Source organism: Sarcophilus harrisii, chromosome 5, assembly GCF_902635505.1.
Source record: "Sarcophilus harrisii chromosome 5, mSarHar1.11, whole genome shotgun sequence".
Taxonomy (NCBI): Eukaryota; Metazoa; Chordata; class Mammalia; order Dasyuromorphia; family Dasyuridae; genus Sarcophilus; species Sarcophilus harrisii.
The window spans coordinates 14390292-14451148 of NC_045430.1; the positions used below are offsets into that span (position 1 = coordinate 14390292).

Consider the following 60857-nt stretch of genomic DNA (forward strand, 5'->3'; position numbering starts at 1 on the left):
AAGTGCTTTGCTCACCTTAAGGCACTACCATATGCATAGATATGCATATGTATATCACATATAATGCATCATAATGTAAATATTGCATCAAATATATTATTTAAATATTGGATATTTAAATTTACTGTTTAAATATTAATATAAAATAATATATTAATAAATAAAAATTAAATAGAAATAAATATAAAATATATGCGCTTGCCTTGGGAGCTAGAGCTAGAGGTCAAAAAGTTGGGATCCCTGCAGGGATAGGATGGGGGGCAGAGCCCTGGACTGTGACCAGATCTGGGGAGGCCAGGGTTAGAGTTATGATCCTGGGAGCAATCATAGCATGGAGCTATTCCAACCTTCTTTCACACACAGAAGAAGAAACCAAGTGCCCAAAGTCACACAGCTAAAAAAAAAATATATATATATATATATAATATAAAATGTATATATATAATTTGCTATATTAAAATATGAATATATCAAATATAACATATATGATATATTTGTTTGTTATTTGCTCATATTTATTTACTATGATAAATATGATATAATATGAGAAAGAAAAATGATAATATAAAATATAAATATGATTAAACATATTGTATAAATTGTATAGATAATACAAATGTGTAGCATAATCTTATATATGTAGAAATATAATATGTTTCCTATTATGTATGCATATAACATGTATATACATAATGTATATGTGATATTTGTATATTTTTTTAGTATAAATGCTGGATATCACTCTTGTTAAATCAATAAAACTAAAGCATGAATTATATATTACATAATACATTATTATCTAGACCTAAATCAATTAAATTATATATAATTGTTTGTTATTATGCATTCTATATGAATTATGTCTTATAAATAATATATAGATAGGCAGTTAAGTGATGCAGAGAACAGAGCTCTGGGTCTGGAATCAGAAAGTTCAAATATAAACTCAGAGGTTTACTAGCTGTGCGATTTTGGGCAAGTCACGTAATTCTGTTGCCTTATTTCATCATTTGCAAAATGAGAGAAAAAATAGAAAAAGAAAAGATATTCCAGTATCTTTGCCAAGAAAGCTGGAAATGAGAAAAATGAAGAATTGGAATCAACTAAGTGGCTCAATGCATGGAAAGTTGAACTTGGAATCAGGATTACTTGAGTTCAAAAGTAATCTTAGACACCCCAGATAAATCACTTAACCCACTAAACCCACTTAATCCAAAAGGATTAAGGTACTCTTCCAGTATCTTTGCCAACACAATCCCATGAACACTATTGTCCATTAGATGATGATGGGTGTATTACAACTAAACACCAACTCATATATATATTCCAGACCCATCGTTCCATTTATTTATCTATAATCCACAAATATATTTAAATAACTGGCAAGCTGTAGGCTCTCCAGAGACCAGTAAATAGAATGTGGGGAAGAGCCTGAAGATTACATCATAGAAAAGTCCCTTGAAGGTCCAGGGGAGTTTTATCAAGAAGAGAAGGCTCCAAGAGAGGTCAGGACATATTGGCTATGTTTGCAAGGGCCATTGGATAGATTTGATTTCTTTTGCTTGGTCTCAGAGGACAGATCCCATAGCATGGAGGGGGTTGAGATGGGGAGGAGGAAGAAAGGGGCAGATGGGAGTTGTGGAGAGACAAGCTTTGGCTTGGGGTCAGAATCAAGCTTCTAAATACTCAGAGCTCTCCCAGAGCGGGATGGCCTGTCCCGGGATGTCTAGAACTCCCCATCCCTGGAAGTCTGTAAGCAGAGGCTGGCTGTCCAGACCCTGAGGTTGTTGCAAAGCGGATTTCTGACTCGGGAGGACTGGACCAGATGCTGCTAGAGGCCCCAAAAGCTCTGAGAATCTGTGACATGAGATAATAGACAGAAATATGATTTTGTGAAAGTCATAGAGTTACTCAGATGAAAGGGATTGTTGGAGTTCCAGGAGAGCCAGGGGTCCTGAGCCAGAGAAGGAAGTGATAAATTTTCTGCTCCTCCTCCTCAGGCTGCCCCCCCTTTTTTCCATCCACCCATCACAGTAGCACACACACTGCCACGTGTAAGTGGAGTGGGGGGGGGGGGGGAGACGAGCAGGAGGGAGGCGGGAGCTCAAAGCTGTAACCTGACCAGGAACAGATGCAAAGAAAATTAGGAAGTATAGGGAGTGGGGAGAGAGAACCGAGGGAGGTCCCTAAGCCAGGCAGGAAGAGAAAGATTTCCAGAACATGATGAAGGATCACCAGAACTAAGCCTGTCTTGGCCGGGACCAGGCACTTGCATTTAGGAGCTGGAGCTAGAGGCCAAAAAGTTGGGATCCCTGCACGGATAGGGTGGGCGGAAGAGCCCTGGATTGTGACCAGACTTGGGGAGGCCAGGGTTAGAGTTAGGATCCTGGGATCAATCATAGAATGGAGCTAGTCCAACCTTCTCTCACACACAGAAGAGGAAACCAAGTGCCCAAAGTCACACAGCTAGCAAATAACAGAGCTGGGGTTCCAATACAGGTCTTCTAACTCCAAAACTAACTACAGTATAGTTCTTCCTGGAAGTGTTCTGTAGGGGAACCCAGAAGAAGACCTAGGAGTGAGTCCCAAGTCAGGTACCCCAGAGGAAATAGGGTTCTAGAAGCAGGCACCCCTTGGTTATGTGGGTGAGCAAAAAAGTTGAGCAGCCTTGGGACCTACTGCCCATTACCAAGCATCTGGGAAGCATGATGACGAGCGTTGGCCAATGTGTGGGTATCGCCATGGCATAGTTCGGAGTTCCCAGCAGTCTCTGCCTGTGGGAAACAGTCTTAGGGATAATCCAGCAAGGCTTGAGCCCAGCTGTGGATATAACTATTGGCCAGTTTTTTAAAAAAAGCCTGAGAGGTTGTGTGCCCATTTGTGCCAGATAGGCCTGAAAGGGTGGGTAGGAACTCTAGAGGCTGAGATACTGGAGACCATGGAAGTGGGAAGTCTGGGAATAGAAATAATCCGAATTGGCTGGACATAAGGTATATGTAGGAGAGCAGTGTGGGATGAGCTTGGAAAGAGTCCTAGATCATAGAGGATCTTGGATTCCAGGAGAAGGTGCCCACAGCCTCATCAGCACAGTTGAGTCACAAGAGAAAAAACTAGTGGCTACATGATATCAGTGTAAGGGACTGGATGAATGGGCAAAACCGGGAGAAACAAAGTATCTCAGACATGGATTCAATTTATCACCACCACAGCCATATTAATCATTTTATATACAAGAAGACAAATTAAAAAAATGAAAAAGGAAAGTGAAAAATATCATGCTTCAATCTATATTCAGACAGCATCAGTTTTTTCAGTATGTTTCATTATGGGTCCTTTGTGATTGTTTTGGATCATTTTATTATTGAGAATAGCGGTCATTCACAGTTGTTCATTGAATAATATTGCGATTACTGTATATGATGTAGTCCTGATTCTGCTTATTTCACTTTGCATCAGTTCTTGTAAGAACAGGTTTTTCTGAAACCCACCAGGTTTTTCTCATCATTTCTTTTTTTCTATCTTTTAAAAAAATTCAAACTTTATTATTATTTTTTAAAGACACATTACTTTCTGAATCATGTTGGGAGAGAAAAATCAGAACAAAAAGGAAAAACCAAGGGAGAGGAAAAGAAACAGAAAAAAGAAGTGAACCTAGCATGTGTTGATTTATATTCAATCTCCATAGTTCTTTTACTGGATGCAGATGACATTTTCTATCCAAAATCGATCGGGATTGCCTTTAATCAGTGATTCGCTAAGAAAAACCAAATCTTTCACAGTTGATCAACATTCTTGCTGTTACTGTGTACAATATATTTCTGGTTCTGCTTGTTTCACTCAGCATCAGTTCATATTAATCTTTCCAGGCCTTTCTGAAATCAGCTTGTTCATCATTTTTATAGAGATGCCCCCAGGTCTGCCCAATAAACTGATGCCCTTATCTATGTGAAGAATCTTTGAATATTTGAAAACAGGCACCAGGTTCCATCGGGGCTAATTGTCTCCAAGTGCGCCATCTGGACACCTTCAATCAAACCTTCGGTGGTTTGCCCCCCAAACCTCTGGTCATCTTGCCCATCATCCTATAGGGCCTCTTCAGTTTGTCGATGACCTTTTCTAAAGCTCAGACCTGAATACAGAACTTGTCTTGCCAGGGCAGAATGATGGTCACTTCTCACTCTGGCTACTGTGCCTCTCCCAAGACACACCAACTTGGTATGGATCGCTTTGACTGCCATGTTAAAATATTGACTCCACTAAAACTCCAGATGTTTTGGACAGATACTGATGTCTCACCAGGCCTTACCTATTACATAATTCTGCAATTAATTGTGATCCCATTTCCTCATTTAATTTCATCTTGGTAAATTTAGCCTTTTATTCTAGCCTTTTCCTCCCTTGCTCTCTCCCTCCCTCTCTTCCTTCCTTTTTTCTTTCTTCCTTCCCTCTTTCCTTCTTTCTTTTCTTTTCTTCCTCCCTCCCTCCTGCTTTCCTTTCCTTCCTCCCTTCCTTCTTTTCTTTCTTTCTTTTTTTTTCTTTCCCCTCCCATCTTTCATTTCTCTTTTTCTATGGTTTGGATCTATATAGTTATCTTCTAACTTAATGAGTTCCACATGCATCATAGTTGCTCCTTTCAGACTTTTTCTTGTTTTTCACTGGAACAACTTATGTGTCTGTTTTCACAATTTCATTATTGAAGCTGTGTCATCCCTCTTGGTGCAATATAGATTCCCAATTCCCTCTCTTCAAATCCAGGTTAACAGTCTAATTATGGTGGCTTCTCCCCCTTGTCTGTCCCAACAACAATCTTGCCTCTTCAGATCCCAAGATCTAACCTAAGCCTGAATTGCTCTCTACAAAGAACTGTGTGGTTTCACAACAGTATCTGGATTATTCCTTACTGGCAATCAGATCTGCTCTTAATCTTCCTTAAATTCCCTCTGTGAGATGGACGGGAGGCTGGGGCTGGGATGGGATAGACTGAGGGCATTGTGACATTTGCAGAACGAACAGAAAGGAGCAGACAGCAGGAGAGGCAGAGGAATTGAATCAATGATTCAGTGCTAGGAGGGACCTCAGTGGATAACTTATTCAACATCTTCACTTTACAGATAGGAAACTGAGGAGCTTAGGAGCCCTGTCCAAGGTTTCAGGGGACAGAAAATTCTGGTGCACTGAAAAAGACAGCAATTTTTCACTTGTCTCCTTTCTGGGTACTTTTTCTAGGATATCTACAATATCCTCCAGGTTCCATCAACTGGAACCTTCACAAAGCACATCCTTGAGATCTTACTGTTTTAGAACATTTACAAGATTGAATAAAATATGAGTCTTGAATATAAACCTATTTGTTCCCCCACCTCCACCCCAGATACAGTAGGTGCTTAATAAATGTTTATCATTGTTCTGTCTTGAAGAATGTTCTGGGATTTTGTTTTTATGAGGAGTTGGGAGGGATAAACTAGAGCGGATCACAGGGGAAGAAGAAATTGTGTAGAAGGAAAGAGTAATGAACAAAGACTGAGGAAGAGGTCAATAGTAGCTTAGTTTGGGTCACCTTTTCCTTTGCCCCCATGAGTGTGCCCACTTTAGAAAACCACCTTCTACAGGCCACGTTCACACCTCCTCAGCCCCTCCTTTTTCACTCTCACTCTCCTCCTTCTTCCTGCTTCATGAGGTTGGGGTGCCGGGAAAGGCACAAATGATTTTGATCAAGGCCACCAGTATGTTATCTGAGGCTAGGAACCACAGGGTCTAAAATAACCAGCCACATCCTCCTCAGAGTCAAAACTTTACCTACCCATTCCCCTGTCCTGTCCCTGCTCAGACCCAGCAGAGGGACAGATAAGGGGGTTCAGATGCTCTTTTCCTAGTGAGATGAGGGGCAGATTGAGGTAGAGTCAGTGTATTTATTTAGTTGGCATTTTTTGTTTGTTTGTTTTTCCAAAATAGGAGACCAGATATTTGAAAATGGCAGTGAGGTAACAGTACTACGTAAGGGGTGCTGCAAATTAGGAGCCAGAATACCTGGTTCTAACCTATTAGCTTATTGACTCATCTGGAAGAAGTCCCTTCTCTCTCTGAGCCTGCAAATGGAGCCCAACTCATCACTGGTGAAAGCACACGAATGGTAAATCGTTACTCACATTGAGAACAATTTTAGAATCATAAGATCTTAGGTGAAGAACTGGAAGGGACCTCGTTAAGTCTTAGCGAAATAATTTTCCTTTCATTTTTACAGATATGAACGCGAGGCACAGAGGGGTTAGGCTTTCCCAAGGTCACAGAGGTAATAAGTAGCAGAATTGAGATTTGAGTCTAGATCTCTGGACTATTCCTTCTTGAATAGTGACCTTCTTGAAAATGGGTGGATTTGGATACAGTAGATAGGACCTCTGGATTCAAAGTGGGACCTCAACAGTGAATACCAACTGGAGAAGAAGAGTGAAGAAGTGGCTTTCATCACCCTACTAGACTATACTGTAAGTTCCATGAGGACAGGAACTAACTATATGTCATTTCAACTTTTCTTTATCCCCCCAGTACCCAGTACAGAGCTCCATTATTCAGTAAATCATACTTCCCCTCCTCCACCTTCTACCAAAAAAGAAAGAAAGAAAAAAGAAAGAAAGAAAGAAAGAAAGAAAGAAAGAAAGAAAGAAAGAAAGAAAGAAAGAAAGAAAGAAAGAAAGAAAGAAAAGAACTGTTTTCTCAATTTGGTTACTGAATTCCTGCCGTTTCCCCCAACCAAAAGAGCTGGCCCTGACCCTAAGTGAGTCACCAAGTTTCAGAAGAGGTATTTAGAAGGTTTAGGGGTTAGAATTCAGCCTCGTGAGCTAAAGTCAGAAGTCTGGGCCCCATGGGGACTAGTGAGCAATATTTTCTTTCACAGATTCATTTGGCTGCATTGTGCTTACAGATGCACAGAGGATCATGGGAGACAGAAATTACAGGATGGGTGCCTTTGAGGGTTGGAAGGGACCACAGGGAGTATCTTGGCAAACCTATACACTAGCAAAAGACCTACTATGACATCCCCAGCCTCTGCTGGAAAGTCTCCAGGAGTTAAGGCTGGGGGATTGGGAGCCATCCCTCTAGTTGACCCACTTAACTTTGGAAAGCTCTAAGCATTAGGAATTTTTCTTGATATCCAGCCTAAATTGTACTCTCTGCTGAGCTCTGGGGCCAAAGAGAAGAAATCTCTTCTCTGGAGTATCCCCATGTCCTTCAAATGATCTTATGTACCATCATTCAAATCTCTTTTGGAATTCTGACTGCCTTCTTGTGGACATTCACTGGCCCAGAAATGCCTTTCATCGACGAACTCTGACCCCAGAACTGGAGGGATACCGCTGATGGGGTCTGATGAAAATAGAAGATAATGGGAGGGAACTGATGAAGGACAGAAAACCAGCTCCTTATTCCTGGAAAGCAAGCCCCTCTCAATTCTGTCCAAGATCATCTTTGCTTTGTAGTTGCTGTGTTGCTGTTTGTTTGTTTGTTGGCTACTTCAAACTAGCTCATATTCCACTTATAGTCCCTTAAGACCTTCAGATCTTTTTCAGAACAGCTGCTGTCTAACCATATCTCTCCCATATTTAATTTGTGGAATTGATTTTCTACAAAAGCATAAGATTTTACTTTTATCTTCATTAAAATTCTTCTTGGCCAAATCAGCCCAGGGCTCTCTCCTGCCAACATCCTTTTGGATCTTGACTTAGCCATGAGTGAGCTATGGATTCTTCCCAGTTTGGGATCACCTGCAAATTCAATACATTTGCCTTCTTCCAAGCCTTTGATCAAAATGATAAATGGCTCAGACTTACAGGTCCAATCACACAAACTCATCCTTAATTACAGAGAAAAAACTCAGGGTTCAGAACTGGCTGGTGCTTCAGACAGAATTTCTTCTTCTTTTAAATGCTGAGGATGGTCCATTTTGGGTTTTGGATTTATGAGTGTCTCACCTGCACAGTGATGAGCTAGATCTGAGTTTAAGATAAAAGTTATAAGAATAAGAAAATGATCAGGATCCTTAATTCAGAGAACAGAGAATTAATCTGGAGGACCCTCACATCAGGAAGTATTCAAACATAGAATGTCAAATGAGAAGAACCTTAGAACATAAAATAATAACTGGGAGGGACCTTAGAACAGAGAATGTCAAATATGGGAGGGGCCTGAGAACAGGGGATGTTAGAGCTGGGAGGGAGCTTAGAACAGGGGATGTCAGAGCTGGGAGGAGCCTTAAAATATATAATTCAACCCAGTCTTTTTACAAATGAAGAGAATAAAGCATACAACAGAGATGAAGTGACTTGCTCAGAATAAAGTGCTAGAAAAATCGGTTTAGAATCTAGGTCTCTAGCCCAAGTCTCTTGATTCTCAGGTGTGTGTGTGTGTGTTTTCCACACTAGGATTTTAATGTCTGGTAAACTGATCTTACATGAAGAGTTGATTAACAGGAGCTAGGTACCCATCATTAGAATCTAGGGGATGTAAGGAAATGCACACTATCCTTTTTCCATAGCATGAGTAAAGTTGTTTATTCATTATGATTTTGATTCTGTGCAGTAAGTAAAGCACACAGAGAAGTCATGTTAAATGTCCAAAAAGAGAGTGAAACATTTTTAAATACACAAAAAAGAATAGAAGTAAGTCTAGGAGGAAGACCAAACAAAGGGGACAGTTTTGAAAGCACCGAGTATCATTTATCTTATGTTTTTTCCAAAAGTAAATGACATGACATGGTCTTTTGTATGTGTGTGTTCTGTTGTGTACATGGAAATGCTTTTTAAGTTATATGTATTTCAGTTCAGAACAAACAAAAATTTTAATTTTAATTTTAAAAATTAACATAAAAAACCCCAGAGTTCCTTGAGCTGGGAGATATGTTATGTTGCCACAAGGAATGAAGTAGTAGATATAAATAATGGTTTGACAACTTTTACAAGGGTTAATGTGGAAAACTCTCTTTATGCATATTTTGGAAAATAAAAAGCTGCCATAAAAATAATGGTCTGTATGCAATGATTTTCTCTGATTCATTATTAGGAATCCACGGGGATGATACAAAGTCAGAGAGAGAGGATTGATGATAATCAACATCTTCTAGCTCAAGGAAGCATGACTTCCCAGGAGGCAAGAAATTATAGGAGGGAACAGAGAGTCAGTAACATTTCAAAGAGCAAGGACATTGGAAGAAAAAACAGCAGGGGAGGAGAAGGGACATAAAGACACTAATATCACGATGGATTTTCTCCTCTTCCTCTGCTTTGCTTGGGAGACATTTCTCCTCAGTTACTGAAGGTTCAGGGAACTCAGAATCACTACTGTGAGACACAATAGCTTGATGATGGCAAAAAACTAATATATTTGGGGTGAATAGGGCTTCAGAACACAGAGATCTTAATGGTCAATGAATCAAATTTATTAATTTTACAAATCAGGACACTAGGGCTAGCGACTTGTCCAAATAAGGAGTAGAGTCAGAGTTACACCCAGAGGGTTTTGACAGTTAATCTTTCTCTGGAATCATGTATTTGGGTACTGCTGTTACCCACAATTACAAGCCAAAGTCTAATTGTGGTGAACAACATGTGTGATGAAACTTTCATGTGGAGATCCAGGTGTGGAGCATGAGACTAGCAGGGACCAGAGTGGAAGTGAGAATGGATTGGAGTTAGGGTCAGCCTTGAAAACTTTCTCTATTAGTCAGAAAAAAGGAGACCAACCCACCTCCCTAGGATTCCCCAATTCTCTCTTGCTTACGGTCCTGCTCATGAGGCTGGATCCCATACATGTAAAACTATCCACTTAATCTTTCTCATGGTCTTGGGTGGGGAGGGCTTTGGACTTGTCCCTAGGTCAAAGGGGAAGAAATCTGGGGATATGTTTGGAGGCAAAACAATAGAATAAGAGCCCCGAATTCTTTTCACTTAAAATTCATTATGTTAAACAAACCCTATGTCTATAGGCTGTGTCCTATGATTGCATTAGTACCGAGAGATAAAAGTCGAGATGTGGGATGGGGGTTCTGAACTACATATAAAGCCTCTTCTTGATTTTTTTCATGGTCTTGAAGGGGGAAGGCTTTAGACTTATCCCTGGAGCAAATGGGAAGAGATGTGGGGATATTTGGAGGCAAGATGATAGAAATAGAAGCCTTGAAACCTTTTCCCTTAAAGTTCATTATTTTCAAGAAACTATCTCTTTAGACTCTTTTTGACTGTATTCTACAATTGCATTAGGACTGAGAGATAAAAGTATAGATATGTCTTGGGGGCTCTGAGCTACGTGAAAACTTTATGCTAATTTTTTATGAAAGTTCATCATCCTCTCATCTAGATTTAGAATCTAATAGGTGGGATTTTTTTTACCTGCTCATTCAGAGCTATTCTACCTGATGACGTGGGAGGATTTTTGATGTTTTCTAACCTGAGGTACTCTGGCAAGACCTTTTGGTTTGTGGCTTCAGTATAATACGACCTATTGAATAAGGGAGTCCTCACTGAGAAATGAATAACCTGACACTTAACCTTTCCATAGACTTATGAAAATCAGCAGCAATGTGGGCTGCTGACACGACTGTGCTCATGTGAGGTATTCATCAAGTGTGGCTTTCATAGTGCCTGGAACATAGTTAAGTTTCTCTTAAAATAAGTCACTCTGTTCCCCAGGGACCACTTCTGATCATCGCAGAATGGTCCATTGCAACATGGGAATTCTAGCCTAGGTCCAAGAAAAGCAGAACCTGGAAAGCCATATGGACAATGAACACCCTATCAGGAATCAAACAGGAAAATGTACATTGACTAACACTATTTGTTGCTTCCATAAAAGATGAGAAATGAATCCAAATGGAAACAGGATCTCCAATAATCAGAGGTTAAACTTTCCCAATCAGATGCTATGTTTGCCAATGGAGTCTTGTCAAAAAAAAAAAAAAAAAGTTAGAAATGCCTGAGTTCAAATCCTACTTTCAGCAAGAAGTTTTTCCTAATTCCCCTTAATTCTGGTGCTTGTCCTCTGTCCATTATCCTGATCGTGTCCAGTCTCAGAACATTTGTGCTAGGACCCACAGAACTAACAACCGCCAAACTTTCCATAATGTCTGCTCTCTAGTTTCTATAACCAATTTTTTTTGGGTAAAGTGAGCAAATTTTAGCTGTTTAGAATTTTATAACTGCAAATACTGTTCAGCCTCACCTTGAGGAATGTAAATTAAAAAATTTAAAAATGTAAATAAAAGAAAGTATTTCTTTCTTAAATAGATGCAAGTATGCTTACATTTATGTATGTGTATATGTTAATGAATATAGATATATATATTGATTTTATATATTAATATTAATAATTAATTAGCACATATTATAATTAATATATACTATATAGTACATATTAATATTATATATAGTATATGTAATATAGCATATATAGTATATATTAATATGCTATATAATTAATAAGTATATGTTAATAAGATCTTTCTCTTCTTACTAACATCTCTGTACTAAAAGTTCATTTTCCCCTCTCCTACTGAATCTGGGTTAGCATTTTTACATGGACTCCCAAGGGATTGGGTGGGAAGCAATGACCTAAATCCCTTCATAAGCTATGGTGGAAGAAAGGAACAGCCAAATGATTTGGGAGACAGAATCTGGGGTCAAAATAACTTTTAATTCCCTTCACATGCTAGTTCCAACTAAACTTTCCAGGCTGATCACACATTACTCTCACTCAGATCTGTGCTTTCACCACACTGGTCTAATGGGTGATTTCCTATTTGCAAAATTTCATCTCCTGCCTCTAAAATATGCTCCCTACTCACCTTTATGCCTCCAAAGATCCTGCCTCCTTTCAAAGATCAACCCAAGCATCCACTCCTTCACTTGGATGGTCCAGATCCTCCCGGTTTCTGGTGTTTGTCCCCACCTTCACTTTGAAATACTTGTTGATTGACGCAAATAGATACCAGAGATAAAACGGAACTACTCAATTCCCATTTTTGCATGTTTTCTCTACCAAGAGAAATGAAACTCAGAATTAAAAAAAAATAAAGCAAAAATGACTAAATCAGGTTTAATTCTATCAAATCCAACATCTGTTAAGTACCTACTACAGGCAAGAAACTGTTCTGGGAATGGTAGTTCCAAGACAAAAATCACTAGTGCCTGCCCTCAAGGAGCTTCCACTCCACTGGGGAATACCGCTTGTAAACAGAGGGGAGAATACAAGATATTTGAGGATGGAGATGGTTTAATTTAGCAGATGAAAGGGGGGTAGTGGAGTGAGATGATATGGCCACCCCTGTGACTTAAGAATGGTAATTTTTATAGTTGCATTAAAGATAAATTGGGGAAGTGTGAAAGTGGAGACAGGAAGATGAATTAAGAAGCTATTTTAATAGTTCAGTCAAGAACAGAAATTAAATTTAAGAGTCATTATAAATCACAAATGAAAACTCCAGGACTGAAAGGGACTCCAGGGGTCATTAAGTCCAATCCTTTCATTTTGTAGGGAAGGGAACTGAAGCCCAGATAGTTTGAAGTTTGTCCAGGCTTCCATATCTAATGAGAGCATAAGGGAGGATTCAAAGTTAATCAGGTCTTCCTGACTCCAAGTATGACACCCTATTCACTATATCATCTTTTCTTAGGGGGCTAAGAAGGCACTTGATGGACCCTGAGTTACTATGAGCAGGCTGGAAGGTGTGAAAAAAACCGGAAGGTGTAAATGTTAGTGGCCTAACTTGGAGTGAGGAAAACCTGAGTTCCAGTCCTGCTTCAGACACTAACTAGACGTATGACCCCAAGAAAGTCCATTAACTTCTCTCAGCCTCAGTTTCCTCATCTGTAAAATGGAGATAATAATGCTATTTCCCTCACAGGATTTTTGTGAGGATCAAATAAGTTAATATATGTAATACTTTTGGCAAACACTATCCTATTATTATTATTAATAATTAGCTGTTGCTAATTGCTGAATATTGGAAGTGATTTTTGAAGAGTTTAGGAGAATAAAAGAGAGATAATAGCTCTGGAAACTCTGTCCCAGTTTTCAAAGGGTATCCTACAAATTTTCCACCAGTGGAAAGTTCTTGGTCTTTCCTAAATCTAGTCTTTCTTGTACCAGACTGTCTTGCCACTAGCTATTTTCCTATTGGCTGCCCATGAACCTTCCCCTTTTTCTGTAATCTCTGCCTAGAACCTTTCAGGCCAGAAGCTTCCATGGCTCGGGTAACTTCAACAATTGATCCCTTCTGCTTTAGGGAAGGACCATCAATGATGTAAGCCCAAGTGAAATCCTGACCCCCTAAGTACAGCCCTGACCACCCTCCTAGGCAGATTTTATCCTTCCCAATTTGAAGACTGGAGTAAACTGGATTACTTGAGGGATTTATCTATCCCCATCCTTATAAGATTTGGGATGTAGAGAGAGAAGGGGACCTTAGAGGCCTTTGAGTCCAGCCCTTCTCATGGTAGAATATAGTATCTAGAAAAGAAAATGCCCCACTTTTCCCTGTCCTGCTCTTATTTTCATTGCTGGAACGTCTTTCAAGAAGATTTGCTTTCCAGCGATTTCAACTTCTCCTTAAAACTGGGCCAAGGAAGCTTCTCTTGGGCCCAAGAGCATTCTCTGTTAATTATCCCCTAAACCCTCTCAAATCTGAATCTTAGCTCAAGGTCCTGAACACTCCTAATCTTTCCAGTCCCTAAACCATTCTGGTCCCCAAGCCCACAGCCACATTCTGTGCCTTCCCCCAGAGCTGCCATCACTGAAGTCTTCTTGCTTTCTTACTTCTTCCCTCCTGTCCTTTCAATGTCCCATTTCCAAATCTGTGAATGTACAAGAGTGCAGTTTTTCAGATTTATTAGAAATTTAGAAAGAATATACCTGGATAAAATAATTAGATATAAGCCTATTATATTAATACCATATGGAAAGAATCTGTGGAACTTCCTCCCTCCCTTCATCCATCCATGGTTTAGTAGAGTTTCATGAGTCACTCGACTATTAAATGACTTACTGTGCAAGATCTTATAACTAAGTTCCAGTGACAAGATATGAATCCAGTTCTTTCTAGATTTCCTCGAGCCCAACACTCCATTCATTATACCTGGCTGTCTCTATGTAGACAGCTCTAGATTCTCACCCCACACCTTCCTCAATGAAAATCAAGAACTCATTGATTACAAACCCGTATGTTGATTTTTTCATCACTGCAAAATTTTTTCTGAGAATTTTTTGAACAAAGGCTTCTTGTTCTATGAACTTAAAAAAAATTATCCCATTTCAATATAATTAGTTTTCTTTGTAAAACTCTATATTTTATCACATGTATTTTTAAAACATTCTGAGAAGTGAACAGAAGTTTACCAAACTGCCAATGGAGTCTTGTCAAAAAAAAAAAAAGTTAGAAATGCTGGAGTTCAAATCCTACTTTCTGCAAAAAGTTTTTCCTAATTTAATCCCTTTAATTCTGGTGCTTGTCCTCTCCATTATTTCCAATTTATCTTGTTTGTATACTTGTATATGAACTTTATTAGACTGTGAACTTCCTGAGGAAAGGGACACTTTTTGCCTTTTTTAATAAAGCTTTTTATTTTCAAAACATATGCTTAGTTTTCAACATTCACCCTTGCAAAACCTTGCGTTCCAATTTTTTCTCCCTCCCTTCCTCCTACTTCCTCCCCTAGACAGCCAGTAATCTAATATATATTTAAACATCTACAATTCTTCTATACATATTTCCATAATTATCAAGCTGCACAAGAAAAATCAGATCAAAATGGAAAAAAATAAGAAAGAAAAAAAAGCAAGTAAACAGCCAACAACAAAAGAAGTGAGAATGCTATGTTGTGTTCATTACTCAGTCCTCACGGACCTCTCTCTGGGTGCAGATTGCTCTCTCCATCACAAGTCTATTGGAATCAACTCTGATGGATGTAGTTCTTTTCACAGACCAGTTCCAACAGAATTAGTCTGTAAAAAGAGCTACATCTATCAGAGTTGATTGTCACATAATCTTGCTGTTGCTGTGTATAATGATCTCCTGATTCTGTTCACTTCACTCAGCATCAGTTCCTGTCAGTCTCTCCAGGCCTCTCTGAAATCATCCTGCTGGTCATTTCTTACAGAACAATCATATTCCATCACATTCATATATCATAACTTATTCAGCCATTCCCCAAGTGATGGGCATCCACTCAGTTTCTAATTCTTTGCTACCACAAAAAGAGCTGCTACAAACATTTTTGCACATGTGGGTCCTTTCCCTTCCTTTATGATTTCTTTGGGATACAGGCCCAATAGAGACACTGCTGGATCAAAGGATATTTTTGCCTTTCTTTTTCCTTTTAGGACTTAGTATAGTCTGTGACACGGAGGAAATATTTAATTTATTCATTGTCAGCCAATATTTATTACGTATCTACACTGTACCAGCTCCTGTGCCAATTGCTTTATAAATATTAGCTCATTTGTTCATCACAATCTGTGAGGCAGGTGCTCTTATTATGTCCTTTTCTCAGTTGAGGAAACTCAGGCTGATAGTGTTTAAGTACTTATCCAGGTAACAAATGTCTGAGGCTAGATTTAAATTCAGTTTAGATTCTAGGCCAAAGGAATACAGAATTCCACCTAGCTGCCTCTAGAGTCTGGGGAAGTGATTCTCAAATTATTTTCACTCGGTATTTTTAAACTATTAAAAATTATTGAGCATCTATCCAAAGACTTTTTTTAATGTGGGTTATATTTGTAGATAAATATTAGAAATAAAAACTAATTTTGAATTTGTAGATTTTCTGAAAGGGTTTCAGAGACCCCTTTTCTCCTAGGATTCTCTGGACCACACTTTGAGAACCATTGGTTGATGAAAGCGTAAAAAGCTGATTTTTAAAATTAATGGTTATTTTGTTTTTCCAATATATCGTCCTGAGCCATAATGTAAAATAACACAATATATTATATGATATATAGTATAATACCTGAGTTTTTATAACAGAAGGAAAGAAAGAGCAAAGGTGTCTTATCAAAAGAGTTCAACACATTCAAACAAGTCCAAGGGTGTTTGCAGCATATTCCATACCCCATGTCCCCCCAACTTTGCAGAGACAGTAGGAAGGCATATTTTTAGCAACATGATGGAATAGATAGAACATCAGTTTTGATGTCAGAAAGACCTGAATTCAGATCCCAAAGAGATACTCGCTAGCTTCATGATCCTGGGAGGTAATCTCATCATAAGTAAATAGTAATTATTAATTATAAATAAATAGCAATTGTTAAGTACCTGCTATTATCCTTGGCACATGGATAGATGGTTGAATGAATGAGTGAATGAAAATTGTACTCATTCAATGACTTCAAATACTAGCCTCTGGATTCAAGGTATGCTGATCTTAAATAAAATTAGATTCAAGTGTAGTAGAATCTATGATGTGACTCAAATCTATTAAGAAAGAGGATTCTGGGGAGGGGAAGCATAACTATTTTTAAAAACTGTTTAAAAATACTAGGCTTAGTTTCATGTGGACCTGTATGCTAGTTTTTGCTCAACTATTTGCCTCTGTGTGATCTTGGGCAAGTTGCTCCCCTGCTCTGGGTTTCAGTTTCCTTATGTGTAATATGAGAGGGGTTCTAAGGCCCCTCCCAGCCCTGACATCCCCTGTTCTAAGGTCCCTCCCAGTCCTCACATCTCCTGGTTTTGTGCCTCACATCTTTGACATTCCCTGTTATAAGCCCCTTCCCAACTCTGACATCCCCTGTTCTAAGCTCCCTCCCAACTCTGACATTCCCTGTTCTAAGTTCCCTTCCAGCCCTAGTGGAGACAGGGCTGTGATCTTTGAAACAGAGGCTTAATCTCATCTCAGGCATTTCTATTTGGGAGCTAAACTGGCAGGAATTGTACTAGGTCTTTCAAGCAATAGTCTGGCCTGAGATTCCCACAATTTTAAGTGTCCCTGGTTCAGGTCACTGTTTGGGAAGACAGAATTATGTAAAGAAAAAACCATTGTGCCAGGCTCAGAAGAGATTTGGGATTAAATTTTACCTTAGAGAAGTTCTTACCAGCCACATGACCACAAATATGTCATTTAACTTAAAAGAACCTTAGTTTCTGCTTCCAAAAAATGGGAATAAGAATACTTCTGGAAGGAACGTGCTTATAAGGGTTATTTGGCACACAAGCAGATTCCCATGACCTTGACTCATAAGGAGGTCACTATTGAACTAAGCTAGATGACCCCGTGGACAAAGCACTTTTTTATGGAGTCAAGAAAGACCTGAGTTCAAATCAGGTAAATCACTTAACCCTGTTTACCTCAGTTTCCTCAACAAGCTGGAGAAAACAATGGCAAATGCTTCCAGGGACTCTGCCAAGAAAACCTCAAATGGGGGCGTGAAGTTGGACGTGACTGGATAGCAGAATTAATGACCATTAATCTTTGGCCACTGGAGACACGTTGATGGGCTCTCTCTGTCCATGTGCCAGATTCCTACTTATACTTCTAAACCTTAAATCATTACAGAAATATAAGTTATTTTTTTAGTGAGTCAATTCATTTGGATAATGGATCATTTACTGGGTATATATTGACTTGAAGGATGTGGGCCAGTTCTGAGGTCTGACTGGAAATGAGCACACTACTGAGTAGAGATATGCAAAACTATATGCTTACACATTGTCCTCATTTCATATCATCACCTCGAAACTCGGCTTCCCAAACTCCAAAGCATTATGGGAGCCCCATTCTTCAGTCAGTCAGTCAGCTAACATTTATTAACAGCTAACTAGGGGTGAAGCATTCTGCTAAGTACTGGGGATATTGTTATTATTTGTCCTTCATTCTGGAAGAGGACTATGACATGGGGAAGTTGATACCATGACTTGTAAGTGAATTGGGTTGAAGTGAGGGAAGGCTATACAAAGTCACCATCTTTTTTTTTTTTTTTCCAGAGTCATCGGGGTCCAGTGGCCAGACATGGATCAGAATGACTGGAAATGGCTCTGGATGCCCTCAGGTAGTTTATATTCTAATAGGGTAAAAACAGGACATAAAAAGGGAAAGGAAGCTAAAGGGGGTGGGAATGAACAGGAAGGAACAAAGGAGTATGGGAGAGAAAGTGCATAGTGTAGCCTAAAGAGGATTGAAGTGGGACTGGCTTGGAAATGGAGTTTGGGGGAAGGGCCATCCAATCAGAGGGAGAGGCCACAGGAAGGTGCTTCAGGCCAGGAGAGAGAGTAGGATGAAGAGCTAGGGCATGTTGGAGGAAATCTGGAGAGGAATGAGTTATCAAATATGTGTGATGACAGGTACGATGATGGGTCCAGCATCCTTCAACACCCATACAGAAGTGTGCTGGAATCAGCTGAGGTCAGAGAAGCTGATTGTTAAAATTTCACTCTGAGCATTTATACGTCTGAGATCAGCAACAGCTACAAATTAGGGTTTTCCCTATTGCTTTGTTGATAGTCTAAGCTTATAAAAGTAATAGAAATAATGTTGGCTATGCAGTTTAAAAACCCGAAAGTATGTCATGTGCACATTGATTTTTTTTTGAGGTGGGAGAGCTGGTTATTAAACATTAATTTACACACCATTGTACCCATCCTTGTTTCTTACAGTTTTACAGAAGAGACTGTGAGAGCAATATCAGCCCTAACAACGATCCCTCATTCTCTAAGGGGTTGTCATCCTGAATTGTTTTTTCCTGTGCTGGCTTTAGGTGCCCATTCTTAGTTCAATAAGGAGAGGTGAGTTCCTGTTCTTCCCCCTCCCCCTTGTTCTAGGATCTGGTGTCCAGGATAGGGGAAGACATCAATCAACAAATTTGCTATTGCTAATTAACAGGATGTGATTCATTTCAAGTCATCCATTATCCCAAACAGGATTTAGCTGGGCATGGGTACAGATAAATCTGTTCCCATCCTAATTATGTCTGTGATTTATCTCTTCTGAGACAGCTTTGTACAGAATTTATTCAGAGTGAAGACATCAGCAGAGATGTTTCTCTTCTACTAGAAGCTTTGATTCTTTTTTTTTCCCTTCTCCTGAACAGTGCCAGTGTTGTAGAGTTCACCTTTAATCTCCTTTTGTTCTTCCCTTCTATTCTCTCTCTCTTTTTTCTCCTTTCACCAATTTCCCATAGGTTTATTTAAAAAGCTCCCTGGATTTAGCATCAGAAGACTTAGGTCTGAAACTTAGATCCATTGAGTTTTAGCCCCATGTCTGTGGGCAAGTAGCTTGGGCCTTAGTTTCTGCCTCTGTAAAGTGGGTATGATATAACCTATACTACTCACCTCATAGAGCTGAGGAAAAATGGTTTTCTAGTTAGTATTATGTGTAATATTACAGCTTCTTTCTTCTCCTTATTCCCCTCCCTGAAACCCCAAGCAGCTTTAGAGGGATGTGTGGTCAGGATTGAGAAAGATAAGGGTGAAGGAGTAGGGAAGGGAAACAATAGCAATTTCTTTATTTCATGCTCCAAACTGGGCTTCCATTTCCTCTGTCCTGATCTGAATGCCACAATAGTTCACCACCCCCAGCATTCTATTCCCTTTTGGGCTAATAATGCCCAATTCTCTCTTACTTTAGCAAATGAGAGCTACCCAGCATGCTCTGGCTTGGTCCAGCTTGAAAAAAATAATAAATCTCATTTGGGGGCATTTTAGAACTACAAGAGAACCCGAGAGATGATCTGGTCCAGTTGCTTCATATTTATTACACACGAGAAAATAGAATCTTGAAGAGGTAAAGTGATGTCCAAAAATCATGGATAGAAAACCATTTAAGGTCACCTAGTGAATTAATGGCAAAACCAAGCCTAGAACTGGCTCTCTTAGAAGTCCATCTTCTTATTCTCTGGCGTTTTCCCCAGCTCAGGACAAAGCTAACTCTTTGACTTTTAAAAAAATCCATTTTCCTTGTCAAATCCCCTCTCATTGCTTTCTCTTTCCTCTCCAATGAAAGAACGGCCTTTGGATTCTGTCTCTCTCCACTCTCCCTCCCTCCACTCCAAAAAGGCACCCTGATTGGTTTTTCTAGATAAATGCATAACAATCAACTCTCTGGAAAAGCTGGGTAATGATATACTTTTAAGTTAAATCTAAGATATTAAATTTTTTCCATCATTTTCTTATGTCTGGACAATCAACAAAACAATAAATCAAGTCCTGACTTGTAGCATTTGCCAGTTTCCCGAGGTGTTAATTGTTTGTAGGAAAAATTCAACAACTGGCTTTCAGAGTCAGTTCAAACGGGCTCCGGCCAATCCAGGATTGGTGGCCAATCTCCATTAGCATTCCAGCCGCAGCTTTCTTCTTGAGGAAGTATTTGGCCTTCTCCTCTGCTCCCTATCTTCCTTAAAATTTTTTATTCATCTGGATGTGTGAAAAGTGTTTTGTACACAGCAATAGTTATGAAACCTATGGGCCCCTTCTCAGAATAATGGTATTAAATTCATAAAATCAAATACACAGAACTACAAAGGAAGTCAACCATACTGAAATACAGTCGTCACTATGTATTTTTGATCATATTTTTATCTTATTAAATATTTCCAAGTTATATTTTTAAATATTTAACGTTCATCTTTTAAAATTTAAGTTTCAATTTTTTCTTTTCCTCCTGTTCCTCTTTCAACTATCTTCTTATTTGTCTATCTATCTATCTTTCTTTCTTTCTTTTGTTTTTATTTCATTCGTTCTTTTGTTCTTTTTCTTCCTTCCTTCCTTCTTTTTCTTCCTCCCTCCCTTTCTTTCTTCCTTTCTTTTCTATCATCTATCAATCTTTTGATCTCTTTATCTACCTATCTCTCTATCTATCCATCTATCTATAATATTTTATCTTTCCTCAATTACATGTTAAAACAATTTTAATGTTTTTTAAAAGGTTTTCCGTTCCAGATCCTGTCCTTCCCTCCCTCCTTTTCCTCCTTCCCAAGAGGGTAAGCAATCCAATAAAGATTATACAAATCATAACATATTATTTTAAAAATGATTTGCTAAAAAATCCCAGACCTAGAGGAATTCTGCCTCTGTTAGAGCCTCTTTGAACATTTTATGGCAGAACACAGACAAGAATCATACAAGATGGGGAAGGAGAGCTAGAGGGTGATCTGTATCGATAAAGAGAGTAACTTCTACAGATGATATCACCAGATCAGCTGAAGAACCTAAATATAATCATTGATGATTCAGTCATTCACCTCCATGCCAGAATGAAGTTGAAATTTCTCTTCTGTTTTCTGGAGCTTTGCTGGGCTCCACTGGCCAGTTTGTTCTCTCTGACCTCAATATTCCATCTCTGGACATAGTGCCTTATCCTGGCTTCTCCCCCATTCCTGGGGCTCATGCCCTCCTCACTCTCACCTCTAGGGAGGTTCGGCTCATCTGCCAACTCCTACAGGAAGCCTTTCTTGTACTAATCTCTCCCCTATTCCAACTCTTGATTCTTGTCTTGGCACTGGACTTCAGTGAGGAGAGAGTGAGGGCAATGACTTTGCATATCTCTATCTCACTTAAATCCAATTCACATGCAATTTGAGACATCACCGTACTGATGTCATTGATCTTCCAGTAGTGACCCATGAAAAAAAAAATGGACAACAGTAATATTACTTAATTAATTAACGACAATTAATAACACAGACTTGAACATGTTCCTATCCTGCTCAAGAAGCTATGGTAGCTCCTTATTACCCTTAAGATTAAAAACTCCCGTTTTATGTCCGAATCTAATCAGAATCAAGATTTAGTCTAAATTTCCAGGCTAATTACACCTGGCTTTCCATTATGCACACAACATTTCAGCCGCATTTGCCCACTTGGGCAACTCTGTGCTTTTACAGAGTTGGTTCTCAATAACTGATACACTTTCTTTCCTCCCTTCCATTTCTTGGAACCTCTACTCCTTTTAAGACTCAACTCAAATACCACTTCCTTCAAAAGGCTTTTTATGATTCCCCAAATTGTTAGCTCCTCCCCAACCCTGAAATAACTTGGTTCTTATTTTGTTTATATCTCGATTTAGCTACCCAGTAGGTTTAAATGTCCTGGACAGAGAGGCTTTCATTTTTGTTTTTCTATCCCCACGTGTGCCAAGGTTGGCAAATGGTTGACTTGTTGGATGATTAGTAAATGCCTGTTATCTCCTCCAGTAGAACATAAGCTTCTTGAGGGTAGGAACTGTGTCATTTTTGTTTTTGTATCCTCACAATCTACTATAATACCTAGCAAATGATAGGCTAAGCAGATGTTCTGTTTTGTTTTTTGTTTTTGTTTTTGTTTTTCTATTTTGTTTTTAATTGATTGACTAGTTGATTGCTTTTAGATAGCTAGATGGTGCAGTGAATAGTGTCCTCTCATGTTCTTATAGCAGATCTGCTTGGTTTCAACACCATGAAAAGGCACTTCTTGCCCCTTTCTTCTCAGTATCTCCTCTCCCCTTTTTAATGTTCTTTTTTGTGGATTAGCTTTTTGGCCAGGAGCTGTACTCTTTTTCTTATTGGTACCCCCAGTTCTTACCATATTGCCTGTCAAATAGTAGGTGTTTACAGTTCCAATGATCTTGTGATGAAGAGAGCCATTTACACCCAGAGAGAGGACTGTGGGAACTGAATGTGAACTTCAAGATAGCATTTTCACTCTTTTTGTTGTTTTTCCGCTTGTATTTTGTTTTCTTCCTCATTTATGTTTTTTTATCTGATTTCTCTTGTGCAGTAAGAAAATTGCATAAATATGTTCATACATATTGGATTTAACATATATTTTAACATGTATAACATATATTGAATTGCTTGCCAACTGGGAAGGAGGAGAAAATCTGAAACACAAGGCTATGCAAGGGTCAATGTTGTCAAATTATCCATGCATATGTCTTGAAAATAAAAAGCTTTATTTAAAAATAAGCATAGTAGGTGCTTAATGAATATTTGATCAACCAAAGTGAATTACTGAACATGGAATCCAGGAGGTCTGATTCAAATTCTACCTCAGACACATCCTAGCTGAGCAGCTCATCCTGTGTCTCAGTTTCCTTACCTCAAAAATGAGAGGATTGGACTAGATGGCAGCCAACGCTATAATACAGTAGTGTATCTACCCTCCAGGGATTGGGAAGTCAGCGAAGACACAGAATCACCATTCCTAGGGTTGTTGTGAGGATAAAATAAAAATATTTAGAAAGTGTTTTGCAAACCTTGATGTGCTCTATAAATGCTAGCTATTATTAGAAATGGAATTATCAGAGAGGCAAGAGGAACCCATATGAGTGTGAAATAAACTTAGAGAGATTATATAACATGGTCAGGAGAGAGTCATGGAAGATGAAGGATGATAAAAAGCAATAGGATTTTGATAAGGTACAGCTTTTAGGGGAAATATAGCAGTAATCCTGAGGCCCCCAGACCCTGGGAGTGCTGTTGTTCTAACAATGTTTGTCAATGATCCCAAAGTCTCCTGGCTTTAGGAATACTATAGAATAATCCTAAAAACATTGCTGAATGCCTGTTAACAATCTATTGGTCAGTGATAGCAGGGTTTCTGAGAGAAATGGTGAATCCATTCCTTACTTCTACCTCTAAGCCATAAAAATAGCATATCAGATCTCTCTGTCTTTTCTTATAGATTTATATTCTTGCTCCTGGTTCTTTGCTAAATTCTTTTGGAATTTAGCCCACTTCAATTGATGGTACGATTACAATAAACTTTGCCCCTTGACCTGGAGATGAATTCAAACCTGCAAATTCTTTTGAGACACCTCACAATATCGGTCTGTGACTTTAATCTTTTGGGGTCCCTTTTAAACCTCAACAGATTTGATAATAAAGAGAGTGTTAATGACATTTCAGAGAAGTTTGGAGTAGAGTGGTTGGAATGGAAACCAGCTGTATAGTGAGTGGGAGGTGAGAAAGTAGTGATATGTGGAGTGTGGAAGAGATTATATCTTTGGGGGGTCATTTTTATTTATAGTAAAGCAAGGTAGAATATAGTAAAATAAATTTAAGGGGGGAGGAGGTAATTAATTCTATTTTGACTATGTAGAATTTTAGATTTCTCCAGGATATCTAAGGTTTGAAGGTCAGGGGAGAGCTCAGATCTTGGTATAAAAATCTAGAAGTCAGATGAATTGAGATATTTAAATGCATTGTTGCTGCTAAGACATGGAGAGGGTGTGTAGAGAGAGCAGAAGGTGACCCAGGATAAGAGCTTTAGGGAACACCCATTTAGATGGTGAGCACAGGATGATTAGCCACCAAATGGGATGGAGAAAGAACAGTCAGGTGGGTAGAAGAACAAAGTAAGAGCTATATCCCAGAGGCCAAGATCAAGGACAGAGTGATTAGGAATGTGTGATCTGTAGGTTTAAAGTTACACATAATAAAGATAGCATGGGAACTGGATAAAGGCCCCTGGATGTGATGTTGCCTCTTGGTAAATTATGATATTGTATAGTTTTGTTTTACTTCAGATAATATAATAGATATTGGACTCTCTCTAACAGCAACAGGACTCTTACATTTTAGACCCTCAGTAATTCTAAAGGGACTAGGAAATCTCTTGCTTTTATCTTCTTGAATCCCCACCACTAGTTTTCCTTTCTGCAGTTCCATTAAGTTATTTAGTGTTGAATTAGCTTTAAAGGGGAATATTTATTTAAGAGATAAAGCACAAAGAAACCGACATCCATTTCTCCAAAGACCTCAAGTGCAGAGTGAGGTGGTATGGATTATTTTCAAAGTTTATCCTAAATAGAGCTCATTGTCCATGTTCAGTTTTGTCTGATTCTTCCTGATTTCATTTGGGGTTCTATTGGCAAAGATATGGAGTAGTTGGCCATTTCCTTCTCCAGCTCATTTTATAGAGGAAACTAAGACCAATAGGGCAAAGTGACTTGCCCAGGATCATCCAGCTAGTAAATATCTGAGGTCACATTTGAATTCAGATTGGAACTGAAGTCAGGGGTAAGGTGCTATCCACTGTAGCCCACATAGCATTCATCCCACCATTACAAGTATAATGGAGCAATGGAGAGTATAGTATGTTTCAGTTTAGTCCAATAAAGAATAATATAATATATGTGTTTTTGTTTGTATATGTGTGTAGCATGAAGTCCTCAAGGAGACAATATGTCCACATTGGCTAGAGAGTCAATTTCTGAATCAGGAAGATTTAGATTCGAGTTTTGCTTCTAACCCCTACTGGCTATGTGAACTTAAAAAAGTGACAACTCCTCAGTGACCTAGACTAGAGATCAAAGATGGCCCCTTGACTGCAAAGAGCCCATCTTGTGTGGCCCAACTAGACTGAAAAGTAGTGGATTGATATTTAACAAAATAAATAGAAATTGAACCACAGAATAGAGATAATGTCAAGAGGTGATTTTCTAAGTCAAAGTGCAGTTGCAGGAATCCTTAGCTAACGTTTTCATTTGAATTTTAATTGAATTCTGTTTGAATTCCTACTCTAGGTAAACTCTTTAAGACTGGAAGGAAGGCAGACTTGCCCTGATAAAGGGAGTTTTTTTATTTGGAAGTTCTTTAGGTCAACAAAATCAGAGGCCATTTTCCTATATCCCCTCTCCTCACCTTTGCCCTCCATAACCTATCATATAGGAAATTGTAGTGTGGTACAGATTTCAGTTATATAGTATAATATGGCAGCAAAATCGGCAATGGAGTATTGTGTAGCCAAGCCATCAGTGCACAACAAAGTGTGTAGATATGTCAGATTCAAGGAACAGACACATTATTTCATACTTATACAAACCACATGGAAATAAATACTTCCTCAAAAAGGTGATAAATATATTGTTGCCTGACTTTTACTTACACTATAGTGTAGTTTTCTATTAATTAGAGATGTGATTGCATCCACATGGGAAAGGAAAGTCAGTTCACTAGTGCAGATTATCATTTGGGTCTTAGAATGTAAGCTACCTGAGGGAAGGCTATCTTACCTGCTTTTATTTGTTCCTTCAGTTCTCAATGCAATACCCGGCACACAAAAAGAACATACTAAATTCTCTCTCTGTCTCTGTCTCTGTCTCTCTTTTTCTTTCTCTCTGTCTCTCTCTTCCTTTCTCTCTGTCTCTCTTTCTTTCTCTTTCTCTCTCTCTTTTTATCTCTTTCTCTCTCTTTGTCTCTCTGTGTCTCTCTCTGTGTGTCTCTGTCTCTGTCTCTCTCTCGGGGGTATTATTATTGTTTTAATCCCTATTTTACAATTGATAAAAAATGAAAAATGAGCTAGTTCCTCAAGTTTACACAGCTAGTAAATGTTTGACATCAGATTTGAACTCTGGCCTGTCTTTCTGGCTCAAAGCCCAGTTTGCCCGCCATATACTTCTTGGGGAAAATGGGAAGCCACTGGAATTTATTGAGTGGACAGGAGGAAGGGGAAGGAAATGGTGACATAGGAAGACACAAGAAAAGCTTAGAATATAAGATGAGAAACCTAGGGAAGGGAAGTAGGAGAAAACCATACATTGTATGAGACAAAGAACACTGGAGACTGGGGATTTAGATTCAAATCCAAGTCCTGGAAGGAAGTGAGACGTATCACTAATAAGGGTAAGAAACAATATAAAAAACGACTATCATAGAAAATAATGAGTAAATTATTTTGTCTGGTAGTCTGGCACTTGATAAAAGTTTATTGAATGAATGAGAGGTTCAGTCAAAATGTTTGATTAAAAACTTGAATAGCAAGGGACCAATTTTAGTTGCAGATCATCAGAGAAAGCTTTATAGGGCAGGTAATATTCAATGATAGGAAGGGTTTCAGCAGACAAAAATAGACCTCACCTCCCTGTGGCATCTTTATAATTCTCTGGACTTGTAGTACTACCCAGGAGAGGAAAGTATTCAGGGTAGGTACAAAGACAAGAAATCCATTCCTACAGTCACCCCCTGCTACTGTATATGTTCTCTACAGACATATATAGATTTCCCACTTATAGTACTAACAGAGTTGAAGCTTCCCTGAAAGGGAAAGCTCCATCATGGTCACTAGAGTGTCTCAGACTTCCACAATCCATGTAACTCGTATTACCAGTAAAGGGAAAGATCTGGTTTTGTTCTTTTACATCATGTTTCTGTTTCTTCCCATGATACTCCATTTTCCATCTCTCTGCTGTGTACTGGTTGTCCCCGAAGGCTGGAATGCTGTCCTTTCTCATCTCCTTTGCTTTCTTCAAGACTCAGATCAAATCTTCTTGTCATCAGGATGCTTTTTTTTTTTTTTTTTTTTTTTTTGGTCTTTCTCTCCATCCTCGCCTCCAGCTCCAATCCTTTTCCTCTGAGTTTATCTCCCATCAATTCTGTGTGTGACGCTGTATAAGACACCTTTCCCACATATACATGGCTTGAATGCAGAGTCAGTATCTGGCTTTTCTCTGTATTCCTAATTCTTAACACTGTGCCTGGCAGCGAATACTTAATCAGTGCTTAATGCCCAACTAAGCTCCTTCATACTTTTAACATTCCTTGTTCTAAGCTACTTCCCAGCTCTGGCATTCCCTGTTCTAAGCTTCTTCCCAGCTTTGACATTCCCTGTTCTAAGCTCCCTCTCACCCCTGACACCCCCTGTTCTAAGCTCCCTCCCGGCTCTGACATCCCTGTTCTAAGCTCCCTCTCAGCCCTGATACTCCCTGTTCTAAGCTCCCTCCCAGTTCTGACATCCCCTGTTCTAAGCCCCCTCCTAACCCTGACATCCCCTGTTCTAAGCTCCCTCCCAGTTCTGACATTCCCTATGCTAAGACCCCCTTCCCAGCTTTGACCTTTCCTGTTCTAAGCCCCCTTCTGGCTCTACCATCCCCTGTTCTAAGCCCCCTCCCAGTTCTGACGTTCCTTGTTCTAAGGCCCCTTCTAACCTTGACATTCTGTATTGTTGTGTTTGTCTGTGAAAAGTGGAAGCCTATTCATTTCTGTTCTGAGTCTGTTTTGCTGTGAGTCATTAAATCCATATCTAGAGATGTCTTCAGATGCCTTTAACTCTAACATGAAAGAGGGACACACAAACATGGCAGGATGGGGTGGCCCCATGAAAACTTGGAACACTGCATAAAGGCTTCCTTTCACTTCCCCACATCTCATGCAGAAGGCAGAGTCCCCTGCCCAAGGGAAGAGCAGGGTACCAGGGAGCCAACCCCCCTTCCATTGACACAGGTCTCTAAAATCTTCCTGGATGAACTCTGCCATAGTGAAGCATCACAAGAAGGCTGTGGTAGGGGGAGATGATGGGGTCCCTCATTGGGACCACCACCACAGCAGAACTGAGGACTAACACCTTTGGTGCGAGGGTTTGCCAAGTCTTTGGGGGGCACTCGTCCATCTTTCACCCACTCTCACTTGTTAAAAAAAAAACTGTAGCTTGCATAGTGACCATAGTCTCTCCAGTAAAACCTTTGATCAGTAGGATGATTTTAGAAAGTCTTGGAGAGACCTACATGAACTGATGCTGAGTGAAATGAGCAGGACCAGGGGATCATTATACATGGCAACAGCAAGATTATACATTGATCAGTTCTAGACCAATTTTAATGATCTTGTGATGAAGAGAGCCATCTGCATCCAGACTGTGGGGACTGAATGTGGATCACAACATAGTATTTTCACTTTTTTTGTTGTTTGCTTGCATTTTATTTTCTTTCTCTTTTTGATCTGATTTTTCTTGTGCAACAAGATAACTGTATAAATGTGTGTGCATATATTGGATTTAACATATAGTTTTACCACGTTTAACATATATTAGATTACTTGCCATCTGGAGGAGGGGGTGGGGGAAATGGGGAGAAAATTGGAACACAAGGTTTTACAAGGGTCAATATTGAAAAATTGTCCATGCATATGTTTTAAAAATAAAAAGCTTTCAAAAGAAAGAAAGAAAGAAAGAAAGGAGGGAGGGAGAGAGGGAGGGAAGGAAGGAAGGAAGGAAGGAAGGAAGGAAGGAAGGAAGGAAGGAAGGAAGGAAGGAAGGAAGGAAGGAAAGAAGAAAGAAAGAAAGAAAGAAAGAAAGAAAGAAAGAAAGAAAGAAAGAAAGGGAAGAAAGAAAAGGAAAGGAAGAAAGAAAGGAAAGGAAAGGAAAGGAAAGGAAAGGAAGGAAGGAAGGAAGGAAGGAAGGAAGGAAGGAAGGAAGGAAAGGATAAACAACAAATCTCTCATGGAACGATGGACTTTGGTAGCATTAGCCCTGAAAGGAACCTTTAGGTTCAGGAGAGGGAACTGAAGCCAAATCAGGGGAAGTGAGCTGCTCCTGCATATACATCCACACAGAAGCCCAGCCCAAAGCCCACAACTCTTGACTTCCCCTCCTTGTTCTTTCTATGACAGGACTTCAGTAATGGGGCATTAGAGAAAAGTGAGTTACAGATAGTAGGGGATAGTGCCATAGGTATGCTCTGGATATGTATGCCATCTTTCTATCACCACACCTGAAGGAAGGTTCACCCCCCACTTTAATTTGTACTTCCTGAGAGCCTTTTCTCCTCCTCATCGTCCTGAACAATACCTGATAATGGAAACTCTTGTCTCCTAGCAGAGTGAAAGCTCTTGGGAGGTCTAAGACCATGACATCCCATGTCGTCAGTCCAAATGCTCCCTCCCTTCCCCTATCTCAAGGAAGAACTCCCTAAGGGAGGAACTATATCTCCTTTTTCCTTTTCATTTCCCTTATACCATCTAATGCAGGACTCGATCCACCAAAGACAGCTCAAAAAAGAACTGATTTACTGAATTTTTCTTCTGCTTAAGAAGTATAGCTTCAAGTGGTTCCTTGTCTAAGGAGTGCTTCTGGGAAGATAAAAAAAAGTTATTAGTGTAATAATAATAGCTAGCTCTAAAGGAATAAAGCATTTATAAGCATTATCTAATTTATATAGAAATGAATATATACACAGATATACACAAAGAGAAAGACAGAGACAGAGGCATAGAGAGAATTGGGTAGATGAGAGAGTGTTTATGAATGAAAGTAACATTTATATTATTGTGTTACTGGGTTCTAATTCTGCCTTCCATATTTACTAGCTATGTGACCGTGGCCAAGTTCACCCCTTTGAACCTCATTTTTCTCATCTGCAAAATGGGAGTGATGATAACTGTTCTACATAACAGGGAAGCTGGGAGGATCAGATTAGATTACATATGAAAAGCATTTCATAATCCACAGTGTTGTAGCAATGTTGGCTATTAGCTTCATGCATGTGGCAATGTATGACTGCGTATGTAACAATATACTTGACTTCTACATTGGATGGTCTGTGGATATATATTGGGGGGATGCAATTAAAGCAGTATTGGGGGGTTCAAGATCTGAGAAATGGGAGTGAGTCCTGGGGAGACCTTTCCTGGGAAGCACAGACCAGTCTTGCCTCTTCCATGCAGAACGGGGTATGTGTGTGCACATATGTGCACATGAATGTGGGATGTGTGCTAAGGCTGTGGGAGTGTGTGGGAGATCTCTATCTGGTACCTGGTATTTGGTTCAGAGTTTCAGGCTTAGCCTAATTTCCACCCATCTCTGTCCCCCTCCCCCAGTCACCACAGGAAGTGGGCTGAGCCTGGGGGATTTTTAAGTCTCTGCCCAGGTAGCTGCCTTCTCATACTTGGAGGCCCTGAGCCAGGCCAGTGCATGGAGTCCTCAGGGCAGAGTACCAGCCTGCTGATAAGGTCTTGCTTCCCTCCTCAGGCCACTTAAGGGACGCTGACCTCTCTTCTTTGGGATTCCCCTCTCATCTGCCTCAAAGTGTGTTTGCCCCCTCTGGTGGCCCCTGAAAGAGGCAGCAGAGGGGGGGCAGCTTTTGATGTGGAAGGTACCAGAGCCTGGGGACCTGGAGGAGGTAAGTCTGGAGTAGGGAATTTTCTGAAAGAGAAGTAGAAGATGAGGAAGAGAAGAGGGGGCAGGATGATGGGAAAAGATGGGGAGGCAGGATGATGGGAAGGGATGGGGAGGCAGGATGATGGAAATGGATGGGGAGGCAGGATGATGGGAATGGATGGGGAGGCAGGATGATGGGGATAGATGGGGAGGCAGGATGATGGGGATAGATGGGGAGGTAGAAGTGATGGACTTTGTGAGAGGGAGAGAAGTAGACGGGAGGTGTGAGGAAAGAAGTTCCCAGAGATCTGGCCTCATTGTGGTGGACAATAATCGATTTGGAAACTAAGGACCTGGTTTCAAATCTTGCCTCTGATACTACTTAGAACAGGTCCACTTACCACTCTGGGGGCCTCGGTTTCCTTCTCTGTAAATATCTAGGATTAAGAGTAGACAGTAATTTTTGGATTTGGATCCATTTTAGAAAGGGTTTCTGATATACTAGAACAAAAGCCTTGGTTCTAGAATCAGAGAGGTCCCTTTCATTATTTCTATACTTTGGAGGTATCCAGAAGAGGGAAAATACGGTGACGATAAGAATTGGAACTCTTACTGTAGAAGAATGGGTTGAAGGAAGTGATGCTGTTTCTGAAGAGAAGACCGGTGTGGGGGGTATGGGAGACGCCTTCAGGCATCTGGAGGGCTGGTTGTCAGATGGAAGATGGGTCCAATGTGTTCTATGTGGCTACAGGGAATTGAATTAGAAGGAGTGGGTGCAAGTGGCAAAGAATTTCAAGTCCGGCTCACATTAGAAAGTTTCCTGAGCATGGGAGGTGTCCCAAATGGGCTGCCCAGAGAGGCAATGGTTTTCCTCTCCTTAGAGATCTTTGAGCAGGGACAGAATGATCATTTAGCAGGGGATTCTTGGTCAGGAATGGGTTGGTCTGGATTGCTGCCAAAATCCTTTTCAGGCTCTGAGACTTTTGATGCTGTCATCCCTTAAGATGCCATTCAGCTTGAAATCTGTGTTCTTATAGCCTTTGTTCCTTTGGGAGAGGAACCTTTGAAGTAGGCAAGAACAGAAGGCTGGGGGAGGGAGGAAGGTGGAAAGTAGGGAAAGGATGGGATGGGGAGGGGAGAGGATAAGAGATCTTTTGAAAAGAGGGCAATGGTAGAGAATAATAATGGAGATGTTGAGGGACAAGAGAAAGATAATGGGTCATGAGAAAAGGGAGGTGCTGTTAGGGGATGCTTCCCAGCTAAGGAGGGGGTGGATGGCAGTTTCATTCTGACACATCTTTCCCAGCAGTAAGACAGATCTGGGGCCCCGTGGGCGAAAGATTACTATCCTCTGTTTTTCTGTGCCTTTCCTCTGGGGACAGATGGGCAGGGAAATGGTAGCCTTGGAGAATGGCTAAGAAGTGTGCCTCCAGACCCCTCCCTCCAGCTTCCCTCCCTTGTACCCTAAGATCTGCTTTCCCCCTCCTTCTTAGAAGAATAGGGGAGAATCTTGGGTTCCCCTTCTGTGACTGTGACTGTTGAGGTGTAGGGGGTGGAAGGGATTGTGTCTGTCCTTGTGTCTACACATGAGATCAAAATCTATCTCTATGACTCAAGATTCCCCTACTGCTAACCCCCCCCCCTTCACTCTTCAGAAGGCTGAGGGTTATGATATCAAAGGATACCACAGTCCATCTCTCTCATTTTCAAAGGAGGAAACTGTCCCAACAAGGGGATGTGATTCGTTTAAGGTCTCACAGCTAGTAATTATGAGAGCTAGGGTTTGAAAAGAGCTGGGACTGTAATCTCTTTATGAGTCAGCTGTGCAGCTGAGCATCCTCCAAAGCTGATATCTTCATTGGCCACAGAAGAGTGTCCAGGATGAGGGAGCTGATGCTCTTCCTGAGCCATTCCCCAGGTAGCCCCCACCAAGAGCATCTGCTCTGTCATTGATGAGCTTGAGCAGGGGAGGGAAGCCAATGTAATTCATGGTATATTCAGATGGATTGGCTGAAGGAATTGACTTGGATGATGAAAAGGCTTGTCCGAGGGGCAGCCAGGTGGCACAGTGGCCTTGAAGTCAGATAGACCCGATTTCAAATTCAGCCTCAGACACTTGTATGGACTAGCTGTGTGATCCTCCTGATTGCCCTGAAGAAACAAAGGGGAAGGAGGAAGAGGAGGAGGAGGAAAAAGGAAGAAGGCTTGTGAAAGGGAGGGGAGAACATGAGAACTATCTTCAGGTATCTGAAGTAGACTTGCAAGAAGGATTATACTATCCTACTTGACTCCAGAAGACAAAACTAGAAAAAAGATACTAAGAGACAACTTGAAGGAGACTGCAGGTGATATTCCTGAACATTCCTAATCTGATGCAAATCTGATGTCTTCCCATGATACACCTTGATGCCTCCCTCCACTCAACTGCCAAGCAGCAAGAGTTAGAACCTTTAAGTGCTAGGTTGGAGAGAAGAAAAAGCTTCGGGTAGTGGAGATAATCCAAGCTGAAACTCATTCTCCACCATTAGGATCTGGAGAGGTAAAAGTAACACTTCTCCTCTCTGAGCCTCAGTTTCTTTATCTGTTTAAAAAAAAAGAGGGATTGGATCCAATACCTTCTAAAGTCCCTTCATTCTAGATCATTTAATCAGTTCCCTTATTGGAGTCAAATTATGCAGGTATTTAAATACCAAACTAAGTTGTACATTTTATTCTAGGGACCATAGGGAGCCAAAGAAGCTTCTTGAGCAGGGGTGTGATATAAGAAAAGAATTTTGATATTGTTTGGAGATTTGGAAAGGGGAAGGAAATGATTTAAAGAGCTATACTAAGAGGCACCAATCTAGGCAAGAGATAATGAAGGCAGGGTATAGACCAGTGGCTACCTGATGCAAGGGGTGAGATGTTATAAAGATTAAATTGGTGACCTGGCTGTTAGCTGGCAATGGATTAGGAGGATGAAAGAAAGAGAATTCATCTATCAATAAGAATTTGTGAAGAGGATGCTATGTGCCACATACTATGCTAGGTGTTGGAATATAAAGGCAAGAATGAAATAGTTCCTACCTTCAGGAAGTTGATATTCTGATGGGGAGACATGAGGTGCATAAATGATCATATGCAAAATAAAAACAAGCTTTTTTATTTTTGCATAGGGGGAATTAGTAGCTAAGGAGGGATCAAGGAAGGCTATTTATGCAGATGGCATTTGAGAAAAGTTCTATAGGAAATAAGGGGTTTGAGTGAGAAAGGAGACAAGCATTTATTAGGCACCTATTATTGCCAGATACTGTATTAAATGCTTTACATTATAACCCTAGGAGGAAGATGCTAGCTTCTTCCCCATTTTACAGATGAGGAAACTGAGGCAAACACAGGTTGATCGACTTGCCCAGAACCACACATTAAGTGTAAGTGCCTAAGGCAGAATTCTTACTCAGATCTTCCCAACTCTAGAGCCAATTTTCTGCCACTTGACAGCAAGTTCATGAAGATGGGTAATGATATCTTGTCCAGGGAACAGCAAGAACAGATTAGCTGCAATGGGAGAGTGTGGAAAGAGTAGAAATATGCATAATCAAGTTGAAACTGATCTGAGGTCTTAAAGATAGGAAATCTAAAGATCTGATTTTAGGGGCACTAGGGAGCCATTGAAATATAAGGAGTTGAAGAATCATATAATCTGATCTGTCCTTGAAGAAGATGTCTTTGATAGCTATGTGGAAGAAGGACTGTTAAAGAGAGAAGCTGAAGACAAGGGCAATTATTCTAGTGAGAGATGGTGACCTGAATGAGGGTGATAGTAGCATTAAATAATAATAATAATAATAATAACAACCGTCATTCATATAATGCTTTAAAATTTGCAGATAGTCTCATTTGATAAAAAGAAAGGAACAGATGTTTAGATAAAGATAAAAAGAAAGGAACAGAAATGACAAAGAAGGTAGGTAGACCTGTGTTCTGATCCTTCACCAAACACAAGCTAAATGACTATGAGGTAATCTCTGTTGTCTTCCCCATTAGAATATGAGCTCCCAAGGGCAGAAACTAGTTTGACTATTAATAAATGCTTATTAATTGGGTGATTTAATGGAGATATGTAGGAAGCATTTGTAAAGGTAGACTGGGATTCTAGAGAGATTATAAGTGATTATATATAGATTTAGGAATTATTATTAAGACTATTTCATAAGATCATAATTTGAGAATTGCAAGAGACTTTACAAGCCATTAAGACCAACTCCATAATTTATCCAGAGGATTATAAGTGAACCTAAGGGAGTTGAAAAGTTCACTAAGAAAGCACTTTGTTGTTTATCCTTTGTTCTCGAAGAGAACCATGATATCAAGAAGGTGATGCTATGACATGCAAGTGAATTGGCTTTAAGTGAAGAAGGGCTGTGCAAGGTCACCTGCCTCACTTTCCCCTCCAGAGCCATCTGGGTCCAGTGGCCAGATATAGATCAGGATGACTGGAGATGGTCCTGGATGCAATGAGAGGGGTCTCCCATGACTAGTTATAGAAATAAGATGGAACAAATCCAAGACCGAGTGACTTATATCCAAGCTAAAACTCAAATTAGTCTTCAGAGAATGAGAAGACATGTCCAGAGAGGTAGGAAGAGAGTCAAGATAGAGCACTGGCAGAAAAAAATCAAATGAGAAGACAAGTGAGAAGTCAGAAAGTATCAAAAACCAAACAAACAAATAAGCAACTGCAGACATAAATTGAAGACAGAGGAAAGGTTTTGGATGTCACCTGTAACCTTGGAGAGAGAGGTGTGTTGGGGGGGAGGGAGTGCCACAAGACCCATTGCAAAGGAATGAAAAACAAGTGGGAAGTCAGGAAATATAAGCAATGAGAGTAGTTTCTTTCTAAAGATTTGTTGGTGAAAAGGGAGAGAGATGAGAGAAAAGGTCCTGAGGTTGGCTGATTCAAGTGAATCTTTTCTTAAAGATGGGAAGGTGTGGCTAGTTTGTTGGTTGCAAGAAAAAGGCCAAGAGAGATAAGGGGGATTGAGGATAAGAAGAGGAGGCAAGTTCTGAGAGGAAGCAGGAGAGAATTAGATCTAAAGCAATAGAAAGATTGATCTTGGAAAGGAGAAGAGCTACTTCTTCAGAGACTGAAATAGAGAAGATAATTGGGGTTGACATAAAAGGAGTCTGAGTTGTGGACTAGGGAGATGAAAGGAGTATGTAACAAGAGCTTTTATTCTTTCAGTAAAGTAGGGGACATGTCAGAGAGAGAGAGACAGACAGAGAGAGAGAGACAGACAGAGAGAGAGAGAGAGAGAGAGAGAGAGAGAGAGAGAGAGAGAGAGAGGAAGTTGTGTAGTAAGTTTAAGACAAGGAACAAAGTTTGGAACTGATGTTGTGGGAATTGTGATAATCTACAAAGGAAGAATAAAAGGATTGCCAAGTATAATGGAGAGAGGAAGGAAGGAAGGGGAAGAAGAGGAGGAAGAAAAGAAAAAAGAGGGGGAGGAGGAAGAAGAAGACAATGAGGCTGAGGAGGAAGAGGAGGAGGAGGACACAGTCCAACCCTTCATTATACTGAGCAGAAAGCTCGACTTTACTCAAGGTAACAAAGAGCTCAGACCTGATCTCATTCCTCTGACTTCAGATAGAGTTCTGTTTCGGAGTTAGCACTCTGTCTCTCTATTAAGTGGTAGGATTGCCAGCTCCTAGATAAGGAAGAAATAGCAGAAAAGAATGATTTTAATAAAAAAAAATCAGAAGGATGATGAGATCCCCTCTAGTAATCAGAAGCCCCGAGTGGTCAGGCTCAGGAGACTATATGTGTAATGACTTTCTGAGTATTTAATACAAAATCTAGATAGTTTTGGAAGAATATGAAAACATAAAATGAAATAGCTCCTGTTATTCTTATTGGATTAAATGGATACCAATGGTTCCTCTGAGAGTAACCAAACTTGCCATCATAGTTTGGGTTCCAATAGAAATATGTCAAAAAAATTTTGAGATATTGGTTTTGAAGAGAATCATAGGTTTAGGACTGGAAGGAACCTTAGAGACCAACAAATCCAAATCCCTCATTTTACAAATGAAGAAACGAATGTTTATGAAGGCTAATTGACTGGACCAGGGTTTGGATTTGAACCCAAGTCATAGACTCAAAGAAAGAATAAAAATGAATTTTTAAGTGTCTATTATGTGCCAGGCACTGTGTGCTAAGCACTTTATAAGTTTTATCACATTTGTTCCTCATAAAACCCAGTGAAATGCATGTTATAATTATTTTTCCCATTTCATAGCTGAAGAAACTGAGGTAGTAAGACTTGCCCAGGGCCACACTGCTAGTAAGTGTGTCTGAGGCTGAATTTGAATTTAGGTCTTCCTGACTTCAAGCCCTGTGCTTTATCCACTGCATCTCCCTCAGGATCATATCCTTAAAGCTGGAAAGGACCCCTGAAGCCATCTACTCCAAACCCCCATTTTACAGAAGAGGAAATCCCTCTGTAAAATCTGAGGCATTGGGCACAAGGATCTCTTGGGGTTCTCCCAGCTCTGATGTTTTCTCTGATGTTCTGTGCTCTGTTATGTGAGAGGAACCCCTGACAGAAGAGACTGATGTGGTTAGACTTGAATTGATGCCTCCCCACATTTTCCACATCCTGTATTCATGCAGTCTATTATTATTCATCTTCCTCCTATTCAATCCCATCCATCAGTGTGTCAACACTTTTAGATCCTGATTCTGTCATCCAGCTAGAGGGATATACCTTTCAGCTTTGGGACATGCTCCTGCTTTATCCCACGTCACTTTATCCAAGAAGTTGGTGTGGATCAGAGATCAAGGCTAGACCTGGGATTTCAACAGGAATGTCTGAATAGGGAAACTCTTCCCAAATTCAAGTTGGTATCTTCACTTCAACTAGGAGTCTTAGAGACTTGTCCAGGGAACTAAGAAGTTCGATGGCTTGCCCAGGATCAATGAGTACTCATCAAAGGGAGTGTTTTTTCCCCCTGACACAAAACCCACTTCTCTATCCACTAGCTATGGAGCCTCTCAAGATATTGATAAGTGTTGAATAGAATAGGACCAAGGACAAATCTCTCAAATACTCCAAGCTATTCTTAGCTTAATAAGGATTCATTCAAACTATGATATGTTAGAACTGGGAGGAGCAAATGGGTCACCTAGTCCAATCCCCTTATTTTATGGACCAGGAAAGTGTTTTGCAAATATTAAAGTGCTATGAAATGTTTAACTTATATCAGATAGGTTCTGTCTTGGGGAGGAGGGAGGAGGGAGGAGGAAGGAGAGGGAGAAAAATTTGGAACGCAAGGTTTTGCAAAGGTGAATGTTGAAAACTATCATTACATGTATTTGGAAAAAATAAAAAGCTAAAAAGAGAAAAAGTTCTCAAAAAAAATAAAGTGCTATGAACATGCTCATTGATGTAATTGTTACCTTCAACTTTGCTACAAGGCTAAAGGGAGGATGAATTGACTTGAAATCAACTTTTGGGGGGGTTCCTCCCTTTCTTGTTTTAAGATTTAATGAATACGGTTTGCTCAAATGTATGGTATGGGGGAGGGCAACCGTAGAGTCATTCGATGTTAGTGGTAGTTAATTCTATGGAAGAAACTTCTCGTTTTGAGAAGCTTTCGCATCAAAACCATTAATTACCATTAATTAACTACTGATCTTAATATTCCATCACTTTGTCTCATTGTCTTGGAACTCATTTAACTGGATCATCATATAGTCCATAATGATACTGTGGGAAACCATCAAAAACCACTTTTATAGCATTCATTTGATTTGCCCATTTGGTATCCCAATCCAAAAGATCATTTGTTTACCATGGCTTATAGTGAATACATGTAGGATCCCAGTTGAGTCACCACAATAGGAAGAAGTACAAATGGCCGTAGCATTTTTGCCCTAGAAAGTCACTGGTGAATGGAAAAAAGTAGTTTTCGTAGAAGGGTAAAAATGGAAATCATAATTTGTTTAGGAGATTGAAATGTTTAGGAGACAATAGTGAGGAGGGGGAAAGAGAGAGTATAGAACATTGCGAGACATTCAGGTGGTAAGAGGAACAAGGCAATCAGGTCTAGAAGAGAGATGTCCTGATAGACTGTGAGAGTGTGTTTGGCCTCTGATCATGACCTTCAAAGTGCCTAACTATGGAGAAAATAAGATGCTAACACCTTACCAGCACTTCAAGCAGCAAACCTAGTGAATTATGGGAGATAGGAATAGCAACATAAATTAGACTGCAAAGGAATGGAGGAAAGAACATTAGATTTAAGAGATAGGACACTAAGATTCCTGAGCCAATTCTGCAACTTATTAACTATGAGACCCAGAAAATCACAGAAATATAATTTCCTTGACTGAAAAAGACATTAGAGGTCATCTAGTCCAAACCCTTCTTTTTGTAGAAAGGCAATGTTACAAAATGATGTGTTGAATCTAGAGTTCAAGGATTTGGGTTCAAATCATGGCTCTGTTATTTCCCATCTGTGTGACCATTAAGTCCTTTCATGTACCTGGATTTTAATTCCCTTTCTGTAAAATGGGAAGAGGTTGGATTAGATGGCCCTTGAGGTCCTTTTCACCTCTAGATTTATGATCTTGTAATCATCTCTGCACTTCAGTTTCCCCAATTGTAAAACAGAGAGAGCCTAGGTTGGATTAGTTGATTTCTAAAGTCTCTTCCAGCTCTAGATTTATGATCTTATAGTCATACACTTATATTCCATTAGGGAAGGTGATCTTGGAATGCAAAATAGCAAAGATGGGATTTTAACTCATTTCCTCAAAATCCAGCAGTCTTCCCTTTATACTGCACTGCCTCTCTCTAAATCTTAGTTTCTTCCTCTGGAAAACTGGTAACGTTTGTATTGCCTCCATACTGCTGTTGCTGTTAGGAAAGTATTTTGTTGACTTTAAAGTGTGCATTGAGTAAAGGGGAATTCATCATCATTATCATTTCATTTTTGCCCTGCCCTTTTTCCAATCATAAGTCTATCTGATGCCATACCTTTGCCATTTCTACTTTGCACAATAAGTTGTAGACTCCTCATGTCTGTAATTCACCTCTCCATGGCCCTTTAAATGATTTGTCAAGGAATTCTCTCCACTTCTTTAGAAAAGCATACTCATCGATGGGGGTCTGATGACTGTGGGTCAAAGGTAGGAGGTCATACTCAAAATAAAGAGATTAAGTGTCCTGCTGGAGAATCTTGCCGATTACAAATTCAGATTTCTGGGGTACGGATTTGGCTTTTGTAACCTTTCAGGCCCACTTCAGCCTATCAGCTGCATTCTGTGGCAACTTAAGATAGATCAGTAAAGGACTTTATAGGAGTGGGAGGGAAAGAGAAAGTTAAGGATCAAGAAAGAGAGAAAAGAGAAGTATTTGAAATGCAAGTGGCAAGATTTATTAACAGAGTAAGAAAACATTTCCTGTTCAAGGTCAGGAGACGAGGGAAAGTAACCAAGTGCTTTTACTTTGATGAAAACAGTCCTTTTACACAAAACTTTGTGGTCTTTTATTCAAGGACAATAAGTAGTTAGAATAGTTTCTCGGCTTTATCATGTCCTTATGCAGGACTTGGGGACTTTCTAATATTAGGCCACCATGTGATTGAAAGACTTCAAGTTAGTTCATCAAGATGTGAAAAGAGTCTATTTCTTACTTTTCCCTGTATTCACTACAATTCTTTGAACTCTGTGGAGTTGCTGGGCTCAAAGTCACAAGATATCCCTGAGAGAATGTGAATATTACAAACAAAAACCTTTCTGCTTGAGAAAGAAGCCAGTATTTCCCAAAGAAAGTAGAGCTTTCCTTTAATGAGCAAGGCATAAAACATTGTATGTTTCATTGGCATTCATAATATTATTCATAATATATCAAGGGTCTTGAAAGCCTTCACTATTTTAGATGGATTTCCCATAGACAATTCACAAGAAGACTTGGAAAAGAGTTCCATGACATGGCTGACACTGGTTTAGTAGAAATGATGATGATGATGATGATGATGATGATGATGATGATGATGATGATGTTGATGATTATGGTGGTTGTCGTAACAGTGATGAGAATGGGAACGGTGAATTGAGCATTGGTGATGATGAAAGCAATGCTTATAGGATGACTATCATGACCCCTATCATTATAGTGCCACCAAAGATGATGAACGTGAAGATGGCATTGACGATGATAGCTATGGTCATTGGGAGGATAGGGATGCTGTAATGATAACAGGAAAGATCATATAATGATGATGATATGGATGATTTTGGTGATGATAATTATGGATGATGGGAATGATAATTATGGTGATGAGGATGATAATAACAATGTGATGGTGATTCTGATGATGGCAGTGTAACAATAAAAACAACAACAGTAATTTCCTTTTTCTAATTTTTGATTTGATACTTACAAAGCACTTCTCTTATGGCTACCCTAGAAGCTATCTTATATGGATATTAGTTCAGTGAAGATAATGTTGGTGCTGACTTAATATAGTGATGACCATAATTACAAGGATGGCTAACACTTGTACAGTACTTTAAGGATCACAAAAGGCATGGATGGGTTATGATTTGCATGTCTGGATGGAGTCCCTAAGCTGAAAAGTTCACAACTCCATTGGAATGAGCTCCTCTCCTTTTATAGTTTTATAGTACCTATTTCCTTTTATTATTATATATTATCTCTCTCCTTTTACAGATGAGAAGACAGAAGTGCAGATGAAAAGCAGGTTTGATCCAATCCCCCTCCCCTATTCTTGGCTGAATCAGGAAAAATTTCAAGAGGACTTGCATCTGCTTCTTGGGAGCTAACTATGCAACCTTCTCTCCAGATGGTAACTGCTGGGATCTTTGTTCATAATACATTAAAAAAGGCTAAACTGTAGTTCCAAACCATCCCCCTCTCCCGCTCTTCTTCTTACCCAAGTCTACATGACTTAACCATATTGGAGGAGAAAAAGGCAGATGACCAAGACCACTGCCCTTTTCCCATCGTTTCTACTCTATTCCTTTGTATTCCTTCAAAAAAGCAATGTGGTAGAATATCTGAGTTTGGGAATTGGCACTGGAGCTTGGAATCAATCTTGACTCTGTTAGTAGTTGATGACTTTGGCAAATCACTGACCCTCTCTAAGCCTCAATTTTCTCTCTGCAAATAAGAAGGTGCCTTAGTTTTTCTCCTTGTAAATCAAAGGATGATCTCTAATACCATTTGATTCTAGATTATATTGTCCTAAAAATCAGCATGAAATAGTGAGAAGAGTTTTGAACTTTGAATCAAAGGCTCTAATATTGAATATTGAACCCAATTCTTATTAACAGTTAGGTGATATTATCAAAAAATAACCATGTGATATAGAAATAGTCTTTTGAACTTAGAGTCCAGAAGTTTTGAGTTCAAATCTATTACCTCCCACCCCCAAAACTTACTATATAACCTTGGGCAAGTTGTTGAATTTCTCTATACCTCAGTTTCCTTGTCTGTAAAATGTGGATAATGACCTACTTCCTAGAATTTGTGTAAGGATAAAATAAAATAGATATTTGTAAAGCACTTTGCAAACCCTAAAGGAAGATAATCACATATTATTCTATATTTACATATATGTAGGTGATAGAGTAGGAGGTAAAACCAAAAGGCAAGACTTCAATTCCTACTCTTAAAAAAAACCAAAAATTTACCTTCCATTTGAAGAGAGGGACCAAATATTGTAGTATAGGATAATTTGAAGGAGTAGGAAGAGAACTCACAAATACATTATTGTCTCTTTATATCCACTATGCACCTCTCCACTCCATCATTCATCTCTTGATGATTGAATGCTCTGGATTCTGTGCTGATCACTAACTTGCAGCCATGAGGCATCGCCTGAAGAATATTTCTATTACAAAGAAGTGCTATTAATAGTTTGAAATAGTATATATCCTGTAAATAAAAGGCTATTAAATAAAAAAAATAGTTTGAAATAAAACCCTGGGACCAAGCAAGGTCCTATGTAATTTTTTAAAGGAGATGGAACTAAGGATGCACAGCTGCATGTTCAGTTATTATCCTTTCTATGACAAAGGAACAAGAGGCAGATCCCCAGAATGTTAGTTGTATCATCTGGGGAGTGGATGGGGGGAATTGACAGGAAGCCATGAACCAGAATCGCACAGGAAAATGGTAGTGAGAGAGGTGTTAGTACTGATAGTTTTGATGATGATAGTAGTGAAGATAAGAAAGGTGACAATGTTTTTGAAGGTGATAGTGGTGAAGATGATTCTAGTGATAGTGAGAGTTGTGGAGGTGATAATACATTGTGGATATTCTCTCGTTCTTTTTTCCAGGGGCCCCATACTCAGCTTCATCCTATGGGTATGAACACCTGCTCTGCTCTTCCATGGTATCTACCTCTCTTTTTCCTCTTCCTTGTTCTCCCTTGGATCCAGGGAGCCTTGAAAGGTGAGGAAATCTTGTAATTGGAGAACTGGTACAAAACACTGAACTTCATTGGAAACTTGACTGTGCCTTGAACCTCTCCTTGATTCCCCTTGGGGAACAATTATCTCCTCTGTAAAATGAGAAGGTTGGAATGATGGTCTTTGGGATTTGCCTCAGTTCAAAGATTCATCATCTAACATGTACTCTGATCGAGGGAGAGGAAACCCACCTCCCAGCCCCATGCTCTATAACTTAATCCTATAAATTGGGCATTCAGCTTATAAGAGACTGTGTGTGTGTGTGTGTGTGTGTGGTGTATCTTGAGGTTAACTTGGGAGAAAGTCCAGGTTGTAAATTTTTAATGTTATGGAGTATTCTATATATTTAGGAGTTTTTCTAATGGACTGAGAAGTTGACTTTGGTTTGACATGAAATTAGAGAAGACCAGAGGTCATAGACTAGAAGACTGTTTAATACTTATTGGAGTAAGCTTCCAGAATGGCTGAATCCAATGTGCACCAAAGAAAAAAGTATTTACGTGAAAATCTGAGTTCAAATCCTTTTTTTTTTTTTTTTTTGGTAATCTTAGTAATCTCTCTAAGTCTCAGTTCCTTTTGTTGTAAATTGAAAAGTTCATCTCTAAGGTCACCTCCAATTCTATACCCTATGAACAATGGACACTTCCAGTGTATGTGTCACTTAAAATCACCTACAGCTTTGTTTAAGGGAAAGGATTCATACCCCAAGGGGAAGGGCTGATGACAAAAATAAGTAAATAATAAAAGATTTTAAGTCTTCTTGATTGATGATTGGATTTTTTCCAGACTCTTCTCAGCTCTCCTGTTTCTATAACTCAAGAGCCAACATCTCCTGCACCTGGAAGCCAGAATCTACTCTGAAGGTTGAGCAATGCCGTCTCTATGCCAAGCCCAAGCAACGGTAAGAAATGGAGGTCATTACCGCTTTTCCCATTTCCTGTCTCTTTGGCTGTCAGGTTTCCCTGTTGGCTCACCAGGAGCTCTCCTCTGAACTGCCTTTCTTCCCTTGCCTACTGTCTCTGAGGGTAGCACTGAAGGTGATGGGGAAACCCTATAATGAAGCTTGTCAAGTTAAGAAAGCTTTTTTTACATGTTATAAATCAACCTAATAAAGTTGGGGTTTCACAAGTGGAAGTGTTTATAATCCCCTCTTGTACATATACCACCCCTTTTTCAAAAAAGCTCTGATGGCTTTCTCTCACTTCCAGAAATAAATAAAAATTCATTGGGTTTGCAAAGACCTTCAAAAACCAAATCCCTTTCATCTTTTCATTCTTTTTTGCACCTTGTCCTACTCCTTCCTCCATTGACTTGAGGATTCAGTAACCTTGGTCTCCTAGCTGGTCCTTTCACAAGATCTTCTATCTCCTGATTTCTGCTGGCTAGCGCTACCTCCCCCCCCCCCCCACCAAAGCTGCAATTCTATCCCTTTTCAGCTTCAGTTCTCAGCTTTCTCAGCTGTCTTCAAGTTCCAACTAAAAGAAGCCTTTTTTCTATCATCCCCTTAATTTTAGGGGCTTCTTCCTGTTGGTTATCTCCAAATTTACATAATTTGTGCATAGTAATTTGGTTATTGTCTCCTTCATTAGGCTGGGAGGCTATCTTTCCCCTTACTTTGTATCTCTAGCACTTAGTGTAGTGTCTGGAATATTAGAAACTAAATAAATGCTTCTTGACTTGATTTGAAGATCTTCAATTAAAAACCAGATAAGCCCTGATTCTTTTGGGGGCAGAAAAGATGTGTTGGGCAAGATGACCATTTGAGATTCCATCCAACTCGTAAAATTCTTTTATCCTTTTCTATAAAGTAAAGGGCAAAGGCTTTGTGATGTTTTATGCTTTCTTCAAAGCCTTTTACTTAGTGTTACAACTATATCTGTGTTTGGGACCTCTTCTGGTGGCGGAAGTTACTGAGCACCTATTGCTCATGACTATTGGGAGGGTAAGGAAGGAAAATAGAAGTCTATAATCACAAACTTAAAGTTGAATGAGACTTCAAAGGCCATCTGGTCCAATTCCCTCATTTACAGATGAGGTTTAGAAAAGTTAGCTGACTTACCAGGGATATTCAAATACTAAGTGTCTGAGATAGAAAATGAAATCAGACCTTTCTGATACCAAATCCAGCACTTCATCCACTATATTTTCTAGCTGCCATACTCAGGAAGCTTATAGTCTAATAGGTTTTCATACTAAAAACTATCAGATAACTAAGAGAGAAGAGTGCCATGAAATCAATCAATCAATCATTAATCAAAAGGACAAGTAGGTAATGCAATGGATACAGAACTGGATCTGGAGTCAAGAAGACCAGGTTCACTTCTGCCCTCAGACATTTATTAGCTGTGTGACTCTGGGCAAGTCACTTAACCCTATTTGCTTCCATTTCTTTATTTGTAAAATGAGTTGGAGAAAGAAATGACAAACCATTCCAATATCTTTGTCACCAACAGTTGGATATAACTTAAAACAACCAAAACTTTATTTAGCAACTTCTCTGTGCCAGGCACTGTCAAGTCCCAGAGATACAAAAACCTACAAAAATGAAAAAAAATCCTTAAGAAGTTTACTTTTTATAGAAGCTGATGATGCAGTGGATAAAGCACTGGCCCTAAATTCAGGAGAACCTGAGTTCCAATCTGGCCTCAGACACTTAACACCAACTAGTTGTGTGATCCTGGTCAAGTCACTTAATCCCAATTGCCTCACCAAAATAAATAAATAAACCTTATGTTTTATTAAAGGAAATTTCATATATATATATATATATATATATATATATATATACACATATATATGTATGTGTGTATTATACACATTAATTAGTCAATGGGCATTTATTTAGCATTTACTGTGTTCCAGGTATTTGCTGGGCACTTGGGAGTCAAGGACAATGAAATAATTCCTGCCCATAAATTGCTTACATTCTACTAGGGGAAACAACAGGTATAAAGATCACACAAATCAATAAATTGGCAAACATCTATTAGATAATAATTATGTTCCGAGTTCAGTTTTACATATTCAAAGACAAAAATGCCCCGCCCTCAATGAGCTTCTATCTAATTGTAAGCAAGGGAGAGTACCAAAAAGGACTAAGTACTGCTTGATATCAGATGTTACAGATGAAAAGGGAGGAAGAAGACTTGAGAAAAGACCAATGGATTTGGTGACTTTAATTCATTGGAATCCTGAGAGAAGATAGTTTGAACAGAATGTTAGAGGTAGAATTTAGAGCTCAAATGATTGAGGAGTTAATGATGAGGAAGGAGCAGCCATGAGCATCCATATCTCTTTCTAGGAATCTAGGAAGGAGAGCAAAGAGTTAGCTTGGGAATTTCTGGGAATAGCAGGATTAAGGAAATTTTTTTTCAGTATGGGAAAAACTTAACATATTTATAGCCTGAAACTTTCCCCCCACACACACACACACAACTAGTGTTGCATTTAATTCTACCCTTTGGGGCCAAGCAGACTATAGCTAATCTTTCTTCCACATGACAGATTCTCAAATATTTGAAGACAAATTTCTTCTTTTCTTCCCTACTCCCAAACCAGGTCACCTACCAGTATCCCGCTTTCCAGATTAAATGCCCCAATTCCTTTAGCAAATTTTCATAGGGCATATTTTTGTTTTGTTGAAGCAATTGGGATTTAAGTGACTTGTCCATCGTCACACAGCTAGGAAGTGTTAAGTATCTGAAGCCAGATTTGAACTCCGGTCCTCCTGACTTCAGGGCTGGTGCCCTATCCACTGTGCCACCTAGCTGCCCCCCATAGGGCATAATTTCAAAATTCTTTAAGATCCTGGTCCGACTTTTCTGGATGCTCAACATTATGAATCCCTTGGATAGGATTCCAAGTATCTTATATTTTGACCTTCCTCATTGGATACCATGAGATGCTGGATGCTGGATGACCACAAGACAGGTAGAGAATGGGCTGTTGTACCCATCAACTCAAAGAACAATATAAATATTATTAAGGTTGTATCAAGTAAAGTTAAGAAACATTAATTTATTAAGCACCTACTATGCATCAGGCACAAGTCCTGGGGATAGCAAGAAAAGCCAAAAACAATCTGACCTCAAGATGCTCACAATCTATTAAGAGATAACAAACTAACAACTATGTACAAACAAGACAGAAAGATCAGGACAGATTGGAATGACTATTTCTAAATACCCTAATAGAGATTATTTTGTTTTCTTCTTAACAGGGCACGGAATCGAAGCTGTGAGCTTCTCCATGTGGAACCGACACTCTTGGCTTGTGATTTGATCTTGGGAGAAATCAATGTGAGTGGCTGCAATCCTCTGAGGGCCAGGGCTGAGATGGTAGAGACAGTGAGGGGGGAGTCCTCAGGCAAGAGGCATATTTTTTCTATATCTAGACATGTAGCCAGCAGACTTGACTTCACATCTGGACTTTGCTTCTTACTATTTATAGAATCTTAGAAAAATCCCAATCTTTAAGGACTTTGGTTCCCTTATCCCTACATATTAAGAGATTGGATTAAATTACCTTCCCTTCTTGTTATAAATCTATGGTCCCTCCAGTGTTATCTGCCATCTCAACCCTCTGGACTGCCGTATATAAATCACAATCTATCCATATTAGGCCACTACCACAGGAATAGCACAATGGTAGGTGCCTGAAAGGGTCATAGATCACATGTAGGATTGAAATGGTCTCAGATGCTGTCTAGTCCAACCCCCTCATTTTATAGATGGAAAACTGAGGCCCAGGGGAGTGAAAACGCTTGTTCAAAGTCAGGCAGCAGACATTGGCAATGGGATTTGAAAGCAATTCTAGTTTCAGGTCTGTCACTGGCTTTGGCTGAGGGATCATCCCTCTCTGGCTGATGTTCCATCATCTTGAAAATGAGATGAAATGAAATCTTCCAGTTTGAAAATGTTGTGACTCTATAAACTTGAATAAGCCTTGACAGATACGGTCAAATTAAATGGCAGCAAGAAAGCGAGGAGGGCATCTTGGGTCTTTAGAGAATCAAGGAGAGAGTGATCTGGGAGAATTTGAGACTTTGATTCTTTAGCCCTGTTCACTTGGAAAATGAAGGGGCTCAACTTTAGTTACCTCTAAGGTCCCATTCAGAATGGACCTATGAACACAATTTATGAAGGGAGGGGGCGTCTACATAGAGCCATGTCTTTTTACTCTTGATGATCTGGGTCCTCTTTCCCCCACCCTCATTCTCTTTAGACTTGGATTTAAGACTACTCATTTCAGCCCTGGTCTTTTTTTCTTCCAGACTCAATCTCTGACTGCTGCTGATGTTCTGGTCATGACGGTGAGCTGTCTAACCGGGGGCAAGAGGATAGTGAGGGAAGAGGAATTCAGACCCTTTGATAAAAGTAAGTAAGGGGGCCTTGGATCCAGGGACCAGATTGGGGTAAGGGATATAGACCCAAATTTTCTCCCTTTTTCTGAATGTAAGAAATAACAGAGAAATAAAATAGGATTGGTAAAACGTCAATCCTTTTTCTTGGATATGAACAGTAGGAAGAATTCATGGTATCAATGACAGGCAAGGTATGGTTTATTGGTTCTGTTTATTGGTTAATGCTCCTATTTGGGCCTTAAACTTATTCTCTTGGTTCTGTTTATTGGTTAATGCTCCAATTTGGGCTTAAACTTATTCTCTTGGCTTAGGAATTGAATGTGATTCTAAGGGCCTTCCCAGTTCTGAGTTTCTAAGATTCTAAGATCCTTAAACTGAGGTCGAGATTAAGGTCTACGCCAAATATTGACTCTAGCCTCCATAAATCCATTCTATTTTCCTGCTTCCTGATTTAATTAGTTTTATTAATAATAATATGATTATTTATTATTAATATTATCATTATCAATTTAATGCTAGTTTTAGATTTGACCATTTGAATTAAGTATGAAGAAGCGAGACCTGCTTATAGCTTGCCCATGATAGGGGTGCAGGTATTAGAAGCCAGAGAGCCCAGATGTTGAGGGCTGTTGTCCAGACAAAGTAGACAGAGCTAGATGGAAGAAAGCAGATGGGGATAACTGAGCCCTTAGTATGTGGAGTTTCCTCCAAGTATCCCTAACTTTTTCTGCCACTTTCTCCTTTTTCAGTTCGACTAATGGCCCTCAGTAACCTCTCCCTAAATCAACAAGAAGAACATGCCTACAATGTGTCCTGGGAAGTCCCTGTATATTCCCACTACCTGGAGGGACACCTGATATTCGAGGTCAGATATCAGATTCAGGGAAACTCCTGGGAGGTGAGTGAGAGTTGAACTTTGGGCTCAGTTGCTTTGTTCTCCCTGACCCCATGGAGTTATACCCAACTTCCCTTCCCTGACCTCTATCACCCACCTAGACATAGCCAGCTTTTCAGAAAAGTCCATAGCTGCCACATCCTCTATATAGCTCAATCCCATCTTGGTCTATTGCAGACAGAGGTCCACAGTATTCAGAGTTGGAAGGGAAAATCCTCAGAGAAAATTATGTCTAGGAGTTCTTAATCTGGGATTTCAGGGATTCATGGAGAGATTTCAAGAAGTTGGTGAACCTGAATCAAGAAAATAATCTTTATATCAATAGAATTGTTTTCCTTTGCAATCCTATTTTTATGCATTTAAAACATTATTCTGAGAAAGAGTCTACTACGCTTTAGCAGACTGACTAGTCAAGGGACCCAGAAGAAGCACAGAAGGTTAAGAAATCTTGGACTAAAGGATCTCTTGTTCCTACCTTGGAACATAGATTAAAAGTGTGATGGAAGAGTATGATAACTGGAAATACAATTTGGCAAAGTGTCAAAGTCAAGCAAGTCTGAGTGTAGGTCCCATCTCTGAAATAGATGATAGATAGATGGATGGAGAGAGAGAGGGATAGATGTGTGGGGGGAGAGAGAAAGAGAGAGAGTTCCTTATACCAATCAAATCAGGATCCAATCCAATAACATCAACAACTGGAAGCAAATATCGCAGTTGAGAGAAACTTGGCCTTGAGTATCTAGAGATAGGAAGACCTGGATTCAAATACAGCCTCTGATACATACTGACTGTGGCACCCTGGGAATATCCCTTCATCTTCCAGTCCCCTGGAAGACTAGAGTGTCTAGAAGTGATCAAGAAAATATCAGTTTATATTGGTGGAATTGGAATTCCTTATGCCAATGAAATAATCTATCAGGTCCAAAATGTATTTTATATTTTATATATTCCAATATATGTGTATGTATACATATATTAGAATATATTTATAGTATAATACATAATGTGCAATAATTGTTATTATTAACTGAGGCATATTATCCCATTATTAAACAGCTTTTACTTTTAGGAAATTCTTCCTTAGATCTAGCCAAAATCTTATTTCCTATAAATTACTTCAGTCTTTATTTTGCCATCTGGGACCAAGTGAAATATTAACGAGGATCAAGTGTCACCCTTCGGTCCCTTTGAGTCAAACAAACCCACGGAAAGGGAGACATCTTAAACTGTTATTAGTTAATGATAATTCGGTATAAATAAGGGATGGGAGACTAGACTCAAGAGTGTCATAGAAAGAAAAGCAAAAAAACATGCAAGGACCACTAAAAGAGAGGCAGGAAGAGGAAGAAGCTGATTGTTGAGGGGACCAGTATATATGGAAAACTTCACTGTTCTTACCAATTTGTTTACCCTTGACCTGAATCCTACATATACAGCTTTGTCGATATGAAGCAACAAGCAATAGAAATTCATACGGGCCAAATTCCTATAGTTCAAGATTCTAAAGATCCCAGGATTCTGAAAGCTCATGATTTCATGATTCCAGAATTCTAAGGTTTTATAAATTTCTATAACTTCCCTAATACAAGACAATTCGTTTTCTGTGCAGAACTAGGCATGACTAAGCTGTTTTTCTTCCCTTGTTTTCCTTCAAAGAAAGGTTCAAATACCACCTCTTCCAGAAGATTTTTCTTGCTTGTAGTACTTCCCCTTCCCAACCACATTGTGTTTAGTTTATGTGTATATGTATATGCATATATATGTATATACATATATATATATATATACACAGAGAGAGACAAAGAGAGACATAAGACAGAGAGTTATATATTATCTCCCTTATAGAACAGAAACTCCTTAAGTTAAAGTTGATTTGTCTTTTTTTTTTTTTTTTTTTTGTATTCCCAGTGCCTAATTGAACCAGTTTTGGACATGTAGTAGGTACTTAATAAATGCTTATCCATTAATTCATTGGTTTTCTGCAGAAAGCCACCACGCTGCCCATAACTCAAGACCAGAGGTGGGTCTACCTTGAAAAACTCTCTCCTAACACAAAATATGAACTCCAGGTCCGAGGCAAATCAAAAAAAAATGGGTCTTCAGGAATCTGGAGTCCCTGGAGCCCGACCCTCATCTTCCAGACAAAACCACAAGGTGTGTTAAGAAGAGATCAGCTGTGGAAAGAGTAATCAGGGTTGGGGATGGGACTGTGATAGATACTCTAGGGAGGAAGATTTAAGGAGGGAAGCACAGGGAGAAAGAAGAAAAGAAGTGAGGGGAACATGAAGATGACATGTCGAAAGTGGAGGAAAGGAAAATGAGGAGAACAGGGGAAGTTTGTTACTAAAGGGAAAGGGGGAGGATTGGGCTGGGTTCTGTCCATAGCTGGTTTTACCACTGGCTAGTAAATTCAAAACAATTCCAACAGAATAGAATGGTGGGTATACACTAATGTGAGAAAATATAATAAAGAATAAATCCTACATTGAAGTTCAAGAAAACATATGGTCAAATAAAGGATAGAGGCAGCTGTGACTGGTCACAACAGTTTCTGTGAAAAAGATCCTGAGCTTTGGGTGGTCTGAAAGCCCTAAACAACTTAATAAGCCATTCAGAGTTTATCAAGTACCTATTATGTGCAAGTAACTGTGATAGGTAGGCACTGGGGATACATCAGTGTTCTTATTAATGTGACTATTGCCTTCAGTGATGCAGAGCAGAACTCTTTTCCATCTGCCTCCCCTTCTATATCCCCCTCCATCCTGACCAATAAATCTTCTACAACTAATCTATCCAGGTTTCTAGACTTTAAATTCTCTTAACATTATGTGAATATCAATGGAAACCTTCAGTGCAGGGAATACTAAGATGAAAAATGAAATAATTTCCATTCTAAAGATACTTCCATTAGCCCGAATCTGTCCATATGAACTATCCTTAAAAGTTCTACATCTATTTTCCACATGTATGAGTTCCAGTCAGTCAGTAATTATTTAGTAAGTGTCTACTATGTGTGAGGCACCTTGTTAAATGCTGGAGATACAAGGAAAGGGAAGAGACAGCCCCTGCCCTTGAGAAGCAATGCTAGCAAGGCAATTCATCTACACGAATCTCAGTTTTCTTCTGTAAAATGGAGATAATCTTTAGCTGCCTTACAGGCTCACAATGAGAAATTACTCTGTCTAAATAATTCCTATGGGGGAATACAATTATTGGGATTTAGAGCTGAAAAATCTAATGAGTTTCTGATCTTAGCTTGTCATTCACTGACTACTTATGAGACCTTGGACAGCTCCCTTAGCCTTTCTATAAAATGGGGCTAGTAAAATGTAGACTATTGATCTCAGAAAGTGCTATAAGAATCTATATTGGTGGCCAGATCTGGGATTGAGTGGGATTGGACCTTTCCCTCATCATGCTCCCGATTCTTGACTCACTTCCATTTTGATAACACCCCTAACTTTTTCTCCCCTTCCCAGAGTTCATCTTCAAGTGGCTGTTCCATTTAATCATGGGTCTATGTGGTGTTGTCAGCATCTTCCTTATGCTCCTGCTGGTACCCAGGTGGTACCCCCAGAAATGGTGAGAGATTCTGACTCATGGCCCAACCTGAATTTTCCCTATCCTTCACTCTGACCCATCATTAGACATCCCCATCCTCTCTCCTTTCCCCTTCCTAGATCCCTTGAATCTCCTTGTTAATTCTTGGCTATAAGTCCTGAAGAATTTGTTCCTCTCCATCCTTCAGCCCATGACTGAGTGGATGGTCTGAGCTTGAACTATTGGAGAAAATGTAGTGGGAAGGAATAAGACAGTCATGGTATCCCGACATATCATGGGGTCTCAGATTCAGAACATGTGAATATGTATGTACGTGTGAGTGTGTAGAATTTCACATGTCTGTGTATGTTCATACCTGAATGTACATTTGTGTACATCATTTTGAGTTTTTCCCACTTAATAGTATTTTAATTTTTTCAAATTACATGTAAAGATAGTTTTCAATATTCATTTTGGTAAGATTTTAAGTTCCAAATTTCCTCCCTTCCTTCTTTCCCTCCCCTCTCCCCAAGGCAGCTAGCAATCTGACATAGGTCACACAAGGTGTACTTTGTATAGTTGTGTTGACATGCTTTTGTTTGTATTTATGCTTATGTGAATGTGTACAGGTGTGCAATTGTATTTTTTTCCTGTTTGGGCAGCCCCGTTCACCTATATTATGTATGCATATTTTATATATTGACATGTACATGTTTATTTGTATGCATTGTATATGACTGATATGTTTGAGTTTATTGTATTTGGATGTATTCTTACACGTTTGTGAACACATGCTATATATGTCTGTGTATATCATCATGTATATGTGTGGACATGTGTTTTCATTCTCAGTCTTGATTGCAGCCGTTTGCCAATTTTTAAAAAGAGCTTCCCTTCTGGGAAGGGGGAGGGTCTCCACATGGGAGAGGGACCTTTATATACTTGTTTTCCCCTCTTTCACCCTCATTTCCTCTCTGGCAGGTTGAAGAAGATTTTAAAATGTCACATTCCAGACCCTTCCAAATTCTTTTCCGCATTGAGCACAGAGCATGGAGGAGATTTCCAGGTATAGTTGTGTGTGTGTGTGTGTGTGTGTGTGTGTGTGTGTGTGTAGGGTGTATGTGTGTGGGGGTGGTGGAGGTGGGTATGGATGGATGGGTGGATGGGTGTGTATGTGGATAAAATGAAAGGATGTAAGAACTGGGAAGTAGAGGTGGAGAAGTTGAATAAAAGAAATATTGGGAAAAAATAATATAAATAGATAAAAATATTTTAAAAATAAAATAAAATAAAAGATATTGGCCCCTTGGAGCCAATAATTTCCATTTAGTAGTGAAAAGAAGAGGAGGATAATTGAGGGAAAAAAACTCTTCTTTCAGACCCACATCCTCTTTGCCAGTCATGTAGTCATTCAATAAGCATTTATTAAGAGCCAGGTACTTTGTTAAGCCACAGAGATAAAAAAGAAAAGAAAAGCAAACAAATATAGAGTTATTTCTTTATATAATCCGCAGTCTAATGGCTTGATAGTCTTGCAGAGATGCCCTTTCCCTCCCTTCAAGCCCTAGTCCTTCCCTCAGCTTGTTTCCCATGTTCCTTGTATCATGGCTCAACATAAGAAGTTTCTGTCAGCTGGAGCTGTCAAACAATGAAATGGGATGCCTTAGGAGATTCTTTATTCCTGAAGTATCCAAGAGTAGAGGCTGATTAACCTCTCCTTGGGGAATCTGTAGGGAGGATTCCATGCTATACATGAGTTAGAAGGGCCTTTCTAATTCCTGAGACCTCAGATAAAAGGATTTGGGACTGCCCTGTGCCCTATATTCTATAACACAAGGATCACAATTTATTTCTGAGACTTCTGGGGATCATAAGGAACTGTGAGAAGAACGGTGACTCTTGTCAGAAAACCAGAGTCCTGATCTTGCCTTTGTCACTGACTACCTCTGTGATCTTGGACAAGTCGCTTCACTTTTAAAAGGTTTCACTTCCTCTTTTTAATATAATAGGTTTGACCTTGGGAGTCCTCTCCCAACTCTAGATCTATAACTCTTCAAGGCTTCTTTGATAAGGAGTGAGTCTTCAGGTCCTTCCACCCTATAGAGGCATCAATAAAATCCTGGGGATGAGCATACCATCTTCTACTAGGGTCATAGAACCCAGAGCTAGAAGGAAGTACTAGTACTTCTCTATTTTACAAATGAGTACCTGGAGTCCCAGAGGAGAAGAAATCTGCTCAAGATTTGGGGTTTTATGTAGGAAAACCAGGATTCCCATCCAAGGGCAATGATTCCAATTCCAATTATCTCTTTCCCTCTTCTCTCGCTTTCCATTTATCACCCTGTCTTTTCTTCCCTCCTAAAGCACACAGATTTAGAATCAGGGTTTACTTGCTGCCTGTTTGACTCTGGACAAATGATTTCCCCTTTCTGTGCCTCAGTTTCTCTCTCTGTAAAATAAGTTGGATTGGATTAAATAAAATCTAACTTCCCTTCTAGTCCTATACTTATGATCCTCTGATACCTTGGATTTCAGTCTTGACATCAAGGAATCCTATCACCACAGGATGTATATGTATGTATATGTATTTATATATAATGTATGTATATATGTATGTTTATATATGTATATATCTATGTATGTATGGGTGTATAAATGCATGTATAGGAAAGGACTTGTGTTGAGGAATCCTCATTTTACTTATGGGGGAAATGAGACAAAAAGTGGGGAAGACATTTAAGAGTGAGTGACCCAAATCGAGTAAGAAAATTACTCAAGATCACATGGGAAATAAGTTGTGAAAATGATCCTTTTTATCCCTGCACCACATTGTCCTTTCTCTCCCCTTCCTTCTGTCTCAGATCTCCAAGTTAAGCCAAGTCAACAATCATTTATTAAGGAATTACTCTGTGCTGAGTACTGTGCTAAAGCTTGGGGAAACAAGTATAAGCAAAAAGAAAGTCAATCCCTGCCCTCAATGTTCTTACATTCTAATAAGAAGGAACAACATACACAAGAGACCTAAAAGGGTTGAGGAAAGGGAAACATATCTGATTTGGGAGCCTGGTGGCAAAGTCCTGAACAAAAAGGATGGCTGGATTAGGGCCTTCCACAAGGATTAGTCTATTCTCCTCCTCTTCAATTCTAATCCCAGTTTATAATTCATCAGCAGTGTTGTGTATGTATGTATGTGTGTGTATACACACACACACACACGCACACACATATCCACACTAATTAAAATGACAAAGTTGTATCATATATTATGCACATAGAGCATGTAAAAATTATAAATAAAATTATATATGTAATTGTATGTTACATAATTTTATAAAAATTATATCATGTAACTTGTTAATGCTATTTAATATATTATAATGCATATAATTATATATTATATAATATATAGTCATGTTATAGACTCTATATGTATTATATACATGTAATATGCTATATAAATATATATGTTATCTATAAACATTATGTATCATATAAATATATTACATATAATATAATGATATATATTAAAATATCCTTATGTATGCATATACACATACATATATACACACTCACACACTGATGGACCAGAACAATGCGTCATCTGTCCAATGTTTTCTTTTCAGATTATGATATATAAGAGTGACATTTTTCATCCATTTGGTTTTTCCTATGTGTATGATTAAGAAGGTTATTCAAGTACCTTTTTAGAAGACTGATTATATAGGAACTAGACTGAAAACAGGACTTTTGATGTATTTGATATCTCTTTTGGAAACGCATTTGGGAGAAGACAAGTGGACAGCAGGAAAGAAGAAAAGGAGAACAAGCATTCAAGCACCTATTATATGCTTAGGTGCAGGCATTGCTTTACGATTATTAATTCATTTAATTCTCCCAACTGTGGGGAAGTAGGTACTATTATTATCCTCATTTTACAGAAGAGGAAACTGAGGTACAGAGCTATCAAGTGACTTGCCATGGATCAAACATTAGTAAGTGTCTGAGGTTGGATTTGCACTCAGGTCCTCCTGACTCCAAGACCAGCCCTCTAGGCACTGTGGCACCACCTATCTATCTACAGATAAATCTTGGCTAATCATTCCCTTGCCAAAGAAGTGGTCACTTTTACTCTCTGCTCCTTCTCTATCTCCAATTCATAGCAACCCACAATAACTGACATATAGTCAGGTCCACTTGTTATTTCAATTTCCAGTGAAAGAAAAGCCATTTCTTCTTATTCCACCTTTAATCTGTTTTTATTTTTCTTTCTCTTTTTCCATCTCTTTTACCAAAGATTCCCCCAAATCATCCTTTTCTCATGGAAAAAACCTGAAGAGGCAAAGGTGATTCTAAAACACCAATGAAAAATAGAGCAGGGGGTTCCCTGGGTGCCATTTCCCTCCCCCTGGGACTGACCAGCCCTCTGTTCTCTATCAAAGGAAGTAGAAAGAGGAAAATGGAGATTAAAGAAAGGGAAAAAATTGATTTATTAGGTAACTAAATACTATGAGCCAAACATTCCTCTAAGCACCGGGGGTACCAATAGAAACAAAAACAAAAATAAACCCCAAGTACTGATGGACCAAATGGGCAACAATTCATTTAGCGGAGTGGTGGCCAGGGAGGGATCTGGGAAGCCATACAGTATGTGACTGACAGTTTTTCAGCAATGATAGTGTTGCTTCCAAAGCCAGGGCATGAGGGATGGTGGGAAATACTACTATTTGAAGATACAAGGCCAGTAATAGGTCCAAAAATCACAATGTGGTGGGTCTTGAATCCCCTAAATATGCTGAAGTCTCACCAACCAGAAGGGGGAAAAAAACTCCGATGAACTGTGCCCTGATAATGGAGTAAATAATCCTAGTCGTGCTACACAGTTTATTACTAACCGTCTCAAGTGGGACTTGAATCCCTATGAGTAATGATGTGTTATTTTTTATTATTTCTCCCCCTCTCCCCCGGCAGAAATGGCTTTCTTCTCCTTTTCCTACTGCCTCCTTCGCCACCAGTATTTTGGCTCCAGAAATCTCTCCACTGGAGGTGATGCAGAAGGAAGACCCAAACCTGAACTTGTTGCTCTCCAAGGATCTGGTTCCAGCTTATCGATCCCCAGAGACCAGTGGTCACTCCCTCTCCAGTTGCTTCACCAACCAGGGTTATTTTTTCTTCCACCTTCCTGATGCTCTGGAGGTTGAATCCTGCCAGGTATATTTTACCTATTCGCCTTTCGGTGAGGAAGAGGAAGAGAACAAAGAGGAAGGGGAACAGGGCTCCCTGATGCCCCAGCTGCCTCCTGGAGGACCTGAGGATGACTCATACTGCACATTTCCCCCTGGAGATGACATGATCCTCTTCTCCCCCAGGCTTTTTAACCCTGGGAATAACCTGGGACCCCAAAGCATCTCTTTCTTAGGAAAGGAGGACAAAAAGGAGACTTCCCCTCCTGAAGAGGACACATCATCCTATGACCCCAGTTTCTCAAGGCCCCAGAATTCTTTGGATTCAAGACCTGAATCAAGCCAGGATGTGCACCTTCCTTTAGGCCCTGGGTTGGAGCCGGCCACTCCATATCCTTGGGATGCTTCCCCTACACCAGACCAGACTAACACTGTCTCTTCTTCCAACCCAGCCCTAAACACTGGTGCCTACCTCTCCCTGGGAGAACTTCAAAATCAATACCACACCCATTCAACCTAAGCAGAGAAGCTTCTCCAAGAGAGGAAGAGGAGGGGAATTCAGGAAGATCCCCAAGATTCAGGATACCTTCAGGACAGTAGGACAAGAAGAGCTATTTGTAAGCAAAAGGCTGGATTTGACTCCAGAAGGCTGGGCCTCATACCCCGACTTTGCTCTTTGACCATCACTTTTCTTATTTGTAAAATAGAGATCATACAAAACAATAGCGATAATAGAATTGATTAAAATACATAAGCTTAGAAATTATATTACTCTAAGAAATACAATGAATTACTTTCAATATTAACTGATATACACCAAAGATAAGCTAACTATTTGAAGAAAAAAGCTAAAGAAATTAAACAGAGAAAAAAACTTCAAATTATAATAGTGGGGGATCTCAATGTAACTTTTTCTATTATGCAAATCCCTCTTTTAAAAAATTCAAAAAAGAGAATAAGGCCTTTGAGGAGAATTTCTAAGTTAGATATAACAGCTCTCTAGTGATTATTAAATGGGAATAGAAAGGAGTATACATATACTAATGTGTGCCTGGTTTAGTTACAAAAATAGAATATGTATCAGGTCAGAAAAATGACAAAAAATACAAAAAATCAGAAATAATAAATATAGTCTTTACTGATCAAAACACTAAAAATTATTCTATAAAAGCCCATTAAAGAAATGATTAAAATTTACTGGGAACTAAATAATTTAATCCTAGAGAATTAGTATATCAAATAACAAATTACTGAAACAATAAAACAAGACATTGTGGAGACACATACCAAAATTTGAAATAGTTAGTCAGAGCAGTCGTTAAGGGAGAGTGTCCATCTTCAAACATTTTCATCAACAAAAGAAAAATAGAAGAGATCAAATTAGGCACATAATTAAAAATTTTTAAAAATCAACAAAAATTTAAAACTCAATAATCACTAAAATAAAAATTCTGAAAATCAAAGAAGATATTAACAAAAGTGAAAGCAAAAACAGGATTAAATTTATAAGAAGCAAAAAGAATAGAGAAACCATTAGATAATTTGATTTTTTAAAAAGAGAAAAATCAAGTGATTTTATTCATACAAGTTAAATTGTAAATTCAAAAAGCAATTCACAACAAATAAAGATGAAGTAAAGGAAGTTATTAGAGACTAATTTTTATGTATAGACATATAAGATATATGTGAAACTGACAACTTAAATGAAATAGATATTAACAAAAATGTAAAATTTCATCAAACAAGAAATAGAAAATTTAAATAACTCAGCCTCTAAAAAAGAATCAGAAAAAGCCATAAGTGAACTCACTAAGGAAAATAAATAAGAATCAATTAATTATAAGTTAAGTCTATCAAACATCTAAGGAACAATTAATTCTAATATTTTAGTAATTGTTTGTAAAAAAAAAAAAAAAAGAAAGAAAGAAAGAAAAGAAAAAGAAAGGATCCTATCAAATTCCTTCTGAGAGGTACATATGATTTTGATATCCCAACTAGTGAGAGTCAGAAATAGGCACAATATGAGGACTACTATTAATAATTATATTCCTAATAAAGATTGACACAATTTAAAAAAAAAATCTTAGTAAAGAAGTTCAAGAAACATGCAAAAAATATTATGCACTATGATCAGGTCATATTTATATTGATGATACAAGATCAATTTAATATTGGAAAATTATAAACATAATAAATAATAGCAATGACAAGAAGAGCAAAAAAAACCCCACAATTATATCAATGTGTATAAAAAAAGGTGTCAAAAAATAACATGTGCATTTCTGAAAAAAATAAATAGCAATAAGCAAATAACTTAAAATAAACAATAAGCAAAAGCAAAAAAAAATAGCAATAAGTGGAATTTTCTTTAAAATGGTAATAAGCATCTAAAACCAAGAATCAGCATTATATGTAATAGTATTACATGGAGTCTATTTCAGTAAGATCAGAGATATACAGTATCTATCACTACTTCTATTTTGAGACAATGTAGAAATGCAACCTAGCAATAAGAAAAAATACATAAGTTGAAGGAAAAAGTATAGGCAAAAAAGAAACACAATTATCTTTTTGCAGATGAC

At 39.1% G+C, this 60857-nt stretch overlaps 1 protein-coding gene across 1 annotated transcript; it reads left to right on the plus strand.

The window, feature by feature from the left end:
- The first annotated feature begins 30613 nt into the window (after nucleotides 1-30613).
- IL2RB (interleukin 2 receptor subunit beta) lies at nucleotides 30614-59702 on the plus strand. The gene is made up of 11 exons (XM_031937936.1): nucleotides 30614-30839; nucleotides 41536-41671; nucleotides 43167-43281; nucleotides 44085-44199; nucleotides 47518-47596; nucleotides 48571-48673; nucleotides 49410-49558; nucleotides 51541-51709; nucleotides 53035-53137; nucleotides 54077-54161; nucleotides 58064-59702. Exons 2-11 carry the CDS (start codon nucleotides 41651-41653, stop codon nucleotides 58793-58795), a joined length of 1671 nt encoding a protein of 556 aa, XP_031793796.1. The 5' UTR covers nucleotides 30614-30839; nucleotides 41536-41650; the 3' UTR covers nucleotides 58796-59702.
- Nucleotides 59703-60857: the final 1155 nt, after the last annotated feature.

Bases quoted from the DNA above. Each gene is read 5' to 3' on its own strand.
- IL2RB (XM_031937936.1), top strand. From the start codon at position 41,651: ATGCAACCTTCTCTCCAGATG. The intron at 51,710-53,034 runs GTGTGTTAAGAA...TCCCCTTCCCAG, and splicing joins CTTCCAGACAAAACCACAAG to AGTTCATCTTCAAGTGGCTG. The intron at 53,138-54,076 runs GTGAGAGATTCT...CCTCTCTGGCAG, and splicing joins AGGTGGTACCCCCAGAAATG to GTTGAAGAAGATTTTAAAAT.